Raw genomic sequence first — 72,089 nt, 5'->3', positions numbered from 1 at the left:
ATTGTTTAGCTCTACAGCTTTTGATATGTCTGCACCGCTGTGCAGTCTTGGGGGCCCCTCTTACCACGCGCATCATATTTCAGCTAATGGATGAAGCAACAGTGCATTATTATTTTTTTACGAGTGCGCTTCCCTTAGTCTCTTACCACTTTTCCAAGGCTATCGCTTAGCTCAAGACGCACCTGCATGTATTTCAAGTATCCAGAATGTTGTGACGGGTTCAGTAGCGAAAGAGAGTTATCTTGTCAGATTGCGGGCGTCAAGCAAATGCTGGCCTACATATTCTCGATCGCATTTCAGCACCCGCGATTGCGCTGCAATATACGACCATTCCAATCTGATGAACCGATACCTTGATTCGTAGATCAACTTTAGATGGAGGAATATTTTGCGCGCAGCCATCGTTGTGCTTTGACATTTTCTTTTACAGCGCAAGATCGCCTCATAATGAATTATATTCGTGACCCACTCTTTTGAAACTGCCTTGTTCTTCACATCGCTACAACTTGACAGTATAGACGGGCTACATATTCAAGAAGTGAGTACTGAGAAGTGGACAAGGATTTTTGTTGCGTGTGCGTTTACTCAAATATACAAATAATTGATCATTCACAACTGACATTTTAATCTAAGAAGTTGTAAATGACAGCAACCTGGACATTCACAAAAGGTCTCAAGAATAAAGAAAATGTAAATACTTATTCGTCCGCTTTCGCCAGATGACAAGGAAGGCAATTTCAATAAAAATATCCTTAGGATAATCATAAGCCTATCCACAGGAAAACGTTTCATCTGAACTCTCCTTTGTAAGCTTATACCCACTTGAAGGTGTTTCGTACTGTGGGTTCTTGACGTACGTCCAACCTTCGAACAAAGGGTCATTCCGAATTTTTCATTTTGAGAGGGCGTGTTACCCTCCTGCCTTTCACTCCGGTTTACAGCCACGCAAAAGACGTAAGTTCTGTGGGAGTAGCCTCATTGGTCCAAAGCGTCGAGCTAGCATAACTCATTTCGCCTGTATCGCTGTCATTTAGGCTTGGATAGAAAATGGAGCTTTTAAATCAACGCATCAGGAATCCGAGAGAAGCTGCCCTCGACTAGCCCAGCTAGGTTTCTTTAATTTGGTACTTCGTCCTGTGAGAGATTGGGCAGGTCACCGACAAAAAAAAAGTACATCATTCAAAAGAACAGGGCAGATAATGTGAAAGCCAAGGAGTTTAACCATGGCCGTGAATAATCTAAGGGTTTTTTAGCGGTAAATGCGAGAGAAATGCGGTAAGCATAACGTCGCACCTATGTGAGGTCCCGGTTCCACGACTTATTCTACGTCTACTAAATTGCACTGTTGTTCCCTTCCTCACTCGACACACGTTCTGTTCCTTCTAGGAGCGAAGTGCACCCGGCGGTGGGGTCTGGAACATACCACCCACCATATATATATATATATATATACATATATATATTTCTAAGCGGTCCTATCTCCTCTCTACCTCTCCCACGTGACCAGCTTTGCAAACTTCACACGCTTACACTTTTTTTTCACTGTAGCAATCCTAATGCTCCGTGTTAAAGTATAAACAGAGAGATAAGGAAAAAGAATGAACAGGTGATTAGAGTGAACCCTGCAGTATACACAGTGTAGGCACTTTCAAGAAGCACAGTTGGTCTATTGTGGCCTTGCGAATCGAATAAAATCCTAAGACCATGTTCTCAGGATATCTTTCTCCGATATTGGTCTGCCTTCGAACCGAGTAATAGTTGCTCACGGAGCAGAGTGTTGAGAGTGGAAGTGGGATAGAAGATGCTCTATACTCTTTCGTGACCCACTGAAAATTGCATGCGGGTCTGGACATTCCTAGAAAACTGTGTATGGGACGCCCACTCCTATGCAACACAAAAAATTATATATGGGGTTTTACGTGTCAGGTATTCGGCTTTAACTCAGGAAGAGGACCTTAGTGTTGAAGCAATGAACGACAATCTTGTGGGCATCATTAAGGAGTGTGCAATGGAAGTCGGTGGTAACTCCGTTAGGCAGGATACTAGTAAGCTATCGCAGGAGACGAAAGATCTGATCAAGAAACGCCAATGTATGAAAGCCTCTAACCCTACAGCTAGAATAAAGCTGGCAGAACTTTCGAAGTTAATCAACAAGCGTAAGACAGCTGACATAAGGAAGTATAATATGGATAGAATTGAACATACTCTCAGGAACGGAGGAAGCCTAAAAACAGTGAAGAAGAAACTAGGAATTGGCAAGAATCCGATGTATGCGTTAAGAGACAAAGCCGGCAATATCATTACTAATATGGATCAGATAGTTCAAGTGGCTGAGGAATTCTATAGAGACTTATACATCACCAGTGGCACCCACGACGATAACGGAAGAGAAAATAGTCTGGAGGAATTCGATATCCCACAGGTAACGCCGGAAGAAGTAAAGAAAGCCTTGGGAGATATGCAAAGGGGGAAGGCAGCTGGGGAGGATCAGGTAACAGCAGATTTCTTGAAGGATGGTGGGCAGATTGTTCCAGAGAAACTGGCCATCCTGTATACGCAATGCCTCATAACGTCGAGCGTACCGGAATCTTGAAAAACGCTAACATAATCACAATCCATAAGAAAGGTGACGCCAAAGACTTGAAAAATTATAGACCGATCAGCTTACTGTCCATTGCCTACAAACTATTTACTAAGGTAATCGCAAACAGAATCAGGAACACCTTAGACTTCTGTCAAGCAAAGGACCAGGCAGGATTCCGTAAAGGCTACTCAACAATATATGATATTCACACTATCAATCAGGTGATAGAGAAATGTGCGGAATATAACCAGCCCTTATATATAGCTTTCATTGATTACGAGAAAGCATTTGATTCTGTCGAAACCTCACCAGTCATGGAGGCATTACGGAATTAGAGTGTCGACGAACCGAATGCAAAAATACTGAAAGATATCTATAGCGGCTCCACAGCCACCATAGTCCTCCATAAAGGATGCAACAAAATCCCAATAAAGGCGTCAGGCAGGGAGATGCGATCTCTGCAGTGCTATTCACAGCGTGTTTACAGGAGGTATTCAGAGACCTGGATTGGGAAGAAATGGGGATAAAAGTTAATGAAGAATACCTTAGTAACTTGCGATTCGCTGACGATATTGCCTTGCTTAGTAACTCAGGGGACCAACTGCAATGCATGCTCACTGAGCAGGAGAGGCAAAGCAGAAGTGTGGGTCTAAAAATTAGTCTGCAGAAAACTAAAGTAATGTTAAACAGTCTCGGAAGAGAACAGCAATTTAAAATAGACGGCGAGGCACTGGAAGTCGTAAGGGAATACATCTACTTAGGGCAGGTAGTTACTGCGGATCCGGATCATGAGACGGAAATATTCCGAGGAATAAGAATGGGCTGGGGTGCGTTTGGAAGGCATTCTCAGATCATGAACAGCAGGTTGCCATTATCCCTCGAGAGAAAAGTGTATAATAGCTGTATCTTACCAGTACTCACCTACGCGGCAGAAACTTGGAGGCTTACGAAAAGGGTTCTACTCAAATTGAGGACGACGCAACGAGCTATGGAAAGAAGAATGATAGGTGTAACGTTAAGGGATAGGAAAAGAGCAGATTGGGTGAGGGAACAAACGGGAGTTAATGACATCTTAGTTGAAATCTAGAAAAAGAAATGGGCATGGGCAGGAAATGTAATGAGGAGGGAAGATAATTGATGGTCATTAAGGTTTACGGACTGGATTCCAAGGGAAGGGAAGCGTAGCATGGGATGGCAGAAAGTTAGGTGGGCGGATGAGATTAAGAAGTTTGCTGGGACGGCATGGCCACAGTTAGTACATGACCGGGGTTGTTGGAGAAGTATGGGAGAGGCCTTTGCCCTGCAGTGGGCGTAACCAGGCTGATGATGATGATGATGATGATGATGATGATGATGATGATGATGATGATGATGATGACGTGCCAAAACTACTTTCTGATTATGAGGCACGCCGTAGTGGAGGACTAAGGAAATTTCGACCACCTGGGGTTCTTTAACGTGCACCTAAATCTAAGTACACGGGTGTTTTCGCATTTCGCCCCCATCGAAATGCGGCCGCCGTGGTCGGGATTCGATCCCGCGAACTCGTGCTCAGCAGCCCAACACCATAGCCACTGAGCAACCACGGCGGGTGTATGCAGCACAGGGGCATTGTTTTGCGCTCGCAGATTCCAGGGGAGACAGAGGATGATTATGGAGATGAAGAGACGCTATCTCCTGCAGCACTTTAGGAATAAATGAATGAGTGAACGAATTTGTTAAAAATAAACGAGTACAAAACGTCGGTGAAAGCACGTCTCCGTATATAAGAAAAGGAGCTAGGTACAAAAAGATAAAAAAAAAAAAATGGAGTCCACGTGGCAGGTGAAGTCACAGTTAGGGGCCGAGAAAATAAAAGCGGGAATTTCTTAACCAAGTTTAATTTCAGTGTATATGTGTGATGTAGCAAGCAAATGATTGATGTCACCGCCCAGCATGCGGCCTTTGCGGTAGTAGAAGCACCCGCCGTTCTTGGTAATTAACGTTTACCAAATACCAATCTAGGCAACTACTTATACATCGTCCATACCTCGCCACGTATCCCTTAGTGACAGGCTCTGTGAACTGCCACGAGAACTTGCGACCATGCTGTGACTCTTGCGGTCACGGTTGCCATACTCGTGACCCTTGCATTTGCGGGAATACTATAAACCTCGGTTTACTGTTTTGAAAAGATGAAGCGCCAATAGTGACGGCGCATTGCTGACGGCGCTTCATTTATTGAAAGCTATGCACCAACTGGCCCCACAACGTCCTTTACTGCATCGGTTTTCTGCACAGGTTAGAGAACAGACAGTTTAGAGCAGCGTTTGTCGCCTTACATACGTTCAACGCAAGAACCTTTGTACTAGGTTATGGTGCGCGTCCTTCGAGACAAAAGAGAGTAATAGTTCAGCGAGCCAGAATGCCAGCGTGCCTAGTGGGCTAGCGCAGACGCCAGTGCGCATGTGCGGTACAACATGCCTAGTGGCGTCTACGCTGGCCTGCTGTGCCCGGTGGCTCAAAAGCGCGAACCCTAACATAAGAGCGCGTTAGAAGAAAGGGTGCCGTCTTGGGCCTCATTCCGAACATATCCACGCCAAGAAACTATTATCAACCGTACTGTTGTTTCTATGCAAGGAGGTTATATACTTAAGTTTCTGTAGTGCCAGTCCCAGCCACCGCCTACGGGAGTGCGTGAACTCGCCCGCGGCCATATTGCTAGTAGAAAAAGAGCGCAGCTTCAGCATTGATGCGGCCGCGGTGTACGCACGGTGCTTCCTGCACTTGCAGTTCCGCAATGAAAACTTAAATTAACTCCTTTAAGCAGTATTTAGGAAGTATCTAAGAAGTATATAATCAATAAATATCAGACCGCCGTTGTGCGTCGCTGTTGTAGAAAAAGAAATGTGTCATGGTGTCGGGTGCATTGTGTTTATTAAGTTGCGAGAACGGAAAAACATTGATGTTTTCTGTTTTCATCATTCAGTAACCTGCCGGGTGCATCGGCAGTGTGATGCCTTTTCGTCGATACCTGGTGCCGGTCCGTGTTGGCAGTGACAAGTACTCGAAATATAGTATCCTTATGCCATTTCTTAAAAAAATCACTTTGTTTAAATGAGTGTTCAAGTGGCTGAGGATAAGCTTGTTTCTTTAAAGATAGGAATGAGCGTTTTCGATTTAAACCTAGAAAACAAGAAAAGGTATCTATGGGTACTTTCCTGAGCTAAACAACGATACGCGAAAGCCTATCCATGACTGCCGCTGCTGCTGTTGTCTGAACTGTTCTGTGAACGGACGCCGCCGTTGACGCGAGAAAGGGAAGCAATCACAGCCATATGGCTGCGAAGTTGCCGATGTGCGCGCAACCCCAGGCGCATGTCTGTGCTCTCCCACGCCCACTCGCACAGCGCTACTGGCATGGCGCCTCCTCTCCTTGCTCCCCTTGCCGATGATCACCGCTTTCCTGCGTCCACCACGAACTGCGCCCGGACACTCATGAGCCACTAAAGGCTTAGGCCTTTATAGAACGGTATGTCTCATTTTCGTACAGCGTTTGAGTTTTAATCGGAAAGACCCAGTAAAAGAAAATTTAGAATAAAGTTAAGGCACTGATCTGCACGCAGCCGCAAGTCCACATGCGCTCCGATTAAAGTTGCCTGCCAAAGTGAGTGATGTGTTACCTAGCGGCTCAAGCAATCTTCAATTTGTTTTCGTTTCTGCGTCCGTTCTGCCTGCATCTGCGAAGAAAACGAGAAGTGGGAAGGGAGATAAACAGTGGTGGAGGGAGGTGGCAGCTCAATGTTAGTGTACTCAGCTCTCAAATTCAGAATGCTGCGAATACATGGGCTCGAATGATGGCTCGTTGTGCCACCAGCACAACGAGCACATCAGAGACGTCGGAGGGACGTTTCTATGGTACAAGGGCATATCGCCCCCCCCCCCCCCCCCCCGCACAAAGAAAGGAAAATAAGCTTGCAAATAGGGGCACCTAAGATCCAGCACTACGGCGCTTGTTGATCTGGTTCAGGATGACGTAAGCGTTTCATTCAGCGCTTATTTCTGCGAAGACTAGTTGAGGTTACGTTTATTTGCATCACAATGGCAGGCGTAATCAGGCAAAAATTGACAGCATTTATTTAGCGGGTGCCTGATTACTCTGTGGAGATTACGTACGCCAGTGACAACAAGCACAAAAAAACATGCAAGTCTACATTGCGGCTCTATTATAAAGGTGGAACGGCAACGTGGTAGACAATATAGAGAACCTACAAATCCCGCATATGTTACTGCACAATTATATTAAATAGCGGTCTTCCTTCACGCACGCGGATGACCGTCATTGGAGACTACTTTGGTAACAAACTGCAAGTACTGTATATGTAATACGCAAGGGTGTACCTGGCCTGCTGGTCAGTAAATGTGACGTAATGTTGAGATCAGCTTCGGCCATAGCATGCTAACGGACGATGAAACAGAGAGAGTTTGCTCAATTCTTGTGTCGTGACTTTTGCGTCAAGGTGCAAAACCAGCATGGCCAGGTATTTCTTAATACTTAGGTACATCTAGATTTGCAGCTGCCGCGGCAGCCCATAAGGGGACATAGTAAAGTCGCTAGCGAGAAAATTGGGGCCACCTTTACGAAACCGATAAATCAAAAGCCGTCCATGACGGCGTCTCTCCTAGACGCTGTGCGATGTTCGGACGTTAACAATGTGTGACGACTGAAAAAAGGCTGCCACGGAGTGGTTCTGACGGTTGGCGTAGCTTGTTTACTCCGTAGCATCAAAAAAAAGAGAAGAAAAAAAGAACCGTATCAAATGCCCAGAATCAATCATCGCGTGTCGCAACTAAACGTTCTCACAATGACAAGTTATTTCCGGGCGACGAGCGGCTACGCTTCATCAAGAACACTGATAACGCTGGCGGGACAAGCATTGTGGCGAAGTCCAGTGAGCAGGGAAAGCTTTTATTTATTCTCTTTTTTTTGCTGACGTCATCACGCGTCACGGCGGGAAGCTTGAAAAGTTTAAGGTAAGTACGCCACGTGGTGGCACTCACGAGAACTAAAGCCTCGTGTCCAGAAAAGGTGGATACGCATATAGAAACTGAAGGAGCTCTTTGTGCCCTAAGTCTGTGCGACTTGTCACGAGATTGTCGTCAAGGTAGACGAAAATCAACTGAAGTCCGCGGTTCACCTCGTGCGTCAACTTCTTGGAAAATATGCGCCAAATAGCCTAATTCAGTTGTGATTGCTGTCTTAAAATACTGAGTAGCGACTGCAACTAAAAAGGACGCAATCTACCCATCCCCTATTTTTTACTGCATCTCGTGTTTCCTTCTGGCATCTACTGCAGTCCATATCTCCGTGCCTCCCCACTAAAGCAGCAGATGGCTGTACCCTGCCAGCTGCCTAGCAGGGTATACTGCGCTCACTCAGCAAGCTGACTCTGCGGCTATCTTTGACTTGGACCTACGGCGCCTGCGCTTGCTCGGCTGGAGAGGCATATTTGGGGACCATACAGACACCACCTTAACGACTGAGCAGCGGCTAGAACTAAACAGGACGAAGTCAACCCATCCGTTATTTTTTACTGCATGGTGTGTTTTCGGCGGGCATCTACTGCAGTCTACATGCGCGTGCCCCCCGTCTGACGCAGCAGACGGCCTCATCATGCAGCTGCCTAGCAGAGTATACCGCGCCCACTGAGCAAGCTGACTCTACGGCTTTGTTTGACTTGGAACTACGGCGGTTGAGCTTGCTCGGCTGGAGAGGCATATATAAGGGAACATATCGTAACCGCCTTCACAACTGAGCAGCAGTTGCAACTAAACAAGACGAAGTCTACGCATTGGATATTCTTTACAGCAGCTCGTGTTTTCTGCTGGCATCTACTGCAGTCCATAATCCCGTGCCTACTCTTTAACGCAGCAGACGGCCTCATCCAGCCAGCTGCCTAGAAGAGTAAACTGCACGCACTCAGCAAGCTGACTCTGCGGCTTTCCTGGAATTGGAACAACGGTGCCTGCGCTTGCTGGGCTGGAGAGGCATATATAGGGGACCACGCCGACCCTGGTTTCACTACTGAGCACTGGCTGCAACTAAACAAGACGCAGCATACCCATCCAATATTTTCAGTGCAGCTCGTGTTTCGTGCTCGCATCTATGGCAGTGCATATCCCCGTGAATTCCCTCTAACGCAGCAGGCCGCCTCATCCTGCCAACTGCCTAGCAGAGTTTACTGCGCCCACTCAGCAGGCTGACTCTGCGGCTTTCCTGGTCTTAGACCTACGGCGCCTGCGCTTGCTCGGCTGGACAGGCATATATTGGGGAAGATACCGAAACAACATTCATGACTGAGCAGCGGCTACAACTAAACAGGGCGAAGTCTACACATCGGATATTTTTACTACAGTTCATGTTTTCGGCTGGCCTCTACGGCCTCATCCAGCCAGCTGCCTAGAAGAGTATAATGCGTGCGCCCAGCCAGGTGACTGCGCGGCTTTACTGGACTTGGACCTAAGGCGCCTGCGCTTGCTCGGCTGGATAGATCCATATAGGGAACCATGCCGCCACCGGCTTTCGCTGCAGCTCGTGCTTCGTGCTGGCATCTACGGCAGTGTATATCCCCGTGCTTTCCCTCTAACACAGCAGACGGCCTCATCCTGCCAACCGCCTAGTAGTGTATACTGCTCGCACGCAGCAGGCTGGTTCTGCGGCTTTCCTGGACTTGGAAATACGGAGCCTGCGCTTTCTTTGCTGGAGTAGCATATATAGCGGACCACGCCGACACCGGTTTAACAACTGAGAAGCGGCTGCAACTAAACAGGACGCGCTATACCCATCGGATATTTCTTACTGCAACTCGTGTTTTCTGCTGGCATCTTGTGCATTCCGTAACCCCGCGCCTTCTCTCTGACACAGCAGACGGCCTCATCCAGCCAGCTGCCTAGCACAGTATACTGCGTGTGCTCAACAAGCTTACTGTGCGGCTTTGCCGGACTTGGACCTAAGGCACCTGCGCTTGCTCGGCTAGAGAGGCATATACAGGGGTTCATCCCAGCACCGGCTTCACTACTGAGCAGTGGCTGCAACTAAAGACGATGCAGTCTACACACGCGATATTTTTTTACTGCGGCTCATGTTTACTGCTGGCATATACTGCAGTTCATATCACCATGCCTCCCCTCTAATGCAGCAGACGCCCTCATCCTGCCAGCTGCTTAGCAGAGTATACTGCGCACACTCAGGAGACTGACTTTCCGGCTGACCTGGATTTGGACCTACGGCTCCTGCGCTTGCTCGGCTGGAGAGGCGTATATAGGGGATCATCCTGGCACCAGCTTCACTACTGAGCAGCGGCTGCAACTTAACAGGGCGCAGTCTAACAAGTAGGTAATTTTATTGCAGCTCGTGATACCTGCTGGCATCTACTGCAGTGCATATCCCGCCGGTGCCTCCCTTCTAACGCTGCAGACGGCCTCATCCAGCCAGCTGCATAGCAGAGTATACTGCGCGCGCTCAGCAAGTTCACTGTGCGGCTTTCATGGACTTGGACCTACGGCGCCTGCGCTTGCTCGGCTGGAGAGGCATTTATAGGGGACCACGCTGACACAGGTTTCACTACTGAGCAGTGGCAGCAACTACACAGGACGCAGTCTACCCATCCGATATTTTTTTACTGCAGCTCGTGTTTCCTGCTGGCATCTACTGCAGTTCATCTCCCCGTGCCTCCCCTCTGACGCAGCAGACTGCTTCATCCTTCCAACTGCCTAGCAGAGTATACTGCGCGCACTCAGCAGGCTGATTCTGTGGCATTCCTGGACATGGACCTACGGCGCCTGCACTTGCTCGGCTGGAGAGGCATATATAGATCATCCCTTAGCGGCTTCTCTACTGAGCAGCGGCTGCAACTAAACAGGACGCAGTCTACTCATCCTATATTTTTGAATAAAACTCCTGTTTCCTGCTGGCTTCCACTGCAGTCTATATCCCCGTACTTCCCCTATAATGCAAAAAACGGCCTCATGCTGCAGCTGCCTAACCTAGTAAACTGCGCACACTCAGGAGGCTGGCTCTGCGGCTTTCCTGGACTTGAACCTACAGCGCCGGCGCTTACTCAGCTGGAAAGGCATACTGTTACGTGTGGAAAGACACAGATTAAAGAGGTTATATACAGGCTATTTACAGTGGAGACAGATCGCCAGGCCAACACTCGCTCGCGCCAAAGGCACAGACCCACTTCTTCTTCGTCCCCGCGGTGGCTCGTCCCTTGAGCATCGCTCGATGATATCGTAATACTACCCCCCGGGGGCAAAAGCGCCGTCACTGTGCTGTTAAATATCTAAGGGGCGTGGAGAGTTGTAGGGTTTCAGTCGTGCGACGTGGACAATGTCACTGGTTGTCACAGCGGAGGACGTAGTGGGCGTGGCTAGATCGATTTCTTAGGTGACATCGGTTACTTGGCGAAGCACGCGATATCGGCCTGTGTAGCAGGAAAGCAGTTTTTCACAAAGGCCAACTTTACGCGGTGGTGAACAAAGCAAAACGAGGCTGCCGGGCACAATATGGACATCATGGCGACGGAGGTCGTAGCGTTGCTTTTGTTCGCCTTGAGAGACTTGTAGACGAGTGCGCGCAAGTTGGCGAGGATGGTCAGCATGGGCGATAGCATCACGGGCATAAGCGCTAGTCGAAGCTGTGGTGGACAGAAGCACAGTGTCCAGTGGTAGTGTCGGTTCACGGCCCTACAAGAAGTAAAAGGCTAAAAGCCAGCAGTTTCGAGACTAGAAGAGTTATACGCAAATGTAATGTAAGGCAGAGCCTTGTCCCAGTCACAGTGGTCGTCTGAAACGTATTTGGTTAGCATGTCTGTAAGGGTGCGGTTCAAACGCTCAGTGAGGCCGTTCGTTTGAGGGTGGTAGGAAGTGGTAAATTTATGCTGTATTGAGCAGGCATGCATGATGTCGTCAATGACTTTGGCTAAGAACGTACGGCCACGGTCTGTGAGCAATTTACTCTGAGCACCATGAATCAAAATAGTATCATGCAGGATGAAGTCCGCAACATCAGTTGCGCGAGTGGTCGGAAGAGCACGGGTTACGGCATAGCGGGTCGCGTAGTCCACCGCGACTACAACCCACTTGTTTCCTGATGGAGATTCCGGAAATGGGCCGAGAAGGTCTAAGCCTGCATGATGGAAGAGCTCATCAGGGATGTCAAGCGGCTGTAGGTAACCAGGGGGCAGCTGGGATGGCTTCTTGCGTCGTTGGCAAAATTCACAAGCAGCGACGTAACGTCGTACGAAACGGGCAAGGCCCGGCCAGGTAAAAACGACGACGTACATGGTCATAGGTTCGAGATGCGCCGAGGTGTCCCGCCGTTGGTGCGTCATGAAGCTCTTGTAGAATGGTTGAGCGGAGGTGTTTAGGTATGACAAGTAGGAACTCAGAGCCGTCCGGAAGAATGTTACGACGGTACAGAGCACTGTCGCGGAGGACGAAGGGACGTAGAGTGGCGTCGTCCAGAGAGTGTTCATAACGGTCGATGAGTGCTGTGATGTAGGCGTGACGACGTTGCTCATCGGTGAAATGAAGCAGCTGCGACACACAAGCAGCACTGAATACACAAGCAGCACTGGTAATATTGGAGGAATAAGGGTCGTTAACAGAGTAACTAGACCAGCTGTCAGCGTCTTGGTGTAGGCGGCCAGACTTGTAGACCACGGAATATGAAAATTCTTGTAGCCTCAAAGCCCATTGATCAAGCCGGCCTGTAGGATCCTTTAGCGATGAGAGCCAGCAGATACCATGATGGTCAGCGACTACGGAAAAAGGGCGACCGTAAAGGTAAGGCCGGAACTTCGCACCCGTCCAGACTACAGCAAGGTATTCTCGTTCCGTAATGGAATAGTTGCCGTCCGATGGTGTGAGGAGGCGGCTTGCACAAGCAATAACGCGATCCTGGCCACGCTGAGGCTGGGCTAAGACGGCACCTACGCCATGACGACTGGCATCTGTACGCAATTCTGTAGGGGCATCAGGGTCGAAGTGGGCGAGAAAGGGTGGTGAGGAGAGAAGAGCGACGAGACGGGAGAAGGCGGCGGCTTCTGCAGTACCCCACGAGATTTGTACGCCTTTCTTCAAAAGGTTAGTGAGGGGTCTAGCAATTGCCGCAAAATCTTGAACAAAACGATGAAAGTACGAGCATTGCCCGACAAAACTTCGAACGTCTGCGGCTGTCTTCGGAACCGGATAGTCTCGGACAGCGCGAGTTTTATCGGGATCAGGCTGTACTCCGGAAGCGTCAATGAGGTGGCCCAGAACAGTAATTTGGGGGCGATCGAAACGACATTTGGACGAGTTAAGTTGCAGCTTCGCCTTTCGAGGTAGCAGTGACATGAGGACCATTTGAAAGCACGGAGCAAGGAGTCGATCATACGCTCAAAGCTGGCAGGGGCGTTGCATAATACAAACGGCATAACTTTAAATTCGTATAAGCCATCAGGTGTGATTAACGCGGTTTTTCTCTGTCCATATCTTCAACAGCAATCTGCCAGTATCCAGAAAGCAGGTCAATGGAAGAGAAATAGCTGGAACCGTGGAGGCAGTCAAGGGCGTCGTGTATACGTGGGGGCGGGTAGACGTCCTTCTTAGTAATGTTGTTCAGATGGCGGTAATCTACACAGAAGCGCTACGAGCCATCCTTCTTAACCAACACTGAAAGTGGCGCCCAGGGACTCGAAGAAGGCTCAATGATGTTTTTGTCCAGCATTTTGTTGGCTTCACTTTGAATTACTCGGCGTTCCGATGCAGAAACTCCATATGGTTGCCGGTGAATAGGAGTAGCATCGCCAGTAAGAATCCGATGCTTGACCATGAGCGTCTCACCTAAAGGGTGATCGTGGAAGTCAAAAATATCTCTGTAGGACGATAATACTTGGTAACGGTCTTCAGCCTGCGCACAGGACAGGTCCATCGCAACCATGTTCTGTATCTTGGAGTCGGCGGCCGAGGCTGGCACGATGGGCCTGCTAAGGTCGCAAGAAGCATCGGTCGATAAAGTTGCCACGTGATGGTCGCCGAGGCAATCAACGCTGGCAAGGCAAATACCTTGCGGTAGATTTTGCTTTGCCAATCCAAAGTTAAAGATAGGCATGAAAGTGCAGTTCGCAGTAATAGTAAGTATACCGTGAGGCACGGTAACGTCATATCATAGTGGAATATCGAGCAGAGGAGTGACGAGGCACTCGAAATCAGGGACTGGTGGGGAAGACAAGAGTTCAATATAGGCTATTGATTTTGGCGGAAGCCGAATAAAGCCGGTGGCGCGTAGACGGCACTGGAGTGCGTCAGAAGGTTCTCCGAGAATCGGCAACTCAAGGCGAAGGGTACTAGCAGAGCAGTCAATAAGAGCAGAATGCGCGGAGAGAAAATGGAGGCCGAGAATGAGGTCGGGTGGACAATGAGCAATCACGGTGAAGAGAACAGGAGTGTGGCGGCCGGCGATGCTAACACGTGCGGTACGCATGCCGGTGTTAGGCACAGTACCACCGTCCGCAACGCGGACGACGCGTGCCGACGCTAGGGTGAGGAGCTTGTTCAGTCGTCGCCGGAAGGCAGCACTCATAATAGAAAGATGTGCACCTGTATCGATGAATCCCTTGACAGGAGAGCCGTCAACGTCAATGTCAAGAAGGTTTTGGTTCGTGTGTAACGTGAGCAGAGGATTTGAGGGCAGGGTGGACAACGCAGCTTCACCTCCAGAAGCTGCAGTGCCTAGTTTTCCGGCTGGATCCGGGAGCCGATAGGCAACGGAGAGAAGCGACGGGGTTGGGGCGAACGAGACTGATTGCGTCGAGGTGAGGGTGAGTGGCTGTAGCGAAGGTTCGGGGCAGGAGCATCAGCGGCAATGGGTTCATGGCGGGTGGCATAGGAAACAGAAGGTCCAAAGGTGTGGGAATGAGCGGTGGTCAATGTCCGAGGAGGTGGTGGCCATCGCTTGCGGAAGTGACGAGCGACTTGGTCGATGCGACAGCAGTGAAAGCAGATCGGCCTGTCATCAGGGGTACGCCATCCGGCCGGGTTGCGGCGAGATGTGGCAGAAAAGGACAGCCGGGGACGAGGAGGGCTGCTAGAGAACTAGGGAACCGTGGGTGTAGACGATGAACACACGGAGTTCAGACCCATGTTCACAAATTCCTGTCTGACGACGGCCTGAATCAGCGCAATCGTGGTTGCTGGTGGATCGGGAGGCGTCGCGGAGAAAGCTTGCCAACAGGCAGCCTCGAGCTTGCGGTGAACAATACGAGTTACTTCGACGCAGGGGGTGGTCTGACGCGGTCGACCCTCACATGTCGACGTAGCAGCAGTGTTGGGTAGCAACGTGATGTGATGTGTGATACGGCGGGTCTTAGCTTGTTCAAGGCGACGGCATTCTTTGATGATGGCGTCGATAGTCAAGACGTGGCCGAAAACATGCAAATTGAAAGCATCGTCAGCGATGCATTTTAGCACATGCGACACTTTATCAGCTTCAGGCATAGTATCATAAGCTTTGCGGCAGGGCACCAAGACGTCGAGTATGTATGAAACGTATGGCTCTGTAGATGTCTGAACATGAGACGCAAGAGCTTTTCTCGCAGAAGCCTTGCGCCCAATGGTTTCGCCGAAAAGTTTCCAGATATTTTATGTGAAACTGTCCCAACTGTTTATCTCGTCGTCATGCGTTTGGTGCCAGACGCGTGGGGTGCCGCCGAGATAAAAGATGACATTGGCGAGCATTAACGTTGGGTCCCACCTGTTATCAGCACTGGCGTGTTCATAGAGCTTGATCCATTCGTCAATGTCCTCTCCCTCCAGGCCAGAGAACACCTCAGGGTCGCAGCGTTTGGCAACCATGATGCTTGGAGTAGTCGGACAAGCCGAAGCCGTTGCAGAGGCAATCTCGTCACCGGGAAGCATGGTGACAAGTTCGATGTACCGGCCACTCCGGAGTTCCGTGGTTGGGACGGGGATCGCCGACCTCCACCAGATTGTTACGTGTGGAAAGACACAGAATAAAGAGGCTATATACAGGCTATCTACACTGGAGACAGATCGCCAGGCCGACACTCGCTCGTGCCAAGGGCACAGACCCACTTCGTAATCGTCCTCGCGTCGCCGTCCTTGAGCATCGCTCGATGATCTCGTAATAATATTGTCACAGTCGGTAATGTGGAAAGAAGACGACGCTGATGGTGGTCTTAGAGACGACGAAGAAGTGTTTAGCAGTATCGATGATCTACGCTTGTTGGCTCAGCCATTAAAAGCTACCTGCAAATAAACGAACGCTTCTTCCTTCCCGTAACATCATTGTTGGACGTGCGGGGTAATCGAGCAAGACGGAGCTCCGCAGCGGACGTAACCTGGCCGCCATGTCTACCGAAGGAGACAGTTCAACCGCGGCCCCGTCATCACCACCGAAGGTCATCCTGGCCCAGCCTCGCCACCCTGCAATGTTTTCCGGGATTGACAACGTTGACGTCGATGAGTGGTTACAGAATTATGAACGGGTCAGCGCACACAACAGGTGGGATAACACGCTTATGCTGGCTAATGTAATATTCTACCTCAAAAAAAAAACAGCACGGGTCTGGTTCGAAACACATGAAGAAGAGATTACGAGTTGGGACCAGTGTAAACAGAAGCTTAGAGATATGTTCGGCAAACCCGTCGGCCGCCAACGTGCTGCAAAGAAGGACCTTGGGACCCGTGTACAGACGTCCACTGAATCCTACGTGGCGTATATCCAGGACGTCCTCGCTCTTTGCCGGAAAGTAGACAACAATATGGAAGAGGCAGACAAGGTCAGCCACGTCTTAAAGGGCATCGCGGAGGACGCGTTTAACCTGCTTGTTTATAAGAACATCACAACGGTCAATGAGATCATTAACGAATGTCGCCGCTTTCAAGACGCGAAGAGTCGCCGCATAGTTCAGCAGTTTACGCGTCTACCTAATACCGCAGCTTCATCGACGTGCGAAGACATTTGTCCACCGCGTGAGCCCACCTCCTCCGAGAACGTCGTCCGTATCGTTCGGCGAGAAATCGAAGCAGCGTCTCCTGCCACGCCTGTGACGCAGTGGTTTGACGATTCCCGGCCGCTTGTGTCACTCATTGAGTCGGTCATTCGCCAAGAACTTGCCAATGTAGGTCTTCCATCCATCTGCTCCGCCAGCCGTCCTGACTGTGCTTCATCTGCTGCCACTGCCCCTGTTCATCGGAGCCAATACGGTAGATATCCGAGCTATCGCAACCCGGCCGAATGGCGCACCCATGACGATAGACCCATCAGCTGTTACTGTGGACGTGTGGGCCACATCTCTCGCCACTGTCGAAGTTCCTGGCCAGCCCACTCTCGACCAAGCTTTCCCGCCTACCGCCGCCCCCCACTGAATCCTCGCCCGCCATCCCTCCCCACCGAGGTTGAAGACGCACTTGACAACGCTCGAGCCACCGCGACCAGCCGATCGCCATCACCACATAGTCGCCGCTCCCGTTCGCCCCAGCTGCGTCGCTCTCCATCCCCAGCTTACCGTCGCCGCTCTCCAACGGGAAACTAACTGGGGCAGCTCCTGGAGGTGACGCTGCTCTAGAACACCGGCCTGCAATTCCTCTGCTGACCCTGTCTACTAATCGGAACCTTCTGGACGTGGACGCGGATGGTTTGCCCGTTACAGCACTCATCGACACTGGAGCCCAAATTTCCATCATGAGTGCGGAGCTTCGAACGCGTTTGAAAAAGGTACTTATTCCTGCTCCGACTCGACTGCTCCAGGTCGCCGATGGTGGAACTCCGGCTGTGCTTGGAATGTGTACTGCTCGTGTCAGTGTCGCCGGTCGCCACACGTCCGTTTTGTTTAGTGTGCTTGAACGTTGCCCTCACAATGTGATCCTCGGACTCGACTTTTTGTCCGCCCATTCTGCTCTGATTGACTGTTCCGCCGGTGTTGTACAACTTGACTTACCCCTACCTGTTCCTATTGACCTTCCTGCTCAAGCTCCAGCTCAGCTTTGTTCCGCGGATTTTATACGCCTGCCATCTCTTGCAGCAACCTTCATCCCTGTTTTAGCCAGCCCACCTGTACCTGATGGAGACTATGTCCTTACTCCCGCGACGTCAGTCTTGCTTTCTCACAATGTCTCCTTCCCACACACCATCGTTTCTGTTGCGGACAATCAGACATGTCTTCCTATCCTGAATTTCGGACAGTGCCCGCAAGTAGTTCCTCGAGGCATGTCTCTTGCCACGTTGTCACCAACGCACGAGTGCCACATTTCTGCTCTATCTGTTGCGCCGTCTTCGACCACTGCTCATTCTGCGCCTTCTGCATCAGCCCTGACCGAGGACTTTACAAAGATGATTGCACCGGACCTCTCCACCCAACAAGCCGCACAGCTCCGTGGCCTCCTCGAGTCCTACTCCGACATTTTCGATCTGAACGATCGCCCTTTGTGTCAAACTACGGTCGTGACGCATCGGATAAATAGCGGCGATGCAGCACCTGTTCGCAGACGCCCATACCGGGTGTCGCCCTCTGAACGACAAGTTATCCAGAGCGAGGTTGACAAGATGGCCAAAGGGATTATCGAACACTCTTCCAGTCCGTGGGCGTCCCCTGTTGTTCTTGTCAAAATGAAGGATAACAGCTGGCGATTCTGCGTTGACTATCGTCATCTAAACACGATCACCAAGAAATATGTATATCCACTTCCCCGCATTGATGATGCTCTGGATTGTCTCCATGGTGCTACTTATTTTTCATCTATAGACCTTCGCTCTGGATATTGGCAAATTGCCGTCGATGAAATGGACCGTGAAAAGACCAGATTCGTCACACCAGACGGCCTATATCAGTTCCGAGTAATGCCATTTCGCTTGTGCAATGCCCCGGCGACCTTTGAACGGATGATGGACATGCTCTTGCTTGGTTTGAAATGGTCCATCTGTTTGTGCTACTTGGATGACGTCATCGTATTCTCTTCAACGTTTGCGACTCATCTTGAAAGACTTTCATCTGTTCTTTCTGTTTTTCGCACCACTGGCTTACAGCTCAACTCGTCCAAGTGCCACTTCGGTCACCGCCAAATAACTATGTTTGGAGACCTTGTCGATTCGTCAGGCATTCGCCCCGACCCTGCTAAAGTTCATGCTGTGCAGAATTTCCCTGTACCAACTTGTGCCAAAGATGTTCGCAGCTTTATGGGCCTTTGCTCTTACTTCCGCAGGTTTGTGGAAAATTTCACCCATGTTGCCCGTCCCCTGGCTGACCTCCTGAAGAAAGACGTTCCTTTCTATTGGGGCTCTGAACAAGCGTCTGCTTTCTCGCAGCTGATCACGCTGCTTACCACCTGTTCTCGCCCATTTTGACCCCTCCGCTCCGACAGAAATCCGCACTGACGCCAGTGGCTACGGAATCGGCGCAGTTTTAGCTCAACGCCAATGTGGGCACGCCCGCGTTATCGCCTACTCCAGTCGCCTCCTCTCTCCCGCCGAGCGCAATTACTCTATTACTGAGCGCGAGTGCCTCACCCTCATTTGGGCGGTGGGCAAGTTCCGACCCTACATATATGGACGACCATTTACAGTTACAACCGACCACCACGCCCTTTGTTGGCTTTCCTCCCTCAAGGATCCTACCGGCCGCCTCGGTCACTGGGCCCTACGGCTGCAAGAATACACATACACTGTGGTCTACAAGTCGGGTCGTCTACATCAGGACGCCGACTGCCTGTCTCGTCATCCCGTCGATGTACCGGACGGTTTAGTGGATGTTGCACCGATCTGCGTTTTCTCGCTCTCAGCCTTGCAAGACATTGGCGCTGAACAACGACGCGACGAGTCGTTACGCCCCATTATGATCTCTGCTCTCTGCTCCGTCTGACCCATCCCTTCACATGTTCTTACTGCAAAATTGCATCCTGTATCGCCGCAACATGCACCCCGACGGGCCCGAGCTCCTAACCGCCATTCCGTCTCATCTGCAAAAGATTGTACTGCAGCAACTGCACGACGTTCCCACCGCTGGACACCTTGGTGTCACGCGGACCTATGACCAAATACGGCGGCGGTTTTTCTGGCCGCGTCTCAACCGCTCAGTCAGGCGCTATGCTGCCGCGTGTGAGTCGTGTCAACGCCGAAAAAGACCAGCTGTGCCTCCTGCCGGACTGCTGCAGCCTTTGCATATACCGGCCGACCCTTTTTTTTTCGCGTTGGCCTTGATCTCCTCGGACCATTCCCTATGTCCAAGGAAGGAAATAGGTGGATTGCCGTCGCTACGGACTATACAACTGGCTATGCCATTACTAGGGCCCTACCGACCAGCTGCGCTACAGACGTCGCTGATTTCTTGCTTTCCATCCTCAAACTAACGGTCTTACCGAACGCCTGAACCGCACATTAACGGACATGCTAGCAATGTATGTTTCCTCCGATCATCGCGACTGGGACACTGCTCTACCATTTGTCACGTTCGCCTACAATTCGTCGCGCCACGACACAGCTGGCTATTCACCCTTCTATCTCCTCTTCGGCCGTGAGCCAACTTTGCCTTTCGAGACACTCCTCTCGACCACGCTCGACTCGCCGACAGAGTACACTCGGGATGTAATAGCCACAGCGACCCAAGCACGCCAGATTGCCCGCATTCGTCTTTCTGCTTCCCAGACACGCCAGAAGTGCCGTTACGACCAGTGCCATCACGACGTGAACTACGAACCAGGTGCTCTTGTGCTACTATGGTATCCAGCTCTGCATGTTGGTCTTTCCGAGAAATTGCTCTCGCGATATTATGGCCCTTACCGCATCCTTCGCCAGGTGACCCCTGTTACATATGAAGTGTCTCCGCTGAATGCCACGGTGCCTTCACCCCTCTCTGACATCATCCACGTCAGCCGTCTCAAACCTCACCTTTCTCCGACTGCTGAGCCGCACCAATCAGGTGCTTTTTTCCGACGGGGGTGATGTCACAGTCGGTAATGTGGAAAGAAGACGACGCTGATGGTGGTCTTAGAGACGACGAAGAAGTGTTTAGCAGTATCGATGCTCTACGCTTGTTGGCTCAGCCATTAAAAGCTACCTGTATATAGAAGAACGCTTCTTCCTTCCCGTAACAACATATAGGGGATCATCTCGGCACCGGCGTCACTACTGAGCAGAGGATGCAACTAAACAGGACGCAGTATACCCATCCGGTATTGTTACTGAAGCTCGTGTTTCCTGTTGAGATCTACTGTAGTTCATAGCCCCTTACCTACCCTCTAACGCAGCAGACGGCCTCATCCTGCAGCTGCGTAGTCGAGTTTACTGCGCACACTCAGCAGATTCGCTCTGCGGCTTTCCTGGACTTGGACACACGGCGCCTGCGCTTGCTCACTACTAGCGCCGGCATCACTACTGAGCAGCGGCTGCAACTAAACAGGACGCAGTCTAACCATCCGATATTTTTCACTGCAGCTCGTGTTCCCTGCTGGCATCTACTGCAGTCAATATCCCCGTGCCAACCCTCTAACGCAGCAGACGGCCTTCTGCTGCCAGCGGCCTAGCAGAGTGTACTTTGACGCTCAGCAAGCTGACTCTACGGCTTTCCTGGACTTGGACCTATTGCGCCTGCGCTTGCTCGGCTGCAGATGCATATATTGGGGACCATGCAGGCACCTGCTTCACTACTGAGCAGCGGCTGCAACTAAACAGGACGCAGTCTGCACATCCAATATTTTTAGTGCAGCTTGTGTTTACTGTTGAGATCTACTGTAGTCCATATGCCCTCACTTCCCCTTTAACGAAGCAGACGGCCTTATCCTGCAGCTGACTAGCCGTGTATACTGCGCACATTCAGCAGGTTGGCTCTGCGGCTATACTGGACTCGGATATACGGCACCTGCGCTTGCTCGGCTGGAGAGGCATATATAGGGGATCATCCTGTCACCGGCATCACTACTGAGCAGTGGCTGCAACTAAACAGGACGCAGTCTACCCATCCAATATTTTTACTGCAGCTCTTGTTTTCTGATGGCATCTACGGCAGTGCATATCCCTGTGCCTCCCCTCAAACACTTAGCTGTGGCTTTCGGTATTCCCTTCTAGTTAAATAATTGTGCTTCGTGATTTGGTTAAATGTTAATGATTCATCCCTGTGCTTCCCGGGTGAAGTGTAAGTTGCTCGGTCTCGAAGAGCACGGCTAGAAATTCCTTGTGCTACTTCATTTGCCACGTCATTGAGGTTTTTCCCTGTTCCGTCCACCACCTTCATTTCACTTCGTTTTATTTGTGCCCATTTACAAGCAAATGGAGGGCGCCAAGGTAAAAGCTGCTCATTGGCAGCTTGAGTGGTCCCTGGCCCCCTTTACATATTGGCAGACCGGTGGCAAAGAACACTTTCAGAAATGAAAAAAATAAAGAACAGTGGGTTACATCAAATAAATTACATTTCTTTCAATGAATACATATGGTTTTACGAAACCATGGCGATTGAAATGGTAGTTTTCACCAGACAGATGAGCTCCGATGGTGTCAAGGCATGGATGTCAATGCCGGTTTCTAGGTAAGAATTTAGTAGCCGTGGCAAGGTATTTGCGACCATTTGATGGCCGTAATTTGTCCTCGAAAAGGGTATGAGCCATTTTTCATGGCTGTTTGTCTCATATGTGGGTGTAGCCTCTTTTAAGTTTGCTATATTTGTAATTAGGTTGCTTCTGTTTTTTACCTGAAAGTAGTAGGTGCGTAGGAGGGTTTGTTTGTTGAGATGATGACTTTTTGTTATGTTGTACTTGGTAAAGAGACTCTCAGTGTGCGAGTTGTATGGCACATTTGCGATAGCGCGTATTATCTTTTTTTGCATCAATAGTAATTTAGAGTGATTGGAAGCTGATGTCGTGCCCCATACAAGATGGCAATAATTTACATGCGACACAAACAGTGCATTATAAATGATAAATTTAGCTGTCGTTGATAAAAGGTAGCGATTTCGATGTAGTATACCTGTTACTCGGCTCAGTTTCTGGAGTACGAAATCCACGTGAGTGTCCCATTGCAATGTGTCGGTGAAATATACGCCAAGTACTTTTACCATGTCAACAACCTCTATTTTCTCAGAGTTGTAAAATATGTTGTGGGCCAATGGAGTACATGTACCTCTTGATTTAAAGATGACTGCTTGTGTTTTATTCGAGTTTACTTTTAAAAAGTTTTCCTGGCTCCATTTTGAGAGATGGGTTAATAGGTTGTTTGCTGCACCAATGAGGCCTGTAAAAGAGTTGTTTGATAAAGAAACACTCGTATCATCCGCGTAGTTTATAAATTTTGCTTCTCGGTGGATAAGAACTATGTCGTTTATGTAGATGTTAAATAAAAATGGGCTAAGGACAATTCCCTGAGGGACGCCTGTTTGTATTTTTTGTGTAGATGATATGCTAGTGTTTATAGCCACATATTGCTGTCGATTTCTAAGGTAGGATGTCAGTAACTGAAGAGGAAGTCCCCTGATGCCATATCTTTCAAGCTTAAGTATTAGGAGGTCATGGTTTATGCAGTCGAACGCTTTTGTGAAATCTGTGAGTAGACCAATTACAAGTGACTTATTTTCAAGGTTCTGCAGTATATATTCTTTCTGTGCTACTAGTGCTAATTCTGTTGATTTACCTTGTTGAAAACCGTATTGAGCGTCTGTTATTAGTTTATGTTCATTGCTGAAAGATGTTAATTGGTTAAGAATGATTGTTTCAAGACCTTTAGAAAACTGAGGGAGAATAGATATCGGACGGTAATTTTTTAAATCAAGCTTGTCACCTTTCTTATATAACACAATTACAATTGCAATTTTCATTTTTTCAGGAAAAGTACCTGATGTTATGCATAAGTTATAAATATAAGCTAACACAGGTGCAATGTCATGAATGACGTGTTTGATAGGTGTTATTTGGAGGCCATCAGCATCGCAGCTACATGAATTTTTCAGTTCGAGAAAAACTGAACAAACCTCGGTAGGTGTTGTCACTTGGAAAAAAATAGTGTCCGTAGTTGCAGGGAATTGAAATGTACATGATGGGCTTAGTGATAAATGGGAATCAGTGTCTGTAAAGTAATCATTAAATGCGTTAACTAAACTATCTCCGGTTAAAATGCATCCGTTTGCAGAAACTTTCTTTATAGGTTGAGTGTTCTGTTTACGTCCCATTAGTTCATTTAACTTGTTCGACATCTTCTCTGTTTGTCCCTCGCATGAAGAAAAAGTACGTAAATAATAGCGATTTCTTGCATTTCTTAGCTCTTTATTTAATTTATTTCTAAAGCTTTTGAAGGATTTTAGATCCTCGCGGTTCCGAGATTTTATGAGCCCGGCATAAAGCTTATCTCTTTTCTTTATTTTTCTTAGAAGCTCCTTGGTCATCCAAGGTTTCCGATAAGGTTTGTAGTTTCTTTTCTTATGTATGAAATGTTGCGCATAAACAGCTGAGAATTTCTCTAAGAAGATGTTGTATGATGGCTCTGCCTCGTTTTGTTGAAAAACCTCCTTCCAAGATACTTGTCTCAAGGCATCTTGAAATGCAGTTAATGTGTGCTCGTTTATTGTCTGAAAGGTTTTTTCAGTTATATCTTTTTCGGTATCGTTTCCTCTTGTGTGGATAAACATGACTATTGGCATGTGGTCCCTGAGAGGACTTTTTAAGACACCACTAGTTACTAAGAATAGAATATAGTTCGTTATAAAGAGATGAAGAGTGGTGTTCGTAGTTTCTGTTAATCTCGTGAAGGTTTCAACCGCATTTATACATCCGCTTGCCACAAAAATTCTTTGAAATATCGTTTTCCTAGCACCATCGGAACTCATATCAATGTTGAAGTCTCCTCCTAAGACCACTTTATATTTGTTTTCTGACGCAAATTCTAGCATGCGCTCTAAAAAAATGAAAAACATGTTCCAATAAACCATCCGGCGGGCGGTAACATACTGCAAAGAGTACAACCGGTGTTTGTACAAACAACATTTCACAGTTTTCTGTCATACAAGAATACTCGGCTAGCAGTTCACATGTTAGAGAATCATCTATCAGAACAGATACTCCTCCATCCCGACGTGAGGTTCGGTTTTTATAAAATACTGTTTTGCGAGGCAGGCGAAAAACATCATCAGAGCATTACCATGTTTCGCTTAGCATGACTACATTACACTGACTATTTATATCAGAAAAAAAAGTTTCCAATTCAGGTAGCTTGCTGGAGACTGATTGAATGTTTATGTATGAAACATATTCCCTTCTTTTGAGTGGCCAATAACGTGAACCAATCCTGCTTGCTAATACATCCCAGATGATTCATTTAGGCAAAGAATCAAATAATAGCAACAAGAAATTGGCGTTCATTGCAATAGAGCACGAAGATCACTTTCACCCTTAACGACAACTGCCGATTCACCGTTTGCCCTGCGTACGAGAACTTTTCCATTTGAGTGCCACACGAACTTGTATCCCGCCTCCTTTGCCCATTCATTGGCAGTGGCAAGGAGCTTCCTCGAGCGAGAGGTTAGGTTTTCGTTAACGAAGATGTTGCCCTGATTGTCTCTTAAGGCTAGCCTTTTGGGAATCCACGGATCCTTCAGTTCCTGCCGTGCAAGACGGATAATAATTCGTCGCATTTTTTCTTGCTTTGCCGGGAGCCTGTGAACTGCCACAACATCTTCCTCAGAGAGAGGTTGTAGTTCAAGCTTCTTAGCAAGATCATTTACCTTTTCGAGTAGATTTTCATTGTCAGCCTCATGTACACCGTGTATCTCAATGTTAAGACGTCTGCTGTGCCATTCAAGTGCGCCTATGTCAGCCTGAATCTGATCGAGCTCCCTAGGAGAAGCGTACTTCTCTATTTTTTCTACTTTCTGTTTGACAGTGTTTAATTCCTTTTCGTGGCTCTCAAGCCTTCGTTGAATTTCATCAAAGTGATCGGAAAGTGTTTGGATGGACTGTTCGATCCCGTCTACCTTGTTTGGTAGACTAACGAGCAAGTTTACTTTTTGGTTCATTTCAGCAAGTTTTTTTTATTATTATCTCACTTTCATTCTTACACGCTTTAGCAGAGGAGGAGCTTTTACTTCCTGTAGGTTTGCATGACTCGCACTTCCAGCTTTTCTTGAATTGATCTCGTTTGCCCTAATGGCACTTTCAGCAACGCCGGAGCAGGTACCGCTATGATACGAAAATTCACATTGTGAACAAGTCAGAAATAATTCGCTTTCATCTATCACAAAGTGACATTTACAGCAACGCGACATAGTTTGCGGCTGTGCAGGTCTATTACTTTCCAAAATAGGGCAATGAGAACAACAAATGAACACAAATTTGTAGATTGGCTGTAGTGGAAAGAGCGCGTTGCAAGATGAGTAACGTAGAGAAAGAAACCAACCTGAGAAACACAGAAAGAGCGATAAGTGCCGTGTCCTTTGCGCTCCACCGCCACAGCCAATTGTGGCGGTGGAGTGCAGGAAGCATTGGATTTCGATCCTCGCACTGTAGACCTTCTCTAGTAACCTTGTTGCTATCTGTGTCACATATCCGTAAGTAAAGTTGCGTAGGGCTGTTCTAGAGTCGCTGTAAATGTCTCCACCGATTAGCCCGGATGACTAATGCGATTGCTACTTGTGCTGCTACTATTGGGTCCTTGGTATAGCCATTGATGGCATCCCGTATGTTAGCTTGAGTGTCTGCAACAAAGGCGGTATGCGCATCCTTATTTTCAATCAAGGCAACGTCAACGAACACCGCCTGCTGCTTATGTTGATCTAGGTCTTGAAGGAGTGCCTTGGCCCTTGCCTTCCGTTTTTTGAGGTTATGCGTCGGGTGCATGTTCCAAGAAAACGGGGTCGGCTTAATTGTTTCTCGTAGTCACGCTTGCAATTCTCCTAATAATTCTCCTTTGCAGGTGCGGTTGTTAATTTCTACGCCTATTTCTTCGAGTAGCGCCTTCCCAGGTTGTCTCCCCGATTGTCTCTCCTTGTGGGCCACCGGTTGAGCCTCAGCTATCTCTTGTAGTGTGTTATGCAGCCCCAGGCGCAATAAGCTATCAGTGGCTGTGCTGCTGGAAAGTCCTTGTGCAGTCTTTATAAGTCGTCTGTATAAGGCACTTAGCTTGTTCTTATCAGACTGCGTCCTGGGATTCTGGGATGCCTGTCACGTACGATAAGTGGCAAAAGGCGAATGCATGTACCAATCTAATGACACCATGTTCTCCTAGCCCCTTATGCTTGTAGGTAATTCTACGCAGAAGCCTAATGACTTCTGACTTTTTAGAGATATGTTGTATCATTCTGCCATTACATCAATTCGCTTGCTGAATGAGTACTAGCACTCTGATATTCTCCACCTGCCCGACTGGTTCTCCATTCTTGGCGTATACGTCAATGCGGGGTTCTTCCTATGGGGTATATCCGTTCGGCTTCCGCCCACGTTTACTGCTCCATAGTACCAATATTTCTGAAGCGGCGCGGCGCCGCGCTAACCCTAACTCGCCGCGCCTGCACCTCTGAAATGCAGCGTCTCACGAAGACCCGGCAGCCGACAGCCACTAATGCCCCGCTGGCCTCCTCTTCTACCGCCGCTGGTGCCACTGTGCCTACTCAGTCAACGCTGAATGTTACCAGCGACGTTTATAATTCTCAAATTGAGGACGACGCAACGAGCTATGGAAAGAAGAATGATTTGTGTAACGTTAAGGGATAAGAAAAGAGCAGATTGAGTGAGGGAACAAACGCGAGTTAATGACATCTTAGTTGAAATCAAGAAAAAGAAATGGGCATGGGCAGGACATGTAATGAGGAGGGAAGATAACCGATGGTCATTAAGGGTTACGGACTGGATCCCAAGGGAAGGGAAGCGTAGCAGGGGGCGGCAGAAAGTTAGGTGGGCGGATGAGATTAAGAAGTTTGCAGGGACGGCATGGCCACAATTAGCACATGACCGGGGTTGTTGGAGAAGTATGGGAGAGGCCTTTGCCCTGCAGTGGGCGTAACCGGGCTGATGATGATGATGATGATGATACTAATTCTAAGCCGGCAGCCCTGCCTCAACCTGCTTCGTTCTTGCACTCCGCGCACGCCACCGTGCATATTCCGGCCACGTTCAACGCTGTGAGCAGCGCTGAGAGCTCTGACTCGACCGCCGCGTCGCAGTCGGCGTTCGTCGCCTAAATGTATCCTACGACCAAGCTCCACGCTGTTAGCGACGCCAAGAGTCTCGGACCACTGAACATGTCGCAGCAAGCAGCGTTCACCGTCACCGCCACGGATGCCGCCGCGTCTATTCCGGCCACATTGACGCCTGTTGTAAAGAGCTGCAATCAGACATCAGAATCGCAGCTGAACGCGCTTGTTGCAGCCGCTCCCACCGGATCCACCACTTCTGCCGTGCTGGATAGTGCAAACTCAATGCCCGCCGATGTCATTCCCAATGTTTCGAGATGTGTTTCTGTCGCCCCTACCTCCTTGACTACCGTGTATCCGGCTGACGACTCGTCGGCGGAGATGGATTTCACGTCGTCCCCAGACAACGACCATAATACGCCATCATTAAAAAGCGGCTGGAGCACCGTCAGTACCAGCCGTAAACCTGCCTCCGCTGCCCGCCCTCGCACCGAGCTCATCTCAGTTGGGATCCAACTTCCGCCCTGTACCCTGATTCCCAAGCTGCCTCTTTACGACTTGCTTGCCGCCATCATTTCCGCCGCACATCTCTCCTCCAAAACCAGCGCACAGATCACCCTTCAGGCCAAGTCAGCTCAGAGCCCTGTATTTCTGAAAACACACTCCCCTCTCACCGCCCAACTCCTACTTTCTCTCACGCATCTTCAGCTCCACGGTAAGCCAATCACCGTCAAAACATATGCCCCCAATCCTCCCATTTCCTGCCTCGGCGTCATTCATAGCGTCGGTGGTCACTTTACTCCTGCTCAGCTCATGCATGACCTTGAATCATACACGACTGATATTCTCGCTGCTCGTATGATGGGCAGCACAGAATCAGTGCTCATAACCTTCGCTGGCACTGTCACACCCCACTTCGTTTATTTTAAACGCGTCGCTTTCCGATGCCGCCCTCATAAGCCTAAGCACCCCACATGCACCCGTTGTCTTGCTCTGGGACACCGTGCTCACCAATGCCCTCAGCACAACGTTCCGGCCAAGTGCCGCCGCTGCGCTGCTCCCCTACCTGCAGATCCTACCGCTCACGCGTGTGCCCAACCATGGTGCATTCATTGCCAAGTAAACACACATCCCTCTCTCGACCCCACCTGCGCCTTCCTCCTCGCTAAACAACGCGAGTGTGCCAAAGTCGCGTTTTTCCGTCGCACAGTTTTGCGCAGGGCCACGCAGGCCAGCCCTTCTTCCGCCTCTTTCGCTAATCATGCATCTCCTTCAACTAAGGCTGCATCACCTCCCGGCTCCCACGCCGCTACAGTGAAAGGGCCTTTGGTGCAAGCATCCCTTTCTTCCACTACTATACCCTCGCCCTCCCTGATTGACGAGAACCGCTCCTTCGATCTCCGGCTCACAATGCTTGAGCGTCACCAGCGCGAACAAGAGCGCATCTCCCAAGATTTACAACAGCAAATCCACGCATTGACACAAACCCTAAAGACGACCACCTCCTCTCTTACATCCCAGCTTACCAAGCTAAATGAGCACCTTGCCACGTTCATCACCCCGTCCCCTAACACCCAGGTCGCCCCATTGGCTGACCAGGTAGAAACCACCACCACCACACACCACACTCGCTTGCTTCAGCTCGAAACTTCGATTGTCCATATGCTCACCACCCTCCAAACCCAATCCAAGCAATTGGAATCATTCTCTTCTATGCTGGGCTCCCTCCAGGAGTCCCTGCCCCCGGCCAAAAAGAAGGAACGTGTCCCCTCAAACTCTTCTACCTCTAATCTATCTTAAACATAGCGCGTGGAGAGGACCTAGAGATTGTGCAGTGGAACGGTCGAAACCTACGCCATAATAAGACCCCCCTCGAGCAGTATCTCCTCACCCGCCCTTCCCTGCCCCATTTTCTCCTTTTCCAGGGGACGCGGACGGCCCGCACCGTCCCAGGTTACCGCGCCTACCATGCCATGACGGGCACACCGCTTGCGTCCATTTATGTACGCAGCGACGTCCTCGTCGAGCCACTTGATATCCCCTCCAGCCTCCATAAATATTTAGTGGGTGTTGTGTATTACCAACCTTCATCGCGCATCTCACTCGCCTTTATGTCTTTCTATAATCCCCCTGCCACATCCTCTTTGTCCACTGCCTTGGGCAAGTTCCTTCATTCTGTTCCCGCCACCACCCATCTCCTCCTTGGGGGCGATTTTAACGCCCCTCACACGCTCTGGGGCTACCCCCAGACCCTCAAGCCCAGCCGCCTTCTCCACTGTCATGCCCAGGAACGCCACCTCACCCTTCTTAATACCCCTGGCTCCCCTACTCGAGTGGTCACTGTCTCACAGCGCTCCACGACACCCGACCTTTCTCTCGCGGCTCCTTCTCATTTCACTGGCAGGATGCAACTGAAACGCTCCTCAGCGACCATTTCCTCATTCATATTAGCGCTTCTCTTTCCCACATCCCTCGATCGCACTCAACCGCTCACACTGACTGGCACGCATTTCGCACTAATCTCCTTTCCGCCTCCTTTGAATCTTACGACGACTGGACGTCGCGCATCTCCGCAGCGCTTTCGACCAGTAGCCGTCGCGTTCGCTAACGTCGCCCTATCCCAGACCCGGATCCTCACTTTATCCGTTTATGGAGTCAGCTGAAACGTCTCCAACGTTCCTTGCACTGCCAAACCCAAAATACCCAACTTTCCTCTCGGATTGCTGCTCTGCGGGCCGAGATAGTCGCCCATGGCACGTCCCTCGAGCATTCTCGTTGGAGTGCGCTTTGTGACGGCCTCGATTCTGCATTACACTCGCGATCCACGTGGTCCCTTTTTAAATCTTTCTTAGGTACGAAGCCTGCCCTTGCTTCCACTCTAGCAAAAGCCCTCACTCAGGGGACTCCCTCCGATGTCTTTGACAAGCTCACTTCTTTGTATCTCCCACCCCCTCTCACACATTCCTACCCAGCCAACTCTGGCGATCCTAACCCAGACCTCGACCGCCCTTTCACTCTCTGGGAGCTCGAAGCTGCCCTGGCTGCTAATGCTTCTCGCTCGGCTCCCGGTGAGGATACCATCACATACATTACACTCCGCAACCTCCCCGACCGCTCCAAGGAATTCCTCCTTCAGACTTTCAACAATGCCTGGGACAGCGGCTGCTTGCCGAGCGCTTGGACATCCTCCCTTATTTCTATGATTCCGAAGCCAGGAAAACCTCCCTCCCTTTCTAACCTTCGCCCTATCTCATTGACATCGTGTGTTGGCAAGACCCTTGTGCGAATGGCTTTGACTCGCCTCTCTGATTTTATTGAAGCGAAAGAGTTCTTCCCCCACTCACTTATCGGCTTTCGACGGCGCGTCTGTGCACAGGACATGTTCCCGATCCTCCAGCACACCTTTCTCTCACCCAATCCCAGCCAGATCCACGCTCTTGTGACTGTTGATGTCCGCAAGGCCTTCGACGGTGTGCGCCACGACCATATCCTGTCTCAACTCTCCTCCCTGGACTGCGGACACCGCATGTCCTGTTCTCTCTGCTGCTCTGGTGCTGTTCTCTCTCCTATCCTTTTTAATCTTGCTATGACCCCTCTCGCCTTCCAACTAGTCCAGATTCCTGACCTCCACCCCATCTTTTATGCCGACGACATCACCCTCTGGTGTTCGTCTGGTTCTCCCGGTCACGTACAGGACACCCTGCAACGTGGCCTCGATCTCATCAACTCCTTTCTGTCCACTGCTGGCTTGTCACCTGCTCCTGAGAAATCCGAGCTTCTCCTTCTTAACTACTCCTCGTACCAGCGCTCCCACAACGCCCTAATCTCCCTCCACCTTTCCGGCTCTCCCATTCCTATTGTCTCCCAATGCAAAGTTCTTGGCTTCCCGTTGCATGCAGCCAAGAATGTGCAAGCCCTAAACTACGCTGTCAGGACTTGTCACTCGGTAACTCACCTCCTGCGGCGCGTGGTCACTCGGCGCTCGGGCCTCCACGAGGCTCATGCGTGCCAAGTTGCCCATGCGCTCGCCCTCAACAAGTTCCTGTACTTTGTGCCTTACGTTTCCTTCACCCACACTCAGCTTAACACCTTCGAGACCGCCCTTGTGGGCCTCTACAAGGCAGCTCTCAACCTCCCTATCACCACCTCCACTGCTAAGCTCTTTACCACGGGCCTCTTCCATCCTCTTCGTTCTCTTCTCTCTCTCCACCATGACTCCCAGCTTGCCCGGCTTTCTCTTACCCGTCAGGGTCAGTGGTTACTGGCCCAGGCGGGTATCTCTCCCATTCCCGTTCCCTCCTTTACCTCTCCAAAATCCACCCCGGCGCCCAAGCTTCGCATTCTCCCCTACCCGTCCAATATGTCCCCTGTCCTGCATGCCGGCCGTCGTCACGTGGCCGCGAAGCATCATTCCCCCCTCTTTACTACCCAGGGAGTAGCCTACACGGATGCCTCTTTCATAGCCCCTCGAGGTTCCTGCGGCTACGCTATCTACCATTCCCACCTCCCAGCACCTGAAACTCACACGAATGGGCCGTACCTACACCCTCCGGATGCACTCTCTCTCGAGGTCCTTGCCATTGTACATGCGCTATAATCATTTCCCTCCCTGCCTTCGCTCCCAGAGTACACGATATACGCCGACTCCCAAGCCGCCATTCGCCACATACAGAACCGCATCCTACCCCATTCACTCCAACAAGAGGTCGAACGAGCGGTCTCCGCACTGCAACCTTCCACCGTTTTTCTCCGCTGGGTCCCTGGGCATTCGGGGATTGACGGCAACGAGCTGGCCCATCAGCTCGCCCGTGATGTTTTTAACCGGGCACCGTTGATCCCCTGGTCGGGGCCCTCGCAGGATACTGGGGGAGTCTCCCTGCGCCACACTGTCAAGGAAGTTTATCTCCAGCTGCGTCTCGACGAGCACCTCTACTCTCCCCCTCATCCATCACTCACTGTGTTGGAGGCTCGCCTTCTGCGACACATCCAAATGAATGCACTGGTAACCCCTTCCCGCCTCTTTCTCTATCGCTATCGTTCCGACCCCTCCTGTCCCAACTGTCCCTCTACTTATGCAGACCTATCCCATTGCCTATTCTACTGTCCGGCTGCTCAGCAATCAAGTTCCTTTCCTCCCCTTCGCTATCCATCACCACCTGGCTCGACTGGCTTGGCGCTGAAGGTGAAGAAGAACAGCGTCGACTGGCCACCCAGGCGGTCGATATGCTCGGCCTGGAATTTTTGGCTGAATAAAAGTCTTATACTACTACTACTTTCTGATTTATTACCAGAGCAGTTTAGTCCCATGCCATCAAGTGTTGTTTCCGCCACATAAATGGTTTCCTATAATTTGGTCTCTGTTTGTCCCATATTACCTTCGGAACTCCCGATTGTTGCATCGTTTGCATATATTGCAAAGTAGAGACCCTCAATCTGCGCGAGACCTTGAGCCGCTTTTGACGTTGCCGAATTAAATAGCATGGGAGATAGGACAGAGCCTTGTGATGTCCCATGATTCTCAAGTTCCAGGTATGTCGATTTGAGTTCGCCTAAGCTGAGACAAGCAGAACGGCAACCGAGAAATTCTTTTACTATATTGTGCAATCGCTTAGCCAATCCCGTCTCCGAGAGGATATCCAATATGGGCCGGTGTTTGATGCGATCAAAGACCTTTTCTACATCTAGGCCTAGGAGAGCTCTCGTATGTAGCGGGCTAGCAAGAATAAGGGAATGTTTGATTTAGAGCATTGCATCTTGAGCCTAAAGTCCAGGGCAGAAACCGATCAGGTTATGCGGAAGAACATTTCATTTCTCTACATGCTGAGTCAATCTATTGAATATGACATGCGCCATGGCTTTGCCCAGACATGATGTTAACGATACGGGTCTTAGGTTGAGTTGCTTCCTAACTTCCTAACTCAATTGAGGGGATCTACTTTGCAATATATGCCAATGATGCAACAATCGAGAGTTCCGAAGGTAATATAGGACAAACAGAGACCAAATTAGAGGAAAGTTAGGGGTTGACTTGCTTGCCTTGTTTAAGAATGAGATGTATGTTACCAATTCTTCCTTCCTTCGGATAATCAGCGTTTTTCCAGAGTTTGTGGAAATACTCTGTCACATATTTTATAGAATCATTGTCCAGATTTTTAAACAGCCTATTGGAAATGCCATCTCGACCGGCAGCGGATCTATGGTTGAGGTCGTACACGGTTGCGATCCTTAAGTGGTAAATACTTAACAGCCCTCCTCCGTTGTGTCCTGACTGGTGCTATCATGCAGTCCTGCTACTGCTGTTCTCCAATTAGATTTCGTGTCGTTCTCATGAAGCAAATGTCTAAGTCAGTTCCAATTTCCCCCTCGTTTGATTCGACCATCTACTGAATCGGAAAACGCTTCCCATATTTGTTTTTGTAAATTTCTGGAGTGTTTTTCAATCTCCGTATTCAGCAATGCTATGCGTTTCCTGAGCCTCCTGTTCAGGCGTTGCGTGTTCCATCTTTTTAACATAGATTGTTTGACTTCAATCAAGTGCGCTAGCCTACTGTACATGATTTCGATACCCTCCTCTGCGGTAATATCCTTCCTTGCCACCTCTACATCTTCCCTGAGCTGAGTGTTTGGAGTGTTTTCTTTTGTCTTGTCTCTGTCTCACCTCTGCTTTTCCTTGCCTTCCTAAACAGATCCCAGTCAATGTAGTTAAAGTGCTGTATCTCATTACTGGGTGTTTTCAATAATATTTGTAATATGTATTGATCACTATCCAGGTCGATATTGGAGTTATTTCAGCCAGCGTTCGCTAAATTTGTTACAAAAGTAAGGCCTGGGGTGGTGTCCCTGCATGTAGATATACTAAACCTAGCGGTATAAGCTGGGTCAGTGGTGAGGGAGATGAAGGATTAAGATCTGTAGCTAGGTGCCCGAGTCCATCCCCTTTATTAGTATTCCAGCGATATCCCCAGGTTCGTTGTGGGGCGTGGAACTCCCATCCAATAAAGAGTGGAGCGTGCTTAGTAACAGCCACAGTCTTATTAAGAACTGCCCTTAAACTCTGTTCTATGTCGCTAGGGCTGCTGTAAACATTGAGACAATAGAGGCTTTGTGGCTTGCTTCTCCATTTTGAAAATTATTTCCACAAGAGGGTATGCTAATTTGTTTTGTCCAATGTCCAAGGCATGTTCTATGTATGGTATTTTCTTATCTATGAGTGTGGCTAGCCCCCTACCGGGCTCTTTGACCCTGCATGTCGCTTTGTGTCCGTGATCTCATCAGGCATGGTTTGCTGCAACATAATTATTTTTGGTTTATCTGAAGATATCTTTATTAGCTGCATGAGTGGTGCTTTTTTGTAATAAAATCTTTTGCATTTTCATTGCTACAATTTAAAGCTCTCCATGCTAGCAATTGCATACAGAACCCGCCTTACTGCTACCCGCTATAGCACGCTTCGTAGAACCCCCCGACGCGCCCGGGAGCGATGTGACGCTTTCTGCGTCTGAGGGTAGGTATTCGTCGTCCTCGCCTCGCGCTCCTACTTTGGTAAGCCTCTTTTCAGTCGTCAGTCTCCATTACCATAACTAATCAACTTTGAAGGTACTTTTATCTGTTGCATCTCTGAGTTGTTTAATCGCGTCCTTGATCTCTTCGAAAGCAGAGCACACTGTTGTTTCTACTCGGCTTATTGCCCGCTTCTTTGGAGCTGGTGTGTTTTCTTCTTCGGGACTGTTGTCAGATATTCACCGGTTTGGCTATTGCTACTTTTGTGAAGCTAGTCTGCGAGTCCTTGCGAAGTTCTACAGCCTGCTTAGTAAGTTCTTCATTTCCCTTTCTCAGATATCTTACTTCTTAGCTGTTTTATTCTGGCATCATTATCTCCCACCTCCTCCCCCCCCCGCACCACTCTCTGGAGCCCTCACAGTACCTTTCAATTTGTCGGCTCAAGCTGTTCCAGAGGTCGTCTTGTCGCCAGGCGTCTGCCCTCCTCCTTCGAAGCGCACCTGCACTTCACGTGGTCTGGAACGGCTTCCGCCCTTCGACGGCAAGCGGTGTCTTGACCATGTGGAGCTCCTTGAGCGCGTGCTCCCCCTGGTGCCCGTTTGGGTATCCCATTGCAGCTGAGCTGCTGTCACCCACGATGCATATCTGTTGCGTTCTCGTCGTCGAATTCGCACCACGTATGAAATTTGGTCCCGCTGCCGGCAAGTATTGTCCCCAGTTCGGTGGTCCCCTGCACACAATTTGCCCTTAGGCACGCACATGTGATTGGCCTCCGGGTTTTGAGTTCAACATCCTCTGTCCTGTACCACGTCCGGTGTTGAGCATACATGTGATCGATGTCCAGTCTTTTCACAAGCATAGCAGAGATCAAACTGCTTCATATAAAGTTGGCACCTTACAAGGGTAAACTGGTATTGGATATAATTGGGTACCTTGAGCCCATCAAACAGAACAATGACTGAGCCCGTCGATTTAATACGCTTGACTGCCAATGCCGGGGGGCTAAAGTCATGCACATTGTTCTTCGTTATCGTGGCCTGACTGTCTCAAATGTCGACCCTGCGAATCACCCCTTTACACGTTGTATGTGGAGCGGTCTCGTAGGCGGTAACTTCATATTTGGTTTCCACTATGATGAATGACTTGAATTGCACATACCTGGCAGCATGATTCGGATCTGGTGCACTAACCACCACGATGTTTTCCCTGAAGTTAGGGCAAACTACATCCTCTCGGGCTTGTTCCGGAGTCAGGCGCGATGCTTCAATAATCGCCACGCCTATCGCTGTGGTGCTCACTTTACTCGAGTTCAGACCTCTTCGTTGACGGATCATAATTTTGCTGTGCTCCTCGGGCAATTGGGGCATCCTTGATGCCTTTATAACCGGGTTCTCGAACGTAGTGGTTGTAGGTCACTTGTTTTTGCTGCTGTTGCCTTGTTCTTCGTGACTCTGCGACGATGTTTTCCCATCGCCAGCAATCCTTCTGGTGGAGCGAGATTTTTTTGCTTGTCACAATTTGCCAGCCTAGATCTTCCTTGTTCTCTTCTAATGCAGTAGCGTTTTCACCTTCCATGCGCGTTTCCGCCTTTGCGGCCCGGCGGGGCCAGTGGGCATACCTAGGCCTTGCTAGCCGCACACGTTCGATGCACCAAGAAAGGCCAGTAGAAGTCCAAAAAACATTGACAGTGGCTTAGCTGAGCTTATCCAGGATATACGTAGCGTAAAGGTACGGGTTTGCTTGGTTAATGCCTTGCCTTGCTTGCTAACCTTAGCTTATTCGGCTATGGCCTTGTTTGGCCTTGTAATGAGGCCGAGCACCGACGAGTCTTGGGATTTTCTGTGACGTTCTCTTGATCCTGCCGCTGTTGGCAGGCCATAGCACGGCATTAAGCTTCTTGGGGGCGCCTTTTCGCTAGGCATACTTCGCGTTGCTCCTGTGTCTCGACCGCACGTTTTGCCTTGGCATGCTCGTTCTTTCGACGCTCGACGGCCAACTGCCAAGTGACAACCTCGGGGTCTGAAGAATTTAGGTTTCCCGTTCTTTTTCGTCGGCTGGCAGCGGCTCTACTATCCTTAACCTCCATGTCGAGCGCGCTTCATCAACGGTCTCTCCCGCGCATTCATACTCACGGTGTGCCATCGTCGCGCATGCGCAGTGCAGCACTGCGCCGCAATGGTAAATGCAGCAGCCGGCGCGTCTGTGCAGACTGCGACGCGACACTTGCGGCGATGGCGACGCAGCTGCGCGTCTCGTGACGTCGCGCGGCTCTCGCACATACGCAGCAGGAAAGGCGCAGAAGCATGCGAAGCTCGGCTACAACAAACGTGGTGTAGCTTTGCGCTACAAAGTGGAAGTCCCACCTTAAAGAAAGGTGTCCGCCAATTCGCGGTGACATTACAAATCCAATGATGTGCTTGAATAAGTGATGGTGGTAAAGAAGAGTTGACTGTTGGGCTAGTTGGTCGTCCATATTTGAAGTAGTATCTTAGCGCAAATAAAACCACGGACACAAGAAAGACAGACAAGGACAAGCGCTACTCACAACTGTTTAATGGAAGGAAGGAAGGTATAAATATATATCCTCTTGTCACGCATGCGCCTACCAAGCAGAAGAGAAACCGGTACATGCAAATCAAAGGCGGTCGCGCAAGAAGTTAAATTCGGCATCCAGTAAAGTGATGGAAGGCTCACTCACACATCTATCTCTATTCTTCTTGATAAAGAAGGCCTCAAGAGCGAGCCTGGAAGACGCGTTGCCACTCCTGCCAAGAATAGTTGTCGCAGAAAATCGAGCGTCACAACCACACGCGGTAACATGAGCCACTAAATGTGCGCCCTTATCCTCTTTTTTCTTTAGTTTTTGCGCATGTTCCCTTAAACGGTCATTCACACAACGCTCAGTTTGGCCAATGTAGAGCTGCCCACAAGGGTGCAAGGGAATTGCATAAACAACCCCTCTGGAGCACTCAACAAAGGGCTTCTCATGTCTCGTGCGGCAGCCCCGCCTGCTCTTACAGCAAACTCGAGAACACAGCTTCGAAAGCTTGTTGGGCGCAGAGAACACCAGAGGAATACCATGACGGTTAGCAACCTTTTTAAGGTTGTGTGACACCTTGTGTACATAGGGAATAACCTCTGGTCTTACCTTCGGACGTTCGACCTCTGCGCTCGCCCTTCGTGCTCCAAGCTTCACTTTTTGCAGAAGAGACTCTACTATAGCATTGACGACCGTCAAAGGGAAACCAGCAGCCAAAAGGCGTCCAACTTGGTTCGTAAAGCTAGACCGCATTTGGTGTGCGCACGATTTCCGCAAAGCCGATTCCAAGGAAAGACTACCAACTGCTCGCTTCACCACTTTAGAGTGTGCGGAATCGTACGGCAGCAATTGCTTCATGGCTCGCGGTTGATAGGACCAGCAGACGTGGCCAACTTCAAAAGACAGTTTTAAATCTAAGAATTGCAGGCCTGTGTCGTCAGGAAGTTCATGCGTAAAACCAAGCCCTTGGCCTTGGTTGTTAAAAGCTTCTAAAATAAAAGCAGGGGATGTAAAGTCACCCTTATTGTTTAAAAGCACTAAAAAATCATCAACATACCTAAAAACTTTTAAAACCTGTCCCCCATTAAAAACCTGCTCTAAAGACCTATCAACAAAAGACAAAAAAATGTCGCACAAAATAGGGGCAACACAAGACCCAATACACACTCCCCGGCGTTGCAGATATGGCTGCTCGTTGTAAAGAATAAAAGTCACACTTAAATAAAACTCGAGCAGTGTTAAAAAGCTGTCCACTGAAAGGCCCGCTGAGTTCTGGAAGTCGACCACGTCGTTGTATTCAATACATTCCCTTAAGAAAACTAGAAGCTTGTCCTGAGGAATTGAGTAGAAAAGATCTTCTACGTCAACGGAAAAACCATACTTAATGCCGTCATTACACTTAACAAATTGCGCGACCTCCGAAGAACTTTTAACACGGAAAGGGTCATCCACTTGTAGCTTCTTAAGCTTATTCAAAAGAAAAAGGCTGACGCAATGCTGCCACGCCCCGCGCTCGCTAACGATAGTTCTGAAAGGAATATCGGGCTTGTGCGTTTTCGCGGTAAAGAACACAGTCAAACAGCTTTCTTTGCTATTCTTGATACCTTTAGCAAGGGTGGTCAAGTTCAAACTTTTGCAGAACTCGATGAATTTCGACTTGACTCTAACTGCACTCTTACTAATAGGAACGAAATTCTTATTCACCGCTGCCTGCGCTTTTTTTTCGTCAAACCGACCTTTTGGCAACACAACAAACCCTCCTTCCTTATCTGACTGCAATAGCATAAGCTCATTTTGCTTGAAATACTTTACGACACCTTCTAGGCTCTTTTTAGCATGAACGTCTGAAGCCCTGCTTGAACACCTTGAGATGAAGTAAAGTCCCTCCTTCAGACACTGGTCATGGTCCTCTTGGCTACACCTTGCAGAAACGTCTCGGTTGAGGCCTACCAGGTCGTGGGGCCGGACGGAGGGTGGAACGGCATACTTCGATCCTTTTTCCAGTAGCCTAGAAACGTCCCCGGGGAGCGAAACTTGGTCTAAAACGACCACCGGTTTTCCCTGTGCACGAATGGGGGTCGATGACCTCAGAAGGAAGCTCAGCATGGTCCTCCACCTTGTCTCCGTTATCTGAGCCGCAAGTTTTCTACACTCACGCAGCTTACTGTTTGCTAGCCATTCCGGATTACCATGGTGGCACACCACGCGCAGCCAGTCTTGCAGAAGGCGGACTTGGCGCCAGAGCTCGGACTTCAAGAGTTTGCAAAGCCTCTTGAGGTGTCCCCAGGACGGCTTCACCAAACCAAACAGAACACAAACATCTCGAGGGTATAACCCTTTCCGGACACAGAAGGCGTAATACCTGGCCCGGCATGTGGCTTCGACGATGTGGGAAATAAGAACTTCGGTGACAGAAGACTGCAGAGGATACACAGAAAAGGAGTTGCCCAGTGTACAAGAAATGAATTCTAGAAGAGTTGACTGTTGGGCTAGTTGGTCGTCCATATTTGAAGTAGTATCTTAGCGCAAATAAAACCACGGACACAAGAAAGACAGACAAGGACAAGCGCTACTCACAACTGTTTAATGGATAGGAAGGAAGGTATAAATATATATCCTCTTGTCACGCATACGCCTACCAAGCAGAAGAGAAGCCGGTACATGCAAATCAAAGGCGGTCGCGCAAGAAGTTAAATTCGGCATCCAGTAAAGTGATGGAAGGCTCACTCACACATCTATCTCTATTCTTCTTGATAAAGAAGTAAAAAGTGTTGAGTGCTCCAGAGGGGTTGTTTATGCAATTCCCTTGCACCCTTGTGGGCAGCTCTACTTTGGCCAAACTGAGCGTTGTGTGAATGACCGTTTAAGGGAACATGCGCAAAAACTAAAGAAAAAAAAGAGGATAAGGGCGCACATTTAGTGGCTCATGTTACCGCGTGTGGTTGTGACGCTCGATTTTCTGCGACAACTATTCTTGGCAGGAGTGGCAACGCGTCTTCCAGGCTCGCTCTTGAGGCCTTCTTTATCAAGAAGAATAGAGATAGATGTGTGAGTGAGCCTTCCATCACTTTACTGGATGCCGAATTTAACTTCTTGCGCGACCGCCTTTGATTTGCATGTACCGGCTTCTCTTCTGCTTGGTAGGCGCATGCGTGACAAGAGGATATATATTTATACCTTCCTTCCTTCCATTAAACAGTTGTGAGTAGCGCTTGTCCTTGTCTGTCTTTCTTGTGTCCGTGGTTTTATTTGCGCTAAGATACTACTTCAAATATGGACGACCAACTAGCCCAACAGTCAACTCTTCTAGAATTCATTTCTTGTACACTGGGCAACTCCTTTTCTGTGTATCCTCTGCAGTCTTCTGTCACCGAAGTTCTTATTTCCCACATCGTCGAAGCCACATGCCGGGCCAGGTATTACGCCTTCTGTGTCCGGAAAGGGTTATACCCTCGAGATGTTTGTGTTCTGTTTGGTTTGGTGAAGCCGTCCTGGGGACACCTCAAGAGGCTTTGCAAACTCTTGAAGTCCGAGCTCTGGCGCCAAGTCCGCCTTCTGCAAGACTGGCTGCGCGTGGTGTGCCACCATGGTAATCCGGAATGGCTAGCAAACAGTAAGCTGCGTGAGTGTAGAACACTTGCGGCTCAGATAACGGAGACAAGGTGGAGGACCATGCTGAGCTTCCTTCTGAGGTCATCGACCCCCATTCGTGCACAGGGAAAACCGGTGGTCGTTTTAGACCAAGTTTCGCTCCCCGGGGACGTTTCTAGGCTACTGGAAAAAGGACCGAAGTATGCCGTTCCACCCTCCGTCCGGCCCCACGACCTGGTAGGCCTCAACCGAGACGTTTCTGCAAGGTGTAGCCAAGAGGACCATGACCAGTGTCTGAAGGAGGGACTTTACTTCATCTCAAGGTGTTCAAGCAGGGCTTCAGACGTTCATGCTAAAAAGAGCCAAGAAGGTGTCGTAAAGTATTTCAAGGAAAATGAGCTTATGCTATTGCAGTCAGATAAGGAAGGAGGGTTTGTTGTGTTGCCAAAAGGTCGGTTTGACGAAAAAGCGCAGGCAGTGGTGAATAAGAATTTCGTTCCTATTAGTAAGAGTGCAGTTAGAGTCAAGTCGAAATTCATCGAGTTCTGCAAAAGTTTGAACTTGACCACCCTTGCTAAAGGTATCAAGAATAGCAAAGAAAGCTGTTTGACTGTGTTCTTTACCGCGAAAACGCACAAGCCCGATATTCCTTTCAGAACTATCGTTAGCGAGCGCGGGGCGTGGCAGCATTGCGTCAGCCTTTTTCTTTTGAATAAGCTTAAGAAGCTACAAGTGGATGACCCTTTCCGTGTTAAAAGTTCTTCGGAGGTCGCGCAATTTGTTAAGTGTAATGACGGCATTAAGTATGGTTTTTCCGTTGACGTAGAAGATCTTTTCTACTCAATTCCTCAGGACAAGCTTCTAGTTTTCTTAAGGGAATGTATTGAATACAACGACGTGGTCGACTTCCAGAACTCAGCGGGCCTTTCAGTGGACAGCTTTTTAACACTGCTCGAGTTTTATTTAAGTGTGACTTTTATTCTTTACAACGAGCAGCCATATCTGCAACGCCGGGGAGTGTGTATTGGGTCTTGTGTTGCCCCTATTTTGTGCGACATTTTTTTGTCTTTTGTTGATAGGTCTTTAGAGCAGGTTTTTAATGGGGGGCAGGTTTTAAAAGTTTTTAGGTATGTTGATGATTTTTTAGTGCTTTTAAACAATAAGGGTGACTTTACATCCCCTGCTTTTATTTTAGAAGCTTTTAACAACCAAGGCCAAGGGCTTGTTTTTACGCATGAACTTCCTGACGACACAGGCCTGCAATTCTTAGATTTAAAACTGTCTTTTGAAGTTGGCCACGTCTGCTGGTCCTATCAACCGCGAGCCATGAAGCAATTGCTGCCGTACGATTCCGCACACTCTAAAGTGGTGAAGCGAGCAGTTGGTAGTCTTTCCTTGGAATCGGCTTTGCGGAAATCGTGCGCACACCAAATGCGGTCTAGCTTTACGAACCAAGTTGGACGCCTTTTGGCTGCTGGTTTCCCTTTGACGGTCGTCAATGCTATAGTAGAGTCTCTTCTGCAAAAAGTGAAGCTTGGAGCACGAAGGGCGAGCGCAGAGGTCGAACGTCCGAAGGTAAGACCAGAGGTTATTCCCTATGTACACAAGGTGTCACACAACCTTAAAAAGGTTGCTAACCGTCATGGTATTCCTCTGGTGTTCTCTGCGCCCAACAAGCTTTCGAAGCTGTGTTCTCGAGTTTGCTGTAAGAGCAGGCGGGGCTGCCGCACGAGACATGAGAAGCCCTTTGTTGAGTGCTCCAGAGGGGTTGTTTATGCAATTCCCTTGCACCCTTGTGGGCAGCTCTACATTGGCCAAACTGAGCGTTGTGTGAATGACCGTTTAAGGGAACATGCGCAAAAACTAAAGAAAAAAGAGGATAAGGGCGCACATTTAGTGGCTCATGTTACCGCGTGTGGTTGTGACGCTCGATTTTCTGCGACAACTATTCTTGGCAGGAGTGGCAACGCGTCTTCCAGGCTCGCTCTTGAGGCCTTCTTTATCAAGAAGAATAGAGATAGATGTGTGAGTGAGCCTTCCATCACTTTACTGGATGCCGAATTTAACTTCTTGCGCGACCGCCTTTGATTTGCATGTACCGGCTTCTCTTCTGCTTGGTAGGCGCATGCGTGACAAGAGGATATATATTTATACCTTCCTTCCTTCCATTAAACAGTTGTGAGTAGCGCTTGTCCTTGTCTGTCTTTCTTGTGTCCGTGGTTTTATTTGCGCTAAGATACTACTTCAAATAAGGTGGTAAAGATGGCTGGAAGAACATTCAAAAATGGCGCAGCCGATAAGAGGGGCGTCTGGCCCTCGGTTTCTTTGTCTTCCAAAAAAAAAGCAAATTGTGTCATGTTTCTGTTTGACCACCACTACAGGAGAAGACCAGGGACTGTGTGAAGGTTGTATGGCACCGCGTTGGAGCATGCCGCCAACTTGCTCAGCGATGACGCTACGCACCGCGGGTGATACACGATACAGCTTGTGGCGTAAAGACGTATTTTGCCGGTGTCTATGTGATGAACAGCAGGGGAAGTACGGTCTAAGCGAGATTGTTATAGGTCGAATGACATGCGAAAGCGGCCAAGGAGATCGACGATTTGGGCGTGCTTTTCTGGAGCGAGGCTGGGATCAATACTCTGGGAAAACGTTGGGTCACACAGCGGCGTGGGAGGGGAAACTTGAAGGGCCAGAACGTACCAAGAACCAAGCAAAGGAAGCCTGCTTCGATTTCTTCAGCGTAACCAAGACACTCATCGTGGAGCAGGCTAGCGGGGTAAGGAAACAGGTTCTATAGATGAAGTGCGCTGCAACATTGTCAAATGGCAAGAAGGGCAACAGGAAGCAAGAATGGATGACGGCGAGCAACAAGCTTAAATGGCGTGAAAAGAACTGTGGAGTCTGAAAACCCAACGCAGAAAATGGGTAAAAGTGCGGCACAGTATGGAAGCATCTCGGTGTCGGCGGTGACGAACGCACGACCGGTAGCGTCACCAATATCTTAAAAAACATTGTTGCCGAATGGCGACAGTGCGAGTACAGCACGGGTACAATCTATAGGGGCATGGTGAGAGGACAGAAACTCCCATCCTAAAATTATAACATGGAAGCAGCGAGGAAGAACAATGAACTCAGCATGGTACAAAGTGCCGCTCTTAACAACGCGCACGGTGCACTTCCCTAAGGTTTCAATCGGCGCAGCGCTTGCTGTGCGTTAGGAAATGGCAGAACATGGCGTCGAAACTTATCTAAGATTAGGACAAAGCTGTTTCATAATCACTGATATTGCTTCTCCCGTGTCTACAAGCGCATGAATGGCAATGTCTTCTACATAAACTTCAAGGACATTCGCAGGCAATAAATGACGTCTTGAGGAGTTCATTCAGATCGCAGTTCTTGCCTCCGGAACTCCGGTCATTAGTTTTTCTCTTGGATAGCTTCAAGGAGCTGGATAAGCGGCGACAGGGGAAGCCGCCGGGAAGACGGAGACCGACGGGTATTGAAGGCTCGGGAAGCGGGAGGCGAGGCTTCGAAGGATGAACGATAGTAGCCGAACGGGACGGGGAGTCGAAGCCGTTGCTTTGTGCCCTCGAAGAATCCGAAGGATACCACTTGCGCCGGCGGCAAAGCCGCGCTACATGCCCAGGAAGGCTGCACCGATAATAGATAGGCCGGTTGTCATGGGTGCGCCATAGATTGAGAACTGCGGGCGGAGACTGGTGAATATATTGGCGAATAGGGCGCACGCGCTGCTGTGGCGGCCAGTAGCTGCTTGCAGGTGCATATGTTGCAGCTGGTTGCGGAGGTGAAGGAAAAATGCTGGTACTCTGGATTAAATAGGTGCAGATGGAGGCCTTGGGTTCACGACAACGGCAGTGTGCGTAAGTGGAACAGGTGTATGAGGCGGTTGATGAGCAAGTGGTACGGCGTTAGCGACTTGTTTTTGTATCACCTGACGGAGATCGGGAGGCAACGGCGACTCTGACGCTGGACTGACTGGCAGAAGAGAGAGTTGGCGTGGCACTTCTCGCACAAATTGCTCGATTTGGTCAAAAATTGCTGAACGGCAAGGTGTAGCCCTGACATCATCACTCAGAGCTGAAAGCGTGACCTCCAGAGTGAGAGGTCGGCGCGCAGAAAGCCGTTGTTTGCGTACCTCCTCATACTTCTTGCAAAGCGTTATGAGGTCGTTGACCGTCTGAGAATCCTTTGCCAAAAGCATTTGAAAGGCGTCATCTTATAGGCTTTCAAGATTTTTTTGACCTTGTCACCTTCGGTCATATCTGGGTTGATACGCCGGCAAACGTTAACTACAATATCAATGTAACTGGTAAAGGTTTCGCCCTTTTGTTGGGCATGACAGCGAAGCTGTTGTTCAGTCCGAAGCTTGCGCACAGCAGGGCGACCGAAGGCCGCTTCAAGTGTCGTTCGGAATGATGTCCAGGTGGAAAGGTCAGCCTCATGGTTTCGGAACCGAAGATGGGCGACCCCAGAAAGGTAGAATGGTACTTAACCAAGTTGTAAACTTATCTATTTCTTGTGTTCGCTCACTCAGTTGTGCGATGACCGCCGGTCCACCACGTCAAGATCGTCAGTTCCATTGAATATGGGAGGATTACGTTGGCGTGGCGCTCCAGGACAGACGACCAGAGGCGGTGCTGGGGGGGCATCGGTAGGACTAGTCTCCTCAGGTATGGGAGATGTAACAAGGATCGTCCGGCTTCAGAGTTCCAGGTTTGCAAAAGGTCCAACACCTTCCACCAAGTGTGTCACGGAGCACTTTAACCAGTAAGCGTTCTTGACTAGAAAGATAGAGCAATGAGAGGTAGTACAGCCGATCGAGCACGGAAACATGGTTTTTCTCTCTCGTTGTCCTTCTGTCTTTCATAGACACAGGCACGCTGTTCCTTTCTTTACAGTAGATTGTCTCTCGCACTCTCTCTCTTTATACATAAATAAATATATATATATATATATATATATATATATATATATATATATATATATATATATATATATATATATATATATATATATATATATATATATAAGTTCCAGAAAGAAGCAATTCTGGGTCCGGGTAAATACGCACAGTGAAATGGACGCGCGTATGAACCGGCTTATTGACGTTTCGGCCAGGGTGCGGCCTTCATCAGAAACCTCTGATGAAGGCCGGACCACGGCCGCAACCTCAGTACACCGCTTCATACGTGCGTCTACTTCACTGTATATATATACAATGAGTTTATATATATATATATATATATATATATATATATATATATATATATATATATATATATATATATATATATATATATATATATATAGTCATTGTATATTGCAGACTGGCAGCTCTTTCATTTTACAAAAATAACGTGTTTTTCATGCCACATACTACCGACATATTTGAATACACTTTCCTTTCAATGAAATATTTATTTCTCTGAAACGTACGTGTAGCCAATTGACTGTGTATCCTATACGGCACATCACTGGAGCATGTATGGATAACACAGTACTAACCTTTGTATATACCTAACGTATATACCTTTGTAGTAATTCCTATGAACGGGTGGATGTCTGATTTTCCCTTTATTAATTACTCCTCTCCACATTGCGGGTTCCGCAGAACTATTTCGTCAAACTCTTGCCTTTGCTTCGTGTTGTGGACAAATTGGACTTCGCCCTGCCATCTGCCAGCAGCCTGGTTAGCTCACCCGGTTCAGCGGCTGCCCCGGAAAGGCGGTGGTCCCGGGTTCGAGTCCCGGACAAGGACGAATTTTTCATCCGTGAGGCTTTTCTTTCGCGCAACCCGTATGAGTTTCTCCGTAGCAATTGCAACGAACGGGTGGACGTCTGATTAGCCCTTTAATAATATATGGAAAATATACTGTGTCCTCCCAATTTCTGAATTGTTTGTTTATGCACTGTGTCTGTGCCATAACCCAGCCTACCCTTGTGACAGGTTTGCATCGCACTGATAACTTCATACTTGTGGTGCTAAATACTAAGCTGCTGCAACAAGAGTCGCATTGCGCGTAAGATAACAGAAAACTTTCAAAATAGACACCAACAAATTGGCTGCACTATAGCTGATTAAATTGCTTCCGCAGATGAAAGGCAATGACTTTCAAATTACAGATCCAGATACAACACCAGCATATTAACAGAAGCGGTCTAATGCTGATTATTTGTCAATAAGAAAATGAAACGATTTTCGACAGCAATCAGAAGTTCATGTATATTTGAAGACTGGTATCTCTATATCTGACGAAAGCTTGGCAATTATGCATGGTGTTGTGCTTGCCCACTGTGCTGACTCGGGACCAGAGGCATTTGGTATAAATGCATGGGCTCACAGTTTTATTCACTGGGCGTTGCGGCCACGTGAAAAGGGCAAACTGCAAATATACTCCAAACCGTATTTATGTAGATACTAAAGAGCTCCAGGTGGTAAATTTCCTGCCGATATTCCAATTATGACATCCTTATTAGCCTTCTGTATATTCTTGTGAACCTCATTCTGACATTTATGCGTTGTGGTTTGTGAAATTAAGGCTATGATTTGGAATATGGGTATAGGTGACACTGGCTTTTCATATATTGCCTATACTTTTTTGTAACCCTAAATACCCTGAAGTATGTGTGTGTACCATTGTGCGAGTAAAATGTTTACATATAGTGCTGTCTCAGAAACGAGAAGTAGCACCAATTGGTACATAGAAGAAGTGAAAAGGAAAACAGTTAAGTGATAAGTAACACTGACATGTAAAATAAAAGCGTCGGTAATAATAAAAAAAGATGGCTTGAGTTACTAAAAATCAATAACATTCACCAGTTATTGAGCAAAGACTACCTCGGGTAAGTTTCCAAGCAAACCATACAACCTATTACATACTTCAGTATTATGGGGAAAATCTAGGACCTCAAACAATCAAATTAGCTTTCAATTGTGCAGTGTTTTGTACGTGACTGGGACACCGTGCAGAAAAATCAATGAAAGACACTGGCGCATCTATCAGATAAAATGAATGAACTACATTTTGGAGCATATCCAAACTTCAGATAATCATCACAAAATTTGTCAAAAGCACGGAGAGACCCTTTGTGCAATGAGGATGCAAAATGACCATTTACGAGTAGAATAATAAATACTCCCTAATGAAAGAAATTACATAATAAAAATGAATGAATATGAAAGGCTGGTTATATAGTTATCATTACACTCAAGTATTGACGGGGTGAGGCACTGATATCAAAGCTTCTTTCTGGGTGAGTTGGTGCATACTTGACATAAAAATTGTTACAGCGCAAACACATGCAACCACAAAGTAAAAAGGACGGGACACAAGCGCTGACTGTCAACTAAATTTTATTGACGGAAGACAGACACCTTATATACAGTAATTGTCTTGATTGTCTTGATGTATACAGTCTTCATTGCGGTGTCTGAGACCCTCCTTCAGAAACAAAAACTGGGAACACGAGGGAACGATGACCGTCGGAAGACCAACAAGCCTTTCGTTGTGCCGTACCTGCACAAGACTTCGCACAGTCTCAAGAAGGTTGCCAACAGGCTTGGGGTGTCCATTGTTTTTTCGGCACCCAACAAGCTCGCACAGTAATGGCCACGCATCTGCAACTCTAAAAAAAGAGGTTGCCAGCTAAAACATGAGAAGCCGTTCATCAAGTTTTCCACAGGAGTGGTCTATGCCATTCCCTTGAAGTGTGGAAAGGCTTATGTCGGCCAAACCGGCGGCTGCACTAATAAACGCTTGGGGTAACATGCCACGAATTTAAGTAACTTGAAGGACAAGTACGCACATTTGGTCGCACACATAATTGAATGCGCAGGATGCGAGGCTCGACTGGGAGAGACGAAGATTCTCGGCAAGAGTGCCGACGCGACGGTGCGCGTCAGTTTGGAAGCGTTCCACATACACAAATATGGCAGCAAGTGCGTAAGCACACTTCTCTATCGCTCTTTGCTGCAGAGCTTCATTTTTTGGAAGCGACTGCTTACTGATTGAATCGTATTTTAGTATCCCTCGCCTTTTTCTAGTGTCTTTCTAGTTTTTTTCTCGTTTTCTTGTTTTTTCTGCGCCTGATTCCGTCGACTGCTGGCATGTTCGTTCATCGATGCGGAAGGTCATTTTCCCCGATTGTATCACTCCCTTCCCCCTTCACTTCTGCCTTTCCCCTTATATAAGGCTACCGTCTTCCGTCAATAAAATTTAGGTCACAGTCAGCGCTTGTGTCCCGTCCTTGTTACTTTGTGGTTGCATGTGTTTGCGCTGTAACAATTTTTATGTCAGGCACTGATATACACCAGCCATTCATTACAGCCATCACCTAGCCCACTTACCGCATCTTAAGCCGCAATAGATTCGCCATTGCAGCAAAAAGAAGTTGAGTTGTTAGCTGGGACCTCTACAATGCCACCTCTGTTCACATCAGCTGCATTCTCCTACCTCAAGGCTCACTGGAAGATTAGCTGATGCAGTCACCCTGCAGATGTATAACAGATTTGTAAGGTCTCTGTTCAATATTTTTAGGTGACCCAGCCTCCTTTCCTTGACATCCATGAACCTAATTGACTTATATACTGCTAATATTTGTGGTGTGTAGAAGGAGGTTGTTCTGTTCAATTTCCCCTACGAAAGATACCTTCTTTAATTACGTCTGTGAATTCTTGTAGAAACAAGCACCATTGCTGCACACTTCATTTAATGGCAGATTTGCCAAAAGTTTCTCTTCGTGGACATGGTCACCATGCTCTTCACAATCTATTTACATTAACCAACACACTCCCTTAACCAGAGCATGCAAGTTAGCAAGCTGAAAATTTTCTCATTTTAATGCATATATGACAAACGTTTGATTTATCTGAGCAACGCGTCTTGCGTTATGGACGTTTCCGCAATATTTATTGGTGTATTTATGTAGTTGACTTCTTTCGACTCATCTCATAGTCATTGTTCCAATCACCTAAGGCGCAATGCGATGCATCAAGGGTAATCTACACAATCCACGGGACTAAAGAATACATGCAGACTTCATGCTCCCTGCAGATTCAGTTTATTTTAAACAAGTTATTAAGTATATTCATGAGATGTTTAAATACAGCCACTATATTTCGAAGTAATGATAGCACAGCTTAAAATACTAGGTCGCCCTTTAAACAGTGTGGCATTTGCAGTGCAGGTACGGTAATAAATTGCTCAATATGTTATGGGTAATATACTATAGCTAGCTGTTAAAGAAAAAATTATAAACTTTTACACACTTTCCTGTAAAGTCAGCAGCTCATTGGGCTTATTCACAATCTCTGTTGGTGCGGCATCGCAAAACGCCGCCAGCAGTGCGCGGGTTCACGGCCTGAAGCATCTGGAACGCGTCATTATCGATTCCCTTCATGACGTCCTTGATCTTTTCTGCTTCCGTCATGGCAGCATTCACGCGCCTGCACAAATCGAGAATGTCTTCTATATAGCTGGTGAATCTTTCGCCCGTGTCCTGTGCGCGTTTACGCAAACGCTGCTCGGCTCGGAGTTTCCTGGCGGCGGGTCCGTCAAATACTTCTTTAATCGACGTCTTGAACGCCGACCACGTTCGCATATACCTCATGGTTTCTGAACCAGAGACTGGCCACGCCCGCGAGGTAGAATGATACGTAAGCCAGTTTGTCTGAGTCATTCTATTTGTTGTGAGCGCTCACCCGTTCGTAGGACGACAGCCACTCATCAACGTCGTTGTCATCGGTTCCGCTTAAGATGGGAGGCTCCCGTTGGCGAACGGTGCAAGCACAAGGGACAGGTGGCGATGGAAGAGTTCGCTGGTCGAAGGCCTGCATGGCAGATGGTAGCATCGGAGAACAGAGTTCCTGGATGATAGAGTGGAACGTTACCCCACACGGCTCCACCACTTAGAAAGGAGATTTATCGGGGTTCGTGGCGACCGCTGGTTCTATGATGCACCGAGCAGTTCCCGAGTTCGAGCCTCTGCTGCGCGCTTGATGCTGCCCATGCTGCTTACTCTGTGCGCATGTTCGTTATCTTCCTTACACTATGATCAGCAAGTCAATCAGCACGTACGAGTGCCGCACATTAGTGAGCATTCTAGCTAAGCACTTATGTATCTTCGACTTTGCCCAGGAGTGTAACGTGCCGTCCATCTTTGCGTTTCGAACCAAGCACAACATTAACACCAAGTGTGCACAGCCTCTTCGACAAAAACTCTTTCGAGTGTCACTATATGCCGCATAAAGGAGACATCCAGGAACCCTCCAGCCCATGCGTTTCTCCGTTATACTTGTAAAAATGAAAGGCGGTACTTGGTCATTTTGTGTAGGCTACCGCCGTATCAATTCTATTACCAATAAAGACGTTTACCCTCTTCCAAGGATAGATAATGCATCGGACTGCCTTTATTTGGTGTCCTACTTATTAACTGGTAAATTGCGATTGGGGCACTGGCAAATCCCAATGCACCCGGCAGAGAAAGAAAAATTGCCATTTACTACCCCCGACGACATATTTGAACTCAACGTCATGCCGTTTGGACTCTGTAACGCACCTGTGACTTTTGGAAGACCTATGAACACCATTGTTCGAGGCCACGAATGAAATATTTGGATGTGCTACTTAGACGACGTGGTCATCCTTGGAAGCACATTTAAGAGCACAACTGCACCTGGAAGTTGTCTTGGATTGCGTAAGAAACGCCGACCTAGAAGACAATTCTAAAGAATGTCGTTTCGCTTAGTAGCAGACATTGGTACTTGGTCTTCTCGTTGAGAAAGATGGTATCAGGCCTAAACGACATAAGATAGTGCTCTTAAAGCGTTTAAGCCGCCTTGGTCTGCTAAGTACTTTTGTAGTTTTCTAAGTCTGTACTCTTTCGCTGATTTCGCCTATCCCTGGACTGGCCTTCTTGATAAGGACATCGTTTCTTATTGGACACATGAGTGCGACGCTTCTTTTCGTCGACTGAAGTTCCTGCTGACGACGTGACCCACTTTTCGGCGTTTCGACCCAGCCTCACCGACAGAGATCCACACCGATGCGAGTGGCGTAGGCCTCGGTTGTCTTCCTTCAACAATGTGACCCCAAAGAGCATGTCATTGTTTATGCGAGTCGCTCGCTCAGTAAGCTTGAACGCAATTACACCCTTACGGAGCAAGAATGCCTAGCGTTCATTTTGCTGTGCAGCGTTTCCGCTCGTATGTGTATGGGCGTCCTTTCACAATCGCAACAGATCAACATTTGTTGTGCTGGCTTGCTAACCTTCGTGGTCCCTCGGCTTGACTCGCGCGCTGGGCTCTACGTCTCCATAAGTAAAACTGCACAGTTTCATACAGGAGTGGTCACCTACACGCTGATGCAGACTGTATTTTGAGATTGTCACTAAACACAACACTTTGTGACGTAGACAACCTTGACAACCTGATTGCTTCATTGGCCCCAACATTTCCTAATAAAGATACCTTTGAGAAGGAGTAGCGAGAATACTTCTGCTTACAGCCGTTTTTCAACGCTGCGCATAGCTCCATAAGAACCAAAGGCTTTTGTATTCGTGATGTCCTCCTCTACAAAAGGAATTTTGCAACCACTGGTGTTCCCATTCCCCTTGTTGTTCCGGTTAACCTTCGCTCCACAATTCTACCAGCCATGTGTGACGATTCTACGTCCTGACATCTAGGAGCAGCACGTACATTTCAACGTGCCTAAGAGCGATTTTACTGGCCCCGAATGCGTCTGTCGGCTGAAATGTGTTTGCCCGATTTCGCTCAGTGTCAGGCCCCCAACCACCTAACTACCACGCCATTCGGATTCCTACAACCACTGACGCCTCCTAGCTCTCCTTTAGAGCGAGTTGGAGTTGATCTCATGGGTCCCTTTTCCCACTGATCGAAAAAAAAACCACTGGACCATCGTAGCTGCCGATCATCTGACCCGGTACTGGGAGACGGCTGCCTTACCACCTGACACCGCCAGCCAAGTTTCTCTTTTCAGGGCCTTCCTCCAATCATCATCAATGACCACGGCCGCCAGTTTACTGCAGATCTCGTAGAAGACATTCGATTGTACGCCTCCAGCTTGCGCGATTCGATACCGTATCTCCCGCAAACAAATGGGCTGACCGAGTGTACCAACCGCACACTGATGAACAATCCATGCATGTTAATAAATAATTAAATTATGGGGTTTTACGTGCCAAAACCACTTTCTGATTATTAGGCACGCCGTAGTGGGGGACTCGGGAAATTTTGACCACCTGGGGTTCTTTACCATGCACTTAAATCTAAGTACACGGGTGTTCTCGCATTTCACCCTTGGCAAAACGTGGCCGCCATGGCCGGGATTCAATCCCGCGACCTCGTGCTCAGCAGCCCAACACCATAGCCACTGAGCAACCACGGCTGATTTCATGTATGTCGCATCGAACGATAAAGACGAACAAAATTTCGCACTTTATTATATACGCATTTAGCACTGCAGAGCATGAAACTAAAGTCTGCAGCCAATTTTCCCTCCTCTACGCTCGTCCGCCGCGTCATACTCTGGACACCATAATTGTTTTTTTCTCAGCCCACGATGATCCCTCCATCGGCGAGACTGTCTCGCTCAAGAAACTCGACGCTTGGCCCTCATACGTAGTCCCGCTTCGCAAGACCGGTCAAAAGCACGGTACGACAGGCAACAACGGGATATCACGTTTTATCCAGAGAATCTAGTCCTGCTGTGATGTCCGATGCGCAAGCGTGCCTTTATGAGAGACTTCTCGCAATGTATAAAGGCCCCTACATTGTTGTTGACAAACTCAGTGTGGTAAAATATCGACTGGTGCGTCTCACGGCAACTTGAGGATGTTTCACCAATACTGAGATTAAGCACGTCGCTCGTGTGAAGCCCTTCACTCCGAGAACATAATTGTCTCACCCGGCGGGCTTCGTTGATGAGGGGGGGGGGGGGGGTGAAATATTGTGGTAAAAATAGTGCATGTGTGGAAGAAGTGCAGCCGGAAAATGTGAGGAAGCGGACAAGAACGCTTGGCATCGTCTCAGGCTTACCTCAATTCCTTTTAAATAAACCTCGTGTCTTACGTGACGTAAATATCTATATACGAATCTCTCCGGCTGAACACTATGCCAGTGGCAGGCACGAGATACGCGATGTATAATGAATAGTGCTTTTTTCCACAGGCTATTCTATAGTCACGAAAATGTGAAATTTCTGCCCATCGTACGAGCGTGTCTGGGGTGAGCACTCGTGTGCTAAGTTGAGTTGGCGTGATGTCGCCACTCATGTTATGGTAGCTCGAACAAAACCAGCCGTGCTTTAATAATGGAGTTGTTTTTACTCGGAGCGTGGTTGGATACAGGTGTGAATACCTTAATGGTTCCGCAATATTATTGCAACAAGCTAGATTCGCCCATTGAGAGCTCAAATTTTCGATAGCAACTGGTGTGCAGGTTCACCAGCAGAGATCTTCTTGACCGTCCAAGAAACTTTCAACCCGAGGTTATACATCTTTTTCCAACTGTGCCTTTATTCACGCATGTGTATATATGCTTACGGTGTTGCCCTTGGTGCAAAATACATGAGTCATGAAGCGAGCTGGCCTCGGGCCTTCCAGCCTGAGCAGCTTCCAGCGCTGAAAGGCAGCCCACTGCACCACGTTCCTAGTCCAAGCATGCAGTGTCTCTATAACCGTCTTCATACTGGCTCTGGCGCACAACCCACCAGTGTACCAGCGACAACAGACCTTTTTCGGTACCTCTAGAGCATTTCGCATTGGTCCCAGTGCCCAGTGTTCCAGCGTGCCGCCTTGAACTTGTGTCTTCAGTGCGCTTCACACGGGAACCTGTGAAATTTAGCCATTCCAGCATTGCCCCACCAGTGAACCAGTACACGCCAACACGAAGCCCAGACTCCCAGTGTCCCAGCGTCTGCCACACAGTGAAACATCAATGCTTCCAGCACATTTACATTGTTTTCCGTGCGTTTCCACCGGGAGACGCTGGTTTATGCAATAGGGAAGCTCTTTACATTTGAAAGCTAGATCAGGATGCCTTAGAACGTGGTTGTAAGGCTAACTACACCAAGGACGAGGAATTATGTGCTTGCTGTGCTAAAGCTAGAGAAACGACGGAACTTGTTTTATTGCAATGTCAAGATTTTGACACAGGTGCCGTTTTAGACTCCTCTGGCCTCCTTAAAGCCCTTGGGTTTAGGGATAGCACGGGGAAAGTAAATGTGGCCTCAATAAATATAAGAGGCAATTGGAGATTTTGTGAGCAAAAATGTAGGTCACAACAAGCAACGGAGGCTCACAAAGAGTTCCCAGCGATGGGTTAAATAATTTATAGGTGGGAACATGTCGTGACGCCACTTCCCGCTTAATGTGAGCGTATGGTACTTTGTGAATAGCAGTTGACTTCATGTCGGTATGTGCCGTAATGAACTACACTTAACCAAAGACTGCAAAATCACCGTCGTATCAACCTACCGTGACCGTTCAGTTCAATCCCACAGGTAGAGAGTGTACGTGCATGGACTCCTCGGCTGCAGGCATGCTCTTCACTGAACGAAGTCGGCACCAGGTCTAGCTCGACGCTGACTGCAAACACAGGTTGGAGATCATACATTTCAACTTCAGAAATAGGTTTCCACTCATTTTCAGCCAGATTAGGTATATTGTTGCATCGCAAAACGGTAATGCGCATTCTTTGGTTATTTTATGCAAGGGAGCCCATTCACCGGGATGTTGACAGCGCCCGAAGCAGACTGCGTTGGTCAATGGAACAAGCTCTCTTCAATGCGACAATGATCGCGATTGCCAATCTCACGACCTTGACAAGCTCAGCGTCACGGTAAGCAAGGAAGCAGTGTAGATGACTATTATGGAAACCTGCTGTTTCAAGATTGCCTCTTCATCGCTGCAGAGGGGGGCTCGAAGGTTGGACACCATGGTTGGGCACCACCAAGTTCTGCGAACAGAACGACCCGTCTGATTCGCTGCAACAAGGCCATAGAATTTCCTTGTATTTGGAGGCAGAAAAAAGAAGTGTTTTAAATGTAGACATTTTTAGTGCAGAATTTGCGTTTATCTTTGTGCTCAGACAGCCACAATGCTCCATGATGGAGTGCGCTCCCGTATGTGGAGGTGCTTGCGCAAATATGCAAATTAAACGTGTATCTTGTTTCCTTCGAACTTGCCAACCTCATCGCCTGAGCAGCAAACAACTTTCGGCGGTAGATACGGACGACGTCTCGGCCCACTTACTCAGCTTAGTGCAATGCCCCGGTTTAGCTGAGGCCAGCTGCAGTGTTTATGGCACGCCGGCGGCGTATCAAGCGACACTCATAATGACGCCTGCGTGCAAACCACGAATCCCAGAACAAGGTAACAACGATACATAAAGCGCAGCAGCTGCCGCAGTAACGTTGACTGTGTGATCTTTTGAGAGTAATAATGATTTTAGGACGATGAAGACGTAAAGTCTGCGCTATGATGAAAATACAGTGACAAAGCTGGAATGATGATGATGGCCTGGAATGACGCGTGCAGTAGGACAGTTGTGGAATGATGACAATGGGGTAATAACAGACTCTGGACAAAAACAGCTGACGAAGCCGAATGGAAGCCGTTGGAAGGACTACGACAGCAACACGAGCGTAATAACAGCCGCAGGTCGGAAGTCGACTGAAGAAAGCGAATGGAAGACTATAGAAGGACTACGGTGGCATAAGGACCTCAACCTCATTGGGTTGCTTTCTCAGCGCAAGCGGTTTGATATAATATTGATGCGGCTACTTCACGGGCACGACATATAATATTACATGAAGGGGGTTTACAAGTTTGGGTGCCAACAGGAGCAATTCGGAACTAGTAATTTGTACATCATATTACAATAGTAAATAAATAAACCGCAAAACGAACGAAAAAGAAGCACTTTAAAACAAAATGCTACGCACGTTTTTGTCTGAAGGTAACGAGGTAAGATATGTGGACAATGTTGTCCGGAAGGCCATTCTAATAGATGATTGCATGTGGCAAGGCTGATGAGTTGAAGCCCCCTTCCCTCGCCGCTGCCGCTGTGGCTTGGCCTTCCTCGCTGGCGCACGGGAGAATGAGACACGTTCACCGGCTTACCCTCGCAAGCTTTCACTCACACATACAGCATAGGGCACTCGGCGACAATTTTATCGCTGTTCAACTTTATACGCAACCTCACCGCGACGGCAGAACGGTGCCTGGTGTGTCCATATAATTTCTGTCACAATAAAAGCTCTTAAAAATCCGAGCGCGTTCACCTTCGGCGATACGCCCACAGCCTCATCAACCAGCAAAAAATATGCAGGCGTTCGAGATGGTGAAATTGCAGTCCAAAATTATTTGTGATTGTATTTAAGAAGGGAAGGAGGAGCTTATGTCTTGAACTTGGGCTTTGCTTTCCGGAGGGCCACACGATATTCTTTGTCACAGTATGTGTGTTTTTTCCGTGATGCAATTGTTCCCAGACGTTTAGCTCTTTTGAAAAGTCGATTTCTTTTTGCGTAATAAAGTACGCACGTTCCTGTGCTACCACAGTTTAGATGAGCTAGCCTGAAAACATATGCAAGATATATAAGTCTTCATCAACTAGTTTGATTTCCCTTTGAACTGCAGCCAGTTTTAATTAAGAGACAGTTGCTAAAAGTATCTCAAAAAATTCCAGAACTTCCGCAACCCTGGGTAATTGCATCGCATTTTATTATTTGCTTACATATTTTACAACACTGCCCACTGCTTTTTAGTACTACAAGTACAAAAGAAATTGGTCACGTTAAAAGCAAAGATAATATTATGGTATGACCAAACTATATTTAGGTCCTTCGGAGCGAACGTCATCTCGCAGCGTCCCGCTCCCATGTCGTAACAGAAAGGCCCAGCCTCTCTGCTGCGTCGCGGGCCGGATGTGCAGCCAGTAGCTCTGCTTCGAAATCTAGACTGCTTAGGGCAGCCTCCCATTTTAACGACTGGATAACGTCGCTATCGCGGAACGTGGGCCACCGCTAGAGCATGTGTTCCAAGTTAGTTACGCCTGAGCATAGCTCGCAAGTATTGGCCGATTGCATCTCTGGATAGATTCCATGTAACAGTGCGCGGTTAGGGTACACCGCGACCTGGAGTAACCTGAGCGTTAACGCCTCTGGGCTGCTTAGTTTCCTATGTGGTATGGATATCGTCTCCGTGCCATGGAAAACTGTTTTCTTAGTACGTTGTATGAGGAGGCAGGGTACCGATTGCCCATAACCTCAGCGCCACGCCACCTCTAGCTGCGAAGTCAACGACTCTTCGGGCAGTTCTGTGGGCCGACTGGTTGAGGTTATCGACAATCGAAGGCACACATGGGGCGCCTTTGATCTGCCCCATGTCTGCGGTTAACCAGGTGATCCTCTTAATATTTTCACGCTTCACAAGCAGCAGGAATTGATAAAAAAGGGCAGAACTCTTCAGTTGCAAGCCTACTGAAAAACGATCGCGCAGGGACCTCTTCTTCTCTTCCCCAATGCGCGATACTTCGTCTTCCTTTACGTGCCGCATACCGGATGTGGCATTTGCCTCCCCCGAGAGAGAGCATCGTCCCGATGCTCACATAGCAGCAAGATGTGCCAAACGAGGTGTGGGTACTTCATTCCAAACAATACGGCTTCATGTGCACAATGTGCACAACTTCTGGTGGACGCTGCCTCGCCCTGGATAAAGCAGGACTCTCAGGATAACTTCATAGTTCAGGTCGCATAAGTGCAGTAAAACCTTGTAAGGACCGAAGTACCACCTGAGGAGTTTTTCTGAAAGCCCTCGCTGACGGATGCCAATCCAAACCCACACTTTGTGGCCTGGGTGAGATGTGATTGAGCAGCGCCGTCCGTTGTAGCGTCGAGCGTTGTAATCCGGATGTCGGGCAATTCTGACACGGGCGAGTTGTCTCGCTTCTTCAGCACGTTGAGCGAAAGCTTCAGCCTCTGTGCCCGTATCACCGCAGTCGTGTGGCGACATCGCATAGAGCATCGTCCCTTCACGGCCACGAAAAAGGCTAAATGATGGCCTTCGCATTGTTTCCTCTTGAACAGTGTTTTAAGTGAATGTGATGTACGGTAGAATGCCATCCCAATTTTTATGCTCCACGTCTACGTACATACTCAGCATGCCAGCGATAGTCTTATACAAGCGTTCTGCTAGGCCGTTCGTTTGTGGGTGATAGGCTGTGGTCTTTTGGCGGCCCGTGCCGCTGAGGCTAAGCACTGTATTTAGAAGTGTAGCCGTAAAGGCAGTCCCTCTCCATTGTTATCACTACTGGTGCACCGTGCCTCAGTACCACGTTTTCTATAAAGAATCACGCTGCTTCGACGGCGGTGCCCCTTCGAAGGGCATTGGTAACTGCATCGCGTGTCAGGTGATCGGCGGCAACTATTACACACTCATTGCCAGTATTGGAAGTTGGGAAGGGTCCGAGAAGGTGCATCCCGATTTACGCAAACGGGGTTGTGGGGACTTGGACTGGCTGCAATAGCCCAGCTGGTTTCATATATGATGGTTTGCGTTGCTGACCATCGAGACACATGCGCATGTAATGTTTCGCAAAGGTGGCAATCCTTGGCGAGCAATAATTTTCTTTGACTCGGGCCAGTGTTCGTGTGTAGCCGAGGTGGCCAGATGTCCGTTCATCGTGGCAGGCTTGCAAGACCTCATGACGGAGGCACGTTGGGGCGACATGCAGATTGCTGCTTCCGCTTGCACATAAATTCTTCTTGAAAAGAACAACATTACGGAAGCAGAATGATGGCAAGCACCATGCAAATGTTTTGGGCGCGCTTGTAATCCGGTCTTCTAAAATTCAATAAGCGGAATCACTTCGCTGTCTTCCCGCTGCAAAACGAGCAATCGTGGCTGTGTCTAGAACCCCTATAAAAAACCTTGTCTTCGTCATCTTTTGTAACTTCCTGCTCAATCCGTGACCTTGAAAGGCAGTTGGTGTCGGAGTGCTGTCGTCCGGGCTTGTACACCACTGTCATATCGAATTCTTGAAGCTTTAGGCTCCAACGCGCTAGTAGACCGGATGGATCCTTCAAGTTTGTCAGCCAGGAAAGTGAGTGATGATCGCTGACAACACTGAAAGAGCGGCCATAGAGATATGGCTGAAACTTCATAACTGCCCCTGCCACCTTGCGGTGGTATGGGCCATTCTGTGCTTGAGTAATTCTGTGGTTGAGTAATTTATGTGGTTTTTCTTTTTTGTGGTTGAGTAATTAGACTCACCACGCGAGGGCGTCCTGCTTATGTATGTAATGACTCTCTCTGCTAAGTCTCGCCCCTCCACGAGCACAACGCCGAGTCCTACGGTGCTAGCGTCCGTATGAATCATGGTAGGAGCATCCCCGTCGAAGTGAGCCAGTACAGGAGGTGTTTTCAGGCGCTGTCGGAGATCATTAAACGCTGCTTGTACTTCGCCTCATAGGAAGACAACGTCTTCTCTTGTAAGACGTGTTAACGGCGAAGCTATAAGGGAAAAAATGGCCATAAATCTTCCGTAATACGAGCAGAGACCTAGGAAATGCATCACTGCCTTCTTATCCGTTTGCGTTGGAAACATTGCGACGGCCGTGATCTTGTCGGCGTCAGGGCGGATGCCTTGATGACCCACAACATGACCTAAGAACTGGAGTTCCTCGAAGCCACAGTGACACTCTTCTGCTTTCAGTTTTAAGCCTGCGGACCGGATCGTTTTTAGAACTGCCAGCAGCCGTCTCAGGTGTTCCTCGAACGTTTCCGAGAAAACTATCACGTCGTCGAGGTATACTAGGCATAGGTGCCGCTTCAGGCTTGACAGAACCATATGCATTAGTTGCTGAAAAATTGCTGGAGCTGAGCATAAACCGAAAGGCAGGACCTTGAATTCGTAAGGCGCATCAGGTGTTATGAAAGCAGGGGCCCTATAAAGTAAAACTATTCCAAATTTGCGTAACTGCCGACGCAAGCTCGCAGGGTTGTCTCAACAGACCAATCAAATGCTCCCCAGGTTCATAGGAGGTCACTTTTGTTAGCTTGAAAAACGAATAGCATTGCCTACACTGAGCGGGTTGTCTTATGTAGTTAGCTCACAAAAGGTGAGGAGCACGTTTAAGTGGAGAGGAAATCGATGGGGACGAGCTACTGCACTGAAAATCGATAATTGAATGAAAAGGGTGGTGCCGGCCTATGCGATCGGTTCGCTATTCCTTACATAGCTTGCGGTGGCTCGTCGACAATCGCGGCAGCATGCTAGAGAAGCTTAAGAATCGCGCTAAAACGAATCTTTAGCAAAGAAGAGTTGGCAGAACGTGGTCGTAAAAGTGCCGGATGTGCTCGAAAACGTTAAACGGCCGCGCAAAAACCTTTATAACAAGCAAATAAACCCATGCTCTCCGGCACCTGCGAGTAGCCAGTGCCTGAGCGATCGGCGGCAGCCATTTTTTTATTCCTTTCGGAACGGGGCATCGTGCATCTATTCAGAAAAAAAGTTTTGTCCGGCATATTACTGCATCTTTAACGCGTACACGTCACTTTACTGAGGTCTGTTTTGGCTGTTTTGTTACGTCGCGTGAGAAGCAGGTGAAGTGGGTGCAGCTGGAAAACGCTTCACCAATAGCCGAGGGCTAAAGACGAAAATGCGACCAATCAGAAATCACAATTTTTCTTTCGTTCGGACAATTCGTGCATAATCAGTGTGTTCACGTTACATCAGAGGAGGATCTATCGCGGTTTCGTGACGTCCCGTGATAGACAGTTGAAGTGGGGTTGGTCCGAAAAAGTTTTTGACCACTGGCGGAGGGCTGGGAATAGAAAAGCTTGGAGTAGTTATACCTTATGGTGCCCCAGTCTTTTCTCTGTCCCTCTCGTCAACCTCGATTTCCCAATAGCCACTTTTGATGTCCAGTGAAGAGAAGTAGCGGGCATACCTCAGTCTGTCGAGAGTATTGTCAATACGGGGTAACGGGTATACATCTTTCTTTGTCACCGGGTTCAGCTTGCGGTAGTCGACAGAAAAACGCAGAGCGCCGTCTTTCTTTTTGACCATCACTTCAGGTAATGCCCACGGGCTTCTTGATGGTTGGATAACGTCGTCGTCAAGCATTTTCTTCACTTGCTCTCTGATCGCTGCGCGTTCTTTCGGTGCTACACGGTATGGTTTTTGTCTCATTGGTCTCACTGTCTCCTTCGTGACAATCCGCTGCTTCGTCAGTGGATTGTCACTGACGAAGCAGTGACAATCCTGCTTCGTCAGTGGATTGTCACTGCTTACACGACACAGACGATTGCTTCTCGTCTGTGTCGACGAGAAGCAATCGCGAAACTGCCGAAGCAGGTCCACAAGGCGCTGCCTGTCCGCTGGTGATAAGCTCGCGCTCACGTCAAGAACAGGTAACGGTGCCGAAGCGCCTTGCTGTCCTTGTTGTAATTCAAAACATTCGCCGAATTCCGCAATCTCGTCGAGGTAAGCAACTCCTGCGCCTTTTGCAATGTGTCGTCGTCGCTTGCTGAAGTTGGTGAGCAGTAGTTCTGTTTGCCCATGCATTACTTTGACGAGACTTCTGGGTGTGGCAATACCTTGAGTGAGCAATAGCGTAATTATCTGCTCGCCAACACCTTCGCCATCGTACTTTGTGTCACACCTGACGGAAATAAGTTGGTAAGATAACGGTGGTATGGTCACGTCGTCTATGATGCGACAGGACTTCCGTTGTATTCCTGCACTTTCGCCCCTAGAAAAGGTTAGTATACATGCTGGTTTGTTGATGACGGTACCATACTCGCCTAAGAAGTAATACCTAAGATTACATATTTGCAGCAGTCGGGAAGAGTAACAAAATTTGTGACGAATGACAAATTCCCTATGTTGGCCCTTGCAGTGCACTTGCCAGTCGGTGTCAATAGCTGGCCTCCAGCACCTCTAATGTGCGGCCCTGACCATTCCATCTTCACTTTGCGAAGTCTGTCTGCCAGTTTTTCAGTTCTGATCGAAAAGTTCGCGCCAGTGTCTACTAGCACCATCACGTCGTGTCCGTCAATTGATACCGTAACGTCGGCGCTAACAATCTCGTCTGTCGTCAACTCATTCGGCTGTATCGGCTTCTCGTCCGGCGGCAATGGGGGATTTTCGGCACTTCGACGTGTGGCAACCTTCCCCTGTGAGGTCGCGGCTTTCAGTTTCCCCGGCGTTGGCTGGGAGATCGCCCTCGGGACATGTCGGTGGAACTGCGTCTTGCAGCTGGAATAAAGGTACCGGAGAAGGAAAGCATGACCGGTAACCAGAGAATCAGCTTGCGAGCTCGCCGAATTCGCGTCCATGTTCATTCGCGTGTCGACAAAAGCACGACGAGAAGCAGTGGATGGAAGCGCTTGGTACCCTTCCACGCGCTAAGGGCAATGACGGCCGATGCGGCCCGCTTCCCCACAGTGGAAGCACAAGGGCGTGTAGTCAGCTGTGCGCTAAATGCCGGTTCTGCGAAGCGGTCGTCGCGTCGGTTTTTCCCTATGGTACCAAGCATATGCCGATGCGGACTGCTGGTGATACTGAGGTGTCCGCATCGGAGGTGATGGTCAATGAACTATATCTGCGTAGCTGGGCTGCCACGTGTGGGAATGTGACTGCGCTGTCGGCATTGGCGGTGGCGGTCGGCGGACATCTGCGTAGCTGAGATGCCACGTCTGGGAATTGGGCTCGGGAGCCTCAAACGCTTGCTGTATTTCTTGACCCACAACTTCAGTTACAGACGCAGCTGTGTATTCATTCGGCGTGATCGTGAGCTTCTTAATTTCCTAATGAATAATTTCGTGTTTCAGCCGGCGCAAGGAACCCTCGTCTATTACCGTCACTGCTGCAGTGCTTGCCGGTCCATTGCTGGTCAGGTGATCATACTGGCGGCTGCGTAGGTGTAACTCGCGCACTATGGCTGTCAATTCTTTGACTAATTTATCGGCGCTCATCGGCGGGTTCCACACAAAACCGGCAAATAGCTGCTCGTTTGCACCACGCGTGAGATGGCTGTTTTTTTGCCTTGGGCATATCGGGGTCTGCATGACGACAGTGACAAGCCATGTCCTCAGCGAACATGGCAACAGTTCCATTCGGCTTTCGAATTCATTATTCGAGGAGCCGCTGCGCGTGGTCTCGTCTTTCGGTGCTCCCGAACGTATGAAGGAACTGGCGGTGGAACACATTCCAGCTTGGCCAGATTCCCTCGCCATTTACGGACCACGTGCGGGCTACGCCTTCAAGAGAGAAAAAAACATGTGGCAGCTTCTCTCCAGCATGCCATTTATTATACAATGTGACTACCACTAGGATTCCTCGAATCAGTCTTCTGAATCCTTGTAGGCGTTGCCATGAAAGCTCACGGGAGGTCGAGAAGTCAAATGGTCACCTGTGCAGGGCCTGTGTCTGCCAAGGCTTGGGCACTTGTGGTAACAGGTAGACTTACAGGTAGGGGACCAAATTTTCGGCTTAGGCCTAGTAGGCGACGACTGGGGCGGTGAACGTCTGTTTCGACACGCGGAAAACGTCCTGGGCTTGACGTGGTGTTGTTGACCAGCGTCAAATACATTTACCCAGCGCCTGTACCAGTGTCAGGATTGGCAAGCAGCAGGAACTGATAAAAAAGAGCAAGGCACTTTAATTGAAAGCCAACTGAACAACGATCGTGCAGGGATTTCTTCCGCAAGGTGCGAGAGCTTTGTCTTCCTCTACGTTCCGCATAGGGGATGCGGCAATATGGAGCTATCTCCCACCGCTGGCCTTGTGGCAAAGCGTGTTGAACTACCAGACATTTCTACGTTTGGTGCAACAGAATCAAGATAAGTGTGTATCACTTATGTCCCGCCTATCTACAACACCGCTGCTCCTCCACCTCTGGAACAGACATCGCTTGCAACACAACAACAGGTGATCATGCATGCAGCTATAAAAGTAGGGAAGGAACCGCTCTTCAGCAGTGGGCTAGACAGTGGCGCAATGCACACAATTTTGAAAAGAAGTACTTTTTTGTGTTGCAAGTTGCAAGCTATCTGATTTGAAACCATACTATAGCAGTGCGCGTGGCGCAGCGCGATGCACAGAGTGCTGAATTATTTATTTTATTTTTTTATTTAGTACATACTGCAGACCACATTGTGGTCCTTGCAGGACGGGCAGACATTGAGTACAATACATATACAAGATACGTTCGTATACATTCAATAAATATGTAGACTTTACAATGATATATTGCTCACAGAATCATTTAGTAAGAAGATTAAAACGCAGTACCTAAATCAATTAATGGTGCAAACAGAATGATGTAAAAGAAAGGCAAGGGAATTGCACATCAAAGGCAAGGGAGCTTGAGAGCCGAAGACCTGCCCCGCTCATTTAACAGGAAGAACACAGTCTATACAGACAAAACAAGACAATAAAAACTTTCATAAAAAACAGTCACATGTTGTAAGAGGCGGGCAGCGAATTCCATTCAGATATAGTTCGGGAAAGAAGAACTTATAGCTGTCTGTCCTAGAATAGATAGGTGTCAATGTATCCGAAGAACGGTGTCGTGTATACCTAGTGGAGAGATGACTTACATATAGTGAAGGGTACAGAGCGAATTTGTGATTAATTAGATTATGTAAAAAGTCTAGCCTGTGTTTCTGTCTTCTTTGTTCAAGCGAAGGAATATCGTTAGCAAACATAAACTCTGACGAGGAATCCGAACTTTTGAACTTAGAATAAATAAAACGAATAGATTTTGTCTGTATTCTCTCAAGTTTGTTAACATTGACTTTAGTATAGGGATCCCATGCAACGCAAGCATATTCAAGTTTTAGCCGGATATAGGTTAGGTAAGTGAGTAGCTTAACGTTTGAAGGGGCATTTCTTAGTTTGTGTTGCAGATAGGTTAGCTTCCGAAAGGCGGAAGAACATGTGTTGTCAATGTAAAGGTTCCAAGAAAATTTATTAGTGAATGCTATGCCAAGGTACTTGTAACTCTCAACTTGCTTTAATGAAACAGATCCCATTTGATACGTGTATTCCAGGGGATTCTTTTTATGCGTTATGTAAAGAGAGACAGCTTTATCTATGTTTGCAGCCATGCCCCATTCTTCACACCACAAAAATATATTACTCAAGCTAGAGTTAAGTTCCGTCTGATCATCCACGGACTTAATAGTACGGAATACAACGCAGTCATCTGCAAACAGCCTTATTTGTGTTCCTGGTTTGACGACGGTTACAATGTCATTAATATATAAAAGAAAGAGCAATGGACCCAGGACACTGCCCTGGGGAACACCTGAAGTGACTGGTAGATATCTCGAGTTGTGATCATCAACTGAAGGATACTGTTGGCGATTATCCAGATAGTCTGTAATCCAGGTAATTATGATGTCCGCTAGACTAATGTTCCTTAATTTTAAAATTTGCTTTCTGTGAATTAACCTATCGAATGCTTTACTGAAGTCCAAAAATACTGCATCAATTTTACCGTTGGGATCCAAAGCTTTGGCAATGGAATCAATTATTGTTACTAATTCTGTAGTAGTTACTAATTGAACCTTTTTTTCTGTGCCCCATATTGAAAGCGACAATATCGGAAGCTATCTGTCACAGTTGGAATGTAACCTAATGGGTAAACGTCCCGAGCTACAAAACATTACATTTATGATCATCAGCTACATCACTCATCATCATCACATCAATGTAGTCCTTCTGATCTACAACACTGGGTATTCTGAAGCTCGGGTCCCATCATCGGCTGTATCACATCGGTACGTTACCATGAATGCAATATAGAGTAGGAAAGGAACCATGCTTCAGCAGTGGGCAAGAGAGCAGCGTGATGCGTACATTGGTGATTTGACACACTTCGTGCTGCGGCAAGAAAGTGTTCTCATTTAGAGACATCTCACACCACTGGAGTGTAATGCGGTGACGACACGTGTAGAACTGCCATCAATTTCTAGTTTGACACAGCTGAGTGAGGGCAATGCTATAAAAGCGATGCCCCGGCTATTTGCAACATCGCTGCTTCTCCATATCTTCTCCTGTCATCGCTGACAGCGGAACACAGCGTTACACTGAATGCAGACATAAGTGCACACAATTATGTGTCGAAACAGATTCTTTCTGCTACAAGACCAGATTTCGAGCAATCTCATACAGCTGAAATGTGCCTTGTTGGGAACTCGTGCGGCACTGTCAGACATTTGTATGATCACCGACATATCCTTTATGGTGGCAGCTGGTTGATCACCAGCTGTTCCATCTATTCACAAACAATGGCGTCTATTCGCAGTTGAGCTGATCTTGACAAAATTAATCTCTACTATGTCATTATTTTCTGCACAAGCCCCTGGAGGGCCTTCGCCTTTTAGCAGACAGATATGCTACTGTTCTGGGAAGCGTCATTATAAAGGCCTTAGCACCAGACCTCTGTATCTGATACTGTCAGCAGCTGAAGACGGCTTCTTGTTCAAACATTGGCACCGTAGTGACTACAGAAGGCAAGGCAGGAAGTCCAATCAGCGTTGAAATCAAGCCAACGTTGGCCAATTCTTGGCGCACGACGGACTGGGTCATTGAGATAGTCGCCTGGTTACTCTCGGGGTCAGGGGTAGGGGTTGTGACAAGAGATGCGGCTTCTATTTCACGTCGGATGATACGTAGGATGTCAGAGCTATTGGCCGTGGGCGGATTTCGGAGGTCTTATGTTGTTCCGTGTTGGGAAGGCGGGAAAATGGCTGGGCAATGCGGGGACTCTTGACTTCTTCAAACCGCCGGCATTCGGTAATAATGGCTTGCAGAGTGGAATAATTCTTGAACACAAGGAGGTGGAAGGCATCATCTGTATTGCCCTTAATGACATGTGCGACTTGATCAGGTTCCGACATCACCAGATCCACTTTGCGGCACAGAGCGAGCTCGTCCTGGATGTGCGTTAGGTAGGATTCAGTGCATGTCTGGACACGCTAAGCCAGGTCTGTTTGGGTGGCGCGCTGACGTCCAATAGGCTTGCCAAACAAATCTTTGAGCTTCTGTTTACAAATGTCGCAGCTTGTAAGCTCCTCCTGATGGGACGGAAATCAGACGCGTGCCGTGTCCATGAGGTAAAATATCAATTTAGCGAGCATGATGGTCTTCAGTCGTCAACATCAGTGCCGTTGGTGCCAGAAGATGTTCCTGGGTCTCGAGGTTGTGCTAGAATGACGTGGGCGTTGGTGCCGACAGGCCCGAAGCATCCTCGCTTTGAGCTGGCATTGTAGATGCAGCCAAGGAGCGCCCGCTGCGTATATCCGGCCGGGGCGGCCGCATTTTGATGGGGGCGAAAAGTGAAAACACCCGTGTACTTAGATTTAGGTGCACGTTAAAGAACTCCCGGTGGTTGAATTTTCCGGAGTCCTCTCCCCTAGGCATGGCTCATAATAAGAAATTGGTTTTGGCAAAAAACCCCATAATTTAATTTTATTTGTCAAGTTCAAGTTGTGATGTCTCGTCGATGACTCTGGCGCGAGGTTAGTTTAGTTTTTGAAAGGCTAACGGGACAATTGACGACGTTGTGCAAGAAATCTACCGATGTTATGCGGCGACGTGAATCGAGTGAAGTAACATTCAAATAGCGAAGTGGAGAAGAGGGCGAAAATTACGTTCCTAATGGTGACACCTAAATCTTACAGCTTTTTTCTGGGTTGCTTCTAGACTGTTACCTCACACTGAATTTAAGGGTTCCGACCTATAGATGCGAAGTAAACAAGATAGATTAGCATTTTGTATAGCAGTAGCTTGGTACCTTTCAGATTGTTGCATAGTGTATGACGTAGGAAAATGCATTCTTTATTGCTTTCTTACAAATGTAATCAATGTTATTAGACCATGACATGTTATGTGAAAAAATGAAACCGAGATAATTTTACTCAGATATCCTACACACAGCGCGGCTTATGAAGGAGCAATGAGAAAGAGCAGGAGAAGATTTTTTTAATGAAAGGCATAACGACGGTTTTATCAAAGGTAATGTTCATATGCCAGGTGGTACACCAAGTGCAAACCTAGCAAATGATTCTTGGAGGCGGTAGTATTTATACGAAGAGTTAGTAATTTCATATAAAACACAATCATTGGAACAAAGACTGAAGTTAGAAGAGATGTGAACAGGCAAATCATTTATGTAAATTAAAAAAAGCAGTGGCTCAAGAATGGAGCCTTGAGCCACTACAAATGTCATATCAATAGCAGTAGATTTAGTCCCGCTATAAGGGACGAACTGGCAATGAATTGAAAGAAAGCTTGAAATCCACATAAATATTTGAGGATTATTTAAAACAGCGCTAAGTTTAGGAAGGAGTTTAGAATGTAATACTGTGTCAAATGCTTTACAGAAGTCTATAAACGTAGCGTCAACCTGTGTGCCAAAATAAAGACTAAGGAAAATGTGACGCATAAACTCAACTGCTTTCTGGAACTAAAATTGCGCCTAAACCCGTGCTGTATGTTTGGAGATCATGACATTTTAAAAAGTGCTATGTGTTTATGAAATATATGTTCTAAGATTTTGCATGAATGCAATGTTAATAAAATTGGTCTGTACTGCGATAAAGACTGCTTATCACGAAATTTATAGAGAGAATGCCCTTTAGCTAACTTCTATTAGGGAGGAACAGTTGCAAGTGAAAAAGATTTGTTCTATGTGACCATCAGCGACTTTGATGATAACAAGGAATAGCGAACCAAGAATGCATTGAGTATCCCGTCCGGACCGGTGCATTTCTTGGTATCCATATTTAATACGAGCTTAAGAATGCCTTCATTGTTTATGTCAGTGTCAGTGATTCTTTTAGAACAAACTATATTGGGGAGAGAAGGAATGAAGTTGTTATTGGGTAGAAATAGTTGTTTGAATACTCGAAATATTTGTTAAAAGCTTCCGATATTACTGACGGATGATTGATGACGTCATTATCAATTCTGAATGTAGTGGGTGAAGGACTGCGAGGTAAAATAGAAGACCAAAATTTAAGAGGGTGAGTTCTTAACAGACTGGGCAGTTGAATACAAAACGATAAGTCTACGGCCGTGTGCATTTTCAAATTAGGTTAATTTTTCTGTTTTCTGAAACCTTTCTAGGGTTATGGGATCGTTGGTTAGAATAGAACGCCTAAGCCTACGCACACGTCGAGATAAATGCAAGATGTCGGGAGTTACACAGGGAACGATAGCATTACTTTTCTTAGTTTTATTGGGCACAAACTGTTTAACACATGGCTTGACAAAGTCGTCAAAGTAATTAACAAGACAATTTACATCCTGTCTGTCTGACTGAGAGCAAAACGTATCAAAATGGTCAGCTAGAATATCAGAAATGCAAGTGTCGTCCCCTTGAGTGAAGTGTGGGAAACTAGCAAACGTATAGGGTGATTTGGAGATTACACAAGAGAGTGATAAGAAAACACCTTTACGATCTGACACTCCATCAATTACTTCCCATGGGAAGTCATTTTTCGCTAGATCAGCGCTTAAGAAAACCAAGAATCAGTTTGAGTGGGCTCAAAGGACAAAGAAATATTTATTAATTCATTACAAATTACTTCCTGACCTGTTGTATTTAGTGAATGCCACTGAATGCCAGGAGCATTGAAATCATCTACGCATATAAATGATGATGAAGCAATGTTAGTCAGGCACATAAAATTCGCAAGGACATGAAGGACACAAGGGAAGCTCCAGGGGGACAATATATAACGCTAATTGCAATACGCTGATTATTCAAGAAAATTTTACACCACTTGGTACCTATGTCCGGAGGCGAGGGAAAAACTGAGAAACAAAGTTGCCAGCGGATAAGCAGTACGACACCACCACCAGTGCCTTGGATCTTGTCTAAGCGCACGGCAATAAAACCGGGTGGAGTAAACTCAGAGATATAAACATTACTTTGCAGCCATGACCCTGTGATGTCTTTAATATGAGGGGAATCAATAGAAATATGAGACAGTGGGTGCAGAAGTTTTTTAACAAAACTGCCACCATTACTAACCTCGTCATTCAAAACGGCGAGGTTATCGAAATGGCCAGAACGATGTAAGGCAGTTGATTAGCCCGGAGTTGTAGACACAGGCTAGCACAGCAATGGTTTATGAGGTACTCTTACTAATGTGCTTCAACTGTCATCCCAGTTATGACGAACCTTGTCAATGAACGCATGATGGTGTGATCAGAACCATTGTTACGAAAAGAAATTCATGCTTGTCAGATTTTTCTAAACTGATCTAATCCTTGCAGATAAATGTTCGGTAATGTATAAATTCGAGCCCATGAGTTTATAACTGTTTTTAGAAGCATGGTTTTATCGTTGAAGTCAGAAATTTTTACAATGACAGGACGACTGTGACAAGCGCGTGCTCTAGCAAGCCTGTGGACGCGTTCAATGGGGGGACAGCGAATATTGAAGGTCTTGCTAAATACAGACATAACATTGGAGAACAGTATGGCATCGTTTCCTTTGGGGTTTTCCAAAATAATGTGTATCCTAAGATTATTTCCTCGAGAACAATATTCTAGGACATCATTTTTAATGAACATATTTTTATTTGAAAAACGAGGAGTAGATTTCTGCACGTAATTAACAAATTGAACTAGAATCATTAAGTGATGAATCTAATGCACCAACAC

At 48.0% G+C, this 72,089-nt stretch overlaps 1 pseudogene; it reads left to right on the top strand.

Moving 5' to 3' along the window:
- Nucleotides 1-30,928: 30,928 nt before the first annotated feature.
- Nucleotides 30,929-37,252, top strand: LOC126527917 (uncharacterized; annotated as a pseudogene).
- Nucleotides 37,253-72,089: the final 34,837 nt, after the last annotated feature.

Source organism: Dermacentor andersoni, unplaced genomic scaffold (assembly GCF_023375885.2).
Source record: "Dermacentor andersoni unplaced genomic scaffold, qqDerAnde1_hic_scaffold ctg00000039.1, whole genome shotgun sequence".
In the NCBI taxonomy this organism is placed as follows: Eukaryota; Metazoa; Arthropoda; class Arachnida; order Ixodida; family Ixodidae; genus Dermacentor; species Dermacentor andersoni.
This window is presented reverse-complemented; position numbering and strand designations above follow the sequence as displayed.